At 39.3% G+C, this 60,948-nt stretch overlaps 2 pseudogenes; one reads left to right on the plus strand and one right to left on the minus strand.

Annotated features, from left to right (window-relative positions):
- Positions 1-16,077: 16,077 nt before the first annotated feature.
- LOC150016846 (spermine synthase pseudogene) lies at positions 16,078-27,877 on the minus strand (annotated as a pseudogene).
- A 21,528-nt stretch (positions 27,878-49,405) lies between these two features.
- LOC150016847 (FUN14 domain-containing protein 2 pseudogene) lies at positions 49,406-49,996 on the plus strand (annotated as a pseudogene).
- The last annotated feature ends 10,952 nt before the right edge of the window (positions 49,997-60,948 follow it).

The following is a 60,948-nucleotide window of genomic DNA, read 5'->3' on the forward strand; positions in this document are numbered from 1 at the left end:
TTGATACTACAAATTTTATTTTCTGTGGGAAGTGCTGTTAATAGCTCCTTTTGTTTAACTTTGTGCGGTGATGGCAGACTCAGCATTCTGCGTCAATGATATGGTTTTATTTGGGTCATGCTATTATCTGGTGCGCTTGAGTGACCCTGTCTGATGAGTTTGTTTAGACATATTTATAAGCACAGAACAAGGTACAACGTTGGCCTCTTGCAGGCTTTGAAAGCCAACATTCAAGAGATCTTGAGTTTCTGAAATGGCCAAGTCTTTGATACCAGACATAATTATAGGGGTCGATACCATGGCCTCAGGAAAAACAAATGGGCAAAGTCTTTTCAGATACTGTCTGATCTCCTCCCCTGAGGGGAAAGAAATTTCTCCAGTTGAAGTATTCCATAGAGGATTTTTGGTTTCTCAGGAATGCTCACAGATCTTGGCTCTCTTTCTACTCTTCCTAAAATCCACCTCCAAGAGGGAATTGCTGGTATGAATGGGTCACGTACAAGAACATTCACTGACCACCACTATGGGGGAAATGGTCCAATAACCTCCCAGAAGTTTCTTTCTCTGGACTCCACTTATTTGAGACTGGAGAAGTAACACCAGCCAGGACCTGCTCTTACTCAGCACTGCTCTTTCCTGAGAAGACCCAGGGCAGCTGGCTTAGACTAGGCCTGTTTAGACATGAAGTTGACCTTTTAATTACCACCCAAGCCAGTGGGTAGGAGTTCAGAGAGGAAGGGAAAGGGTTATACTGCCTTAGTTGTCCACTTGAAATGGAATAGTTAAGTATAAGGAGTTATTGCTTAAGTGCAGCCTAGTTCACAGGAATACCTGATACAAACCTGTCTGGCAACAAGAATGAACATTTGCCTGTCCTTGTCCTCTCTGCATATCTCTTCTTGGAATATCAGAATTGGACTACCCATTCATGTCATCTCTCTTTATCTCACTTTGCCCCAAATCAACACAAATTTGCCTGACACTTTTCCAAACAGCTTCTTCTAATTATATACTTTTATCATCTATAGCCTTAAATAATGTCTAGCCCTTAGCAGTATTGATAAAGGAATTATGAAATTAAAAAAAAAAAGGTCAGAACCTAGGATCAGAAATATTGAATTCAAATTGGTAACTTTCTCTAGAAAATCTAGATGTTAAATTTCACATACTTCATAGGGTGGTTCAGGGAATCAAATAAAATCATGGTTGTGAAACTGCATTTATACTATAATATTCTAAAATATTATTTGAAATAATATTCCTGTTTTCTGAAGAAGAGAAATTAAGCTCTGTAGGTCTTTTGGTTTGAATACACTTTAAAAATAAAACCCTCACCCAAGGATATGTTTTATTAAATATTTTTGTTTGTTTTGGAGAGTGAGGAAGGGAGAAAGAGAGAGAAACATCTATGGTCAGTTGCTTCCTATATGCACCCCAACTGGGGATTGAACCCACAAACTATGTATGTATTCACTGGGAATTGAACCTGCAAACATTTTGGTGCACGGGAGGATGCTTCAACCAACTGAGCCACCTGGCCAGGGCTGAATATCCTTTTTTTTTTTTTTTTTTTTTGTTAGGGCAGTTCCATAAAAAATAGGGCAAGCATTTCAAATATATACATTAAAATACATATATGTATACACATATATACTTACACATCTATGCACATATATACATATATAGAGAGATTATTTTTAGCATGTATTTAACAAGGATTTTAAAGTGTTGTGTGCTTATTCTACATACAGTTACGAACCCAAACATATATAATAAAAACAAAAAATCTTTTGGTAAACATTACCTCTTTCATTCCCATATTCTGAAGGTATTTCCCAAGTCCTAAAAATGGTTGTGATATTGCATTACCCACAGATTTCAGGAATATGATAGTTAGGGGAATCCCCAATAAAGCATAGAAGATACAGAATATCTGGCCCATGGGAGTTCTGGGAGCGATTGATCCATAACCTAACGGATGATAAAAGACAAATTTAATATCTGCTCAATGGTACTACTCTTTGGAACATGCACTTTTTGATGTTTTGTTGTTGATGTTTTGTTACAAGAGTCCCAACCATACACACGGCTTTTAAGAGAAAACATTATCCAGTTATTTTATATCCAAGAATTTCTTCTAAGGAAATGATCAAAAAAGTGAGAAGTGTACAAGAATATCACTAAAGCAGTATTTAAGTGAAAAATTGGAACTAACATAAATATTTGGCATTAGAAGGGACATGCTGAGTAAAATGGCCCAATAAAATACTTTGCAGTCTTTAAGAATTATGTGATAGTGTAAGAAGCCTCTGGGACAACTTCAAAGTATTCCAACAGTCACATCATAGGAGTGGCAGAATGAGAAGAGAAAGAAAAAGACATTGGAAATATATTTGAAAAAATAATGAAAGAAAAGTTCCCTAATTTGGTAAAAGAAATAGACATACAAGTCCAGGAAGCACAGAGTCCCAAACAAGATAGATGCAAAGAGGCCCACTCCAAGATACATCATAATTAAAATGCCAAAGGTTAAAAATAGAGAATCTTAGAAGCAGCAAGAGAAAAGCAGATAGTTACCTACAGGGGAATTCCCATAAGACTGTTAGCTGATTTCTCAAAAGGAACTTTGCAGGCAAGAAGGGATTGGCAAGAAATATTCACAAAAAGCAGGGACCTACAGCCAAGATTGCTCTACCCAGCAAAGATATCATTTGGACCTGAAGGGTGGATAAAGAGCTTCCCAGACCAGAAAAAAACAAAGGAGTTCATCATCACCATGCCATTATTATATGAAATGTTAAAGGGACTTATTTAAGAAAAAAAAGAATGTCAAAATTATGAACAATAAAATGGCAATAAATACATATCTATCAACAACTGAATCTAAAAAACGATCTAAGCTAACAAGAACAGAGACAGAATCATGGATATGGAGAGTGTTTTGATGGTTGCCAAATGGGAGGGGGTGTGTGGGGATGGGTGAAGAGACAAGGGGATAAAGAAATACAAATAGGTAGTTTACAGAATAGCCATGGGATGGAAAGTACAGTACAGGAAATGGAGTAGCAGAAGAACTTGTATTCATGACTCATGGACTTGAACAATGGTGTGGAGATTGCTTGAGGGAGTCGGGTGAGGGAGGGTGCTGGGTGGAGGGGGGCAAAGGGGGAAAAATCAGGACAACTGTAATAGAATAATCAATAAAATATAATTTAAAAATGAATTATGTTGTAGAAGTATATTTAATAATATGGAAAATATATCCTACATTTTTAGTAAAAAAAAAAAAAAGACTTTTTGGTGTATTTCACTATAACCATTTGTAATGCCTATTTATGGGATACAGGTGAGAAAAATGAAGAAATTTGCTAATCTGTGTACAGTCAAACTTGAATAAGCCAATCCTTATTACTGAATCTAATTTTAATTTACATGTCAGTATTTGCTTTCTTGTGTATAGCACAAAATTTAACCAAATCTTCTTTCTCTAAGTAATGGATTTGGGGTTGCTTTTATGAAAACATATTGTGCACACACACACATAATTGTTGATCTAAACAGTTTTGTCCCTTCTATGCTCATGGCTCTTAAGTTCAATTTTTTTTTTTAATGACATTAAAAGGAGAAAAGGAATGCTGTCATACACACATACACACACACACACACACACACACACACATGGAGGAAGAATGTATGCCAAAGTCTCATAATTTTGCATGGAGTTTCCACAAATGCTCCCTTGGCTTCCTGTGGTATTTTAAACAGCCTGGCAATGTCAAAGCCATTACAACGAATGAGGAGTTCATGCCGATTTGAAGTCATGCCTGAACTCAGATAAATCCATAGTGTGCCTGGACTCACATTTGTTTAAAAAGTAGGCTTATTGACTGTTTTCAGGACTGCAAAATAAGGACTGCCTCCATTCTTAGGCAAGTGGGTACTTTGATTCTATCTCAATATAAAACATCAGAACATCAAAATGATAGAGAATGCCCAAATATCTTCAACTCCCTTAATCCAGTGACAGAACCATTGAATGATGTAGAACTGCTGAAGCTAAGATGCTTCATCTGCTGTGGCCCAGAGCTGGGCTGGCTCACTGGGCTTCGGTATCAGATGATAAGAATGCATACGCCATTCAGGTGTGTCTCTGTCAAGGTAGGAGGAAACTTCAGACCCTTGGTGTTATTCCCTGGGCAGAAATCATGGGTCATGTGACATCCAATGCCTACACTCTGACCTCATGCAGCCCCATGAAATTCAAGATTCTCTCAGTTCTTTTATTGAAAAATAATAAGTAAGTGAGAATGGTTTTTAAACAAATATAATCATTTTTGCCAAGAGCTGGCAGGCATCAAATTCTCCATAACTGCAAATGTGCATCTTATTTTTAGAAAGGGAAAAAAGATTTGAGCATGCCATACTTGAGAATAGTAGTCATCACTTATTAACCTTCTCTGTTCCCATGAGAAGGAAAATACACAGCAGTGCCAGAGGTCTCTGACAGTCTGAAGTGGTATTTATCAGGAATCTCCTGAGGGTCTTTGGCAACAGCTCTCTTAAGCTATGCGTATTCTTTTTGTAAACCACAATAGCTCTTAGCTGCTAATAAAATATCTTAGCTAAAGGTTAGCAGAAACCTGTGGTAACTTTTTGTTTTTAAATCACACAATCTTCCAGTTAAGTTCTCCCTGAATTCCAGAGAAACAAGTAGACATAATAGTTTATCAGGAGTCCTAGAAAATTTGGCTGGTCCTGGTTTTTCTACTTATCTCAGCAATATGTTGGAAGACTAGATGGAAGTCTCATTGCCAAGACCACCCACTAAAGAGAAAAAGCTCATAGACTTTGTTATCAAAGAGACAAATGATTTAAAAATACAAACTAAAGGGGAAGCTACATGTATCGATGAAACATCATCTTAAAAATAAAAGCAGGTTCTGAATTCACAGGTTGAAGAGGTATGGCTCATGAGGACAAACTTCTAGCTATGATAAAAACTTTAATGATTGGCATCCTAAGTAAAAAATTAAACTAAACATAAAGTACCTTACTTACCTATTGTGCTTAATGTTGATGCTACAAATGAAAAAGAGTTTTGAAAATCCCAACTAATGTAAGTAGTTTCATTCATTATAGGGACTATTCCATGTTTTACAGACCAAGTCAGCGTCTACAAGTTAAAACAAAACAAAAAGAAGTAAGCATTAATTTGATGAAATGTATTATCTTTTCCTTAAAAAATGTAGAAGACAAATCCACCTTTGTGGAATTCAGATTCTAGACGGGGAAAACACACATAAGCATTATATAATATGTTAGAAGGTGGTAAGAAATAAGCAGAGCAACGTAAGGTGGAACAGGAGTGTTGGGGAGATGGCTAGTCTGAGAAAGTCTAAATGAGAGGATAAGATTTGAACAAGGACAAGAAAACAGCAAGAAAGTTAGCTAAACATGTATTTGAGCAGAGAGCAATCAAGCAGAAGAAACAACTAGATCAAAGTTAAGAGCCTTAAGGTGAGAGCTTGGAATGTTCTAGAAACATCAAGCAGCATGAGTAGAGCAGCAGAGTGGCAGAGTAAGGGAAGAGGAAGTGAAAGAGGAAATAATAGAGGAGCCCCAGCTCATGGAAGATCAAAGAACTTTAGCTTTTAATATGATTGAAATGGGGAGAATCACTGGGAGGTTTTGAGCAGAGAAGGTGATTTAGGTACTTAAAAGACCTGAAAAGGATTGCTTTGGCTGCTGTACTTAGAAGAGAATATAGTGAGCAAAATTGATCTGTTAGGAGAATCCTGCAGAACTCCAGAAGCTCCAGCAGAAACCAAATGGTGACTCATTGAGACTGGGCAGCAGCAGTGATGGTGATGAGAAGCAGTAAGATCCTGAGGTTTTGAAGGTCCAGCCAGCAGGATTTCCTGGGAGATTAAAAGTGAGTCTAAGAGGAAGAGCATGGTCAAGACTTTTCACCTGGGCAACTTAAAAAATGGAGTTACCATCAACTGAGGTGAGGAAGGATGTTGTGGTTGGGGGTAGGAGGCAAATTTTCATTTTCTAAAGAAAAGAGCAGGTGTTCATTTTTGGAAATGATAAGTCTGAGTATTTTGTTAGACATCTTGGTGGAAATTTCAAGTAAGCAAGTGGATATACAATCTAGAATTTGTGAGAAAGACTTCAGCTGGAGGTAAGTATTTGGCACTATTGGCATGTACATAGCACTTACGGCCATGAGATAAAAAGAACCACAAAGGTTCACAAAGAGAAAAAGTCTGAGGACTGAGCCCAGGAACACTTTAACATTGAGAAGAATGGAACCAGCAAAGGCAACGAAGAAGGAACAACTGGTAAGCAGCAGGAAAATCAGAATTGTAGTGTGGCATCTTAGAAACGAGGTGAAGAAAGTATATCAAAAAAGGAAAGAGTGATCAGCTGTGGCAATTGCTGCTGTAAGTTATATAAGATGAGAACAGATTGTGAACACACTTTAACTATGGCCATGATCTTGAGTGAATCTGTAGGAGTGTGTGTAGATTGCTGAGTAAATGGTAGATGCCATAACCATTTGCAGGTAGTGTACAAAGAATGGCATAAGACCACATTAGGGCTAACTGTGATTTGAAGTAGCGGAGTGGGATCTTTATTTATTTATTTTGCCTGCTTAATTAAAATTTCATTAAAATTACAGTAAAATTATGCAAAACAAAATAACTAAACACATATTGAAAAGAAAGAATCATAGGTAAATCTGAATTGTGAAGGATTTCTAAAAGAAATGAAATTGATTGCTAAAGAAACAAAAAGCCTGCAACTCAAAAGAGAAATAGGGGCAGTCTGCCATGAGGATGAATGCTGCTTTTCAGCTAAAACTCCCAAAGGTACTTCAAGCTCAGCCTCAAGCTGAGCCTGTTAGATAGACATAATGAGCAGGAAGGAAGGCAGGAAGGAAAGGAGAGAGGAAAAGAAGGAAGAAGTTTTGTTTCCAATGTTTTCTGTAAGACTTGCTTAACTCTGATAGCAAACCAGAAGAAAAAAAATAGTGTAAGATGATGATTGTATGATTCTGAATATACTAAAAAAACATCGAATTGTAAACTTTAAATAAGTGAATTGTATAGTACATAAATAATATCTCAGTAAAGCTGTTCTTATTTAAGTGAAAAATGTTTTATGTAACCACAGTCACAATCAAAATACAGACCTATCAACAAGACATAGTGATCTTCCTCATGCTATCAACCCCTTTATAGTCATATCCACCAACACACCCCTCCCTAACTTCTGTAACCACTAACATGTTTTCCATCTCTATAATACAGATTTGATGCTTTTAAAAAGAACTCCAGACATTTACTGTAATTCTATATCCTTTCCTAGATTTTCTTAAACTAGTAACCATATTTATTTTACAGTCTTTAGATAACTCCATATCAAATTATTGGTGAGTCTCTTTCTAATACCTATGGTTCCACTTAGTTTCCAGTTAATTGTTTGTACTTTTTAGTCGTAATTCTTAATTTTTAATTGGATACTGATCATTCTATATGGAAATTTGTAGATTCTAGATATCTTGTGATGTGAAGGTTTTGTGGTTTTCTTTAGCAGGTGGATGGAGTATCAGCAGATCACTTCAATCCACTTGAGAGTTAATTTTATCTTTTGTTAGGGATTGCTCTATTTAAAATTTTTCTTCTAGGATGTGGCATTTCTGGGATCTCAACAGAAAGCCTAGGGTTTTTACCAAATCCCTCTGACTTGATGACCTTGAAGGCCCATTACTGGGCCCCAGCAGCAGATGGCTGCTAAAGTCTCTATAGATGATCTTTAGAATCACAGATGCTCCTTTCATGTGCTGTTCTGAGCTCTTACTCTGCACAATTTTAGAGTCAGACAGCAGCTAGCAGCTTGGGAATCTGGGAGCTTTCTTGCTCTGAGGATTTCTCCCCTCTGAAATCTCCTCCAGTTCCAACCACTGTTAGGAGCCCCAGCTTCTGACTTCTTGTCTCTTCAGCCCAGCCAGGCTACTGCTTTCTGTTGGGGGTGCTTATTGCCGGGCAGCAAGCTGAGTTAACTGGAAAAGTGCCCACAGAGGAAAACACTAGTGAACGTGGAACTCAGCTCACGTGCTTTCTTCAGATGGCCATCCCCTTTTGGGTCCTGCCGGCTTTGCTTATTCTCCTGTGTTTTCAGACAGTACTTTTCGTGATATTTATTTTGCCCTCAGGTGGACTTGCGTGTTCCTGTGCCCTTGCAACATCTGCTCTGTAATTTTTCTTCTCACCTGGATCTGACTTACTCTTTTGCATTCTTACTGTGGTCTTTATGTCTTCTATCACTATAAGGCTTATCTGTTTTTTCACTTCTCTTAAGATGACAGAAAACTAGTGCTATTATTTATATAAATTTAGGTAAAACACACAGGAAGGCATTCTATAAAATCTTTTAACTACAGCTCTCTTTTACACAATTGGCAGATGTATAGCTCTTAAACCAAAACCCCTTTAGCTCTTACCTGCAAAAAGATTTCAAGTTCTTCTGGAGTTATGTTGGCATAGTTATTCATTAAAGCTTCTCTGGCAACCAAAAAGGAATTTTTCAACTCTTCCTGAATGTCCGTCTCCAATGCTTGAAATATCTTTGCCCCCATCAAGTAGTAGCCCACAAAACCAATCAATAGTATGAACCTAGAGACTTGAGAAGCAACCAATGAGATGAGAGGTACAGAAGGTCAGAGTGCTTTGATGTACGAGGTCTCCTACCCAAAACAAACAACCAAGATCCACTCTTCCCCATAGAAAACAGCAATCTTATATTTAAACAAATATAAAAAGTAAACAATTCCAAAATATCTATGGCAAAATGAAAATTGAATGACAATTGTATTCTGACATGAAACTGAAAATTCAGGGGGAAAAATTGTTTCTGGGGATGTTAGTTCATTTAAAAGTAGAGGGGCACTTTGTCAGATATCACTGCTTATCACTCAAATGCTGACATTTAGAGGTAGGCAAGTCCAATACAGGTTATTCTTGGGAAATGATTAGTGATGATTCAAAAATATTTATTATTAGGTAATTGACCCACTCCAGATGGATTTGGATAGATTATCTACCCTGAGGACTCTCCTTCTAATTCTCATTCTTTTCTGTGCTGCTCATATACAGCAATTAAAATGACCTACTGAGGAGAAAGATAACCATTATCTTGATGGAGCCTGAATCTAATCTTAAGACAAGGCAGTCAGATGACTGTTTAAGTTCTAGAGAAATTCTTGGAAGATATGCTTGATGTTTACATATCGGTTCCTTGAAACCAAACTTACCTCCCCATCAATCTTTTTCAATAGAAACTGAGTCAGATTTCAACAGTACAGGTCCTTGGCACTATAGGACAACTTTGTCATTGTGTGATTTACAAACAAAAAAATATCATTATACTTTGGAAGCATCATAGTCATAACAACTAGAAACACTTCTTCGAATAGATACATATTAAAGTCAATACACCAGTTTGAGTAAGTACTTTAAAATGCTAAACACACCAATATAAAGATAGTGACAGATAAAGATATATTCTTCAAAGCACAACATCTGTTAAAACAATAAAAGTGGTAACTTTAATTTTCTTATAGTTTTGTGACAGGATTATATTGTTTGCTAGTATGCATTTAAAGTAAAGAATACAGTTGACCCTTGAACAGCAAAGATTTAAACCATGCGGGTCCACTTCTATGCAAAATTTTCCCCAGTAACTCCCTATACTGTTTTCTATTTGTGTGTGGGAATCCACAGATGAGGCAGGTAGACTTCATGCATCTATCTACACCATTTTATATAGGGGATGTGAGCATCCATAGATTTTGGTATTTGTGGGGGGTGCTGGAACCAATGCCCTGTGGATACTGAGGGGCCACTTAAGTTTTGAGGGATTCGAAAGTTCTATGTGGATTTTTGACTGCAGCGGAGGGTGAGGTATAGAGGTGGTGGTAGAGAGTCAGCATCCCAGGGCCTGTGTTGTTCAAGGAGAAACTGTAGTATTAGATTTCAGAAAGAAAGGGACCAAAGTTAAGCAGGACCTATCAAATTTATTTTTATTTTTCTTGTACTCTATGAATAAGACAAAATAAAACATTCTACAATTCACCATAGAAGGTGGAAAAGCAAAATGAATCTGGTAACTTGTCAAGAAACATTTATTATGCTATGAGGAAGAAACAGCCTCCAGGGAAGTCTTTACCCAAGATTCGTCGGCAGCCGTCCGTCTCGAGAGACGATGGTGTAGCTTCTTAAGAGTCTATCTGCACCGCCGAGAATGGCTGTGCAGTCCGACTCGGGAGTGACATGGTATCTGTCTCCTCCCGTGTTGAATCGACATCTTGCGATGACGCTGAAGCTACAGAGCCTGGGCAGGGTGATATGGAGGGTCTGCTGTTGCCCATGCAGCAGACCCCCCCTCTCTTCGCAGCTGAAGGATCCAAGGGAAAGACGGAGTCAATACAGCTTGGCTTCAGGTGCGCCGCAGGAGTTGCCGGTGTTGACTACAACGTCAAACCGCCTTAGGGACTCCGGCTCCGGATTTTCTGTCGGGGTTTACTCCCTTAGCCTTTCCCCTGAAGAGGTATGCCGCAAGGCAGCAGAGGATTTTTGGAGTCAGAGTTTTCCTTCTCTGATGTGCCCTGACTGGAAGATCGAACCAGCGACACTTAGCTCGCAGGCCGACGCTCAATCCACTGAGCTAAACCAGCCAGGGCATACCCAAGATTAGACCAGAGCTTATTAAGGTAAGCTTCTGTTCAAGTAGAATCTGAAAGCAGTCCTACCTTTAAACGAAAATTTCTCTTTATCTTCCTCTTTCATGATGTGCTTGGGCCAGGCTCCTTTAGCATCTGAGTGGTGACACAGAACCTTGCTAAGTGATCTCATATCAACACCACAATTCTTTCTGGAACCTTGGGAGAGGCTAATTCTCTAGACAATCTGCCTCCTCTCTGTTACAAAGGATTAGCTTCCTGTGGCTGCTGTAATTAATTACTACAACACAAATTTATGATTACAATTCTGAAGGTCATAAATTCAAAGTGGGTCTCACTGACCTAAAGTCAAAGTGTTGGCAAGGGGGGTAAGCTGTTTCCTCGCCTTTTCCAATTTATAGAGACCCGTCTGCCTTCCTTGGCTCCTGCCTCTTCCTCCATCCTCAAATGGCGTCAGCAGGTTAGAATCTTTCAAATCTCCTTCTGATGCCAAATCTCCTTATAGAAACCTTGTGAATATGTTGTGCCCACCCTGATTATCTAGAGTAATCTCCCCATCTCAAAGTCAGCTGATTGGCAACCGTAATTCTTTGCTTGCCAAATAAAATATCTATTAAACAAAATAATACAATTAAAAATATTGGCTCAAATTAAGGACTCAATAAATGTAACTAATTTTAGTACCATATGGCCACTAAATTCAAAGTATAACTCTTAGTAAGTGATAACTATTATTAATCATAGTAAGGAATATGTTTAATATGCATCCTGTATTTTATTCATCTTGGTATTCCTCACAATAATTTTACAGTGATATATAGTGGTTAATATCATTTCAGTTATAATACATTTAGATATGCAATATATGTCTGCTATATGGATTAGTCAGCATTCATTTGGCAAAAAGTGACATAAACCCAACTCAAATTTTCTGAAACAAAAATAGGAACTTTATCAACTGACATACCTGAAGAATCTAAGCATGGATGACCCCGGAGCAGACATTATCAGTACTTGCCCAAACATCTACCGCACTGTCATAAAAGTCTGAGGGCTTTTATTTAACTCTGGGAGCAGGCTGTCAAGCAGGGGGAGGCATAGTGTCAAAGAGTTAATGTCCCTGAAGGCAGCCACAAGCAATGATAATGGGAAGCTGGTGAATAACTCCTCCAGCTTCCTCCCCCCTCAGAGAGGATGACTCCGAGTCTAAGAAAAGTCACTGATTTTCAGTTTCTTCAATATTTTTCATGTTGTAAAAATGAAAGTAATGACTTCAATTCTTTTCACGTCAGAGCTGAAACTAGAACTCCCCCTCAAATATGCTCTTCTGCCATTTTCTCTCTTCCTTGCCTTCCGGGACTGCCATTATGTATATATCGATCCTTTATGCTTTTCTGATAAGTCTCTGGGTCTGTTAGTTTTTCTTTAATTTACTTTCTTCTTAATCTTCTCCCTGCCATTACAAGTCTGCTATTGAGTTCATCTGGTGAATTTTTCATTTTTGTTATTACATTTTTCAACTTTAAAATTTCCTTTTGGATCTTTTTGATATTTTGTCTAGTTAGATCCCCTATTTGCTGAGTCTTGCTATCAAAATTTCCTCCAATACTTTGAATCTTATTTCTTTTAAATTTGTGGACATATTTATAATAACCGCATTGAAGTTTTTGGCTGCTAAATCCTACATCTAGGTCTACTCAGTTTTCTGAAGTATGGGCTACTCTTTCCTATTTGTTTTGCATATCCTGTAATATTTTTTGAAAACTGGGCATTTTAGCTAATATAGTAATTTTATATTCTGTTTTACTTTTTCTGTTGTTTCTCATTATTTTTGTTTTCTGTAACTTACCTGGAATTAAACTGTGGAGTTTTTTGTTTTTTGTTTTTAAATGAGAGAGGATGACTCCGAGATATGTCCTGCACTATTTCCCAACTTCCTCAGATTGATTAGGCCCCAGTTGCCCACTATATCAACATGCTTGAAGATTCATTCCCTGTGTTCTTCCTTCACTTACCAGTCTCATTTCTCCACCCACTTATCAGTGTTTACTGGGTTCACCCGCCAAACAAATTACTTGTATTCAATTTGTTAGCATTGCCCAACATGTAAATAACAACTGTAACCTCGCCAGGCATTGCCTCTAGCTGGTGTCGTAATGAGGCTTTAATAAGGCATTCTACCAGGCAAGGTCAGGGTGATGAGGAATGAACTCAGGGAGTCAGCTTCTTGCAGAGTCAGAGTTGGAGGGGAACAGGGAATTAGGGGATCAACAGATGCTGGAATTCATCCTAATGGTTTCTTAGTCTCTTAATCTTCTCAGTTTTAAGGGAGGTGGGTAATCATTTAATTGTAATGTCCTTCATGGGACTAGTCTATTGGGAATCTTGAAAGACACGAATGAATAATGTTGAAGAGGCAGGCGTGGCTATTTTCCCCCAGGAGCTGGGGAAGGTAATTCCTTGCCCTTGGGCCTCATTGGCCACATCTAGAGGGCATTGGAGAGTAAACATTTCTCAGGTACCACAGAGCTTGTTTCTGCAACTTGCTTTTTGTTGGAGCATATTTACAAATCCAGAGGTTGCTTAGAGAGACACATCTAATATGTATGAAATCGTAAGTTCACACTAATACTTCCAATTCCAATGAAACATCACGGGATTCTTCATTTCCTTGTCCCACTTTAAGTACCATTTTTCTCTCTCAGTAAGAACCTGTTTTCCAACAATAACAATATCTATATTTATCTATCCTCATTTGCTCAATTCTAAAATAAGCACAAATAACTTTAAAATGACTATACTATCTCTATTAACAAAAATTCTACCAAGTAATTTAATTTTTATTCCTTTTGTCTTTGAAACATATTCCACTAGGGTATATACATGAAGTACTATATTTAAACTTCACTTAGATTAATTATTTTTATTCTCTGTGGTTATGTTAGCATTTTGATATACATTAAGGTTCATTTGTTTCTATTTATATTCAGTTTCAAATGTTTTTTTTTTTTTTAATTTTACTGATTATGCTATTACAGTTGTCCTGACTTTTCCCCTTTTGTGCCCCTCCACCCAGAATTCCCCACTCCCTCAGGCAATCCCCACACCATTGTTCATGTCCATGGGTCATGCATATAAGTTCTTTGGCTACTCCATTTCCTATACTGTACTTAACATCCCCATGGCTATTCTGTAACTACCAATTTGTACTTCTTAATCCTCTTACCTCTTCACCCATTCTCCCACATTCCCCTTCCATCTGACAACCATCAAAATGCTCTCTGTATCCATGACTCTGTCTCTATTCTTCTTGTTTGCTTAGTTCATTTTTTAGATTCAATTGTTGACAGGCATGTATTTTTGCCATTTTATTGTTCATAGTATGTATTTTTGAGATTTTATTGTTCATAGTTTGGATCTTCTTTTTCTTAAATAAGTCCCTTTAACATTTCATATAGTAAAGGTTTGGTGATGATGAACTCCTTTAGTTTATTTTGTCTTGGAAGCTCTTTATCTGACCTTTGGTTCTAAATGATAGATTTGTTGGGTAGAGCAATTGTGACTGTAGGTCCCTGCTTTTCATGACTTGAAATATTTCTTTCCAATCCCTTCTTGCCTGCAAAGTTTTTTTGAGAAATGAGCTGACATTTTTATGAGAACTCTCCTGTAAGTAGCTAACTTCTTTTCTCTTGCTGTTTTTAAGATTCTCTCTTAGCTTTAACCTTTGGCATTTTAATTATGATGTGTCCTGGAGTGAGCCTCTTTTCATCCATCTTGTTTGGGACTCTCTGTGCTTTCTGGACTGGCATGTCTGTTTCCTTTACCAAATTAGGGAAGTTTTTTTCATTATTTTTTCAAATAGATTTCTAATGTCTTGTTCTTTCTCTTCCCCTTCTGCCACCCCTGTGATGTGAATGTTGGAACACTTTGAAGTTGTCCCAGAGCTGCTTATACTATCCTCATTTTTTTGGATTCCTTTTTCTTCTTATTGTTCTGATTGTTTTTTTTTTTTTTTTTTTTTTTTTTTTTTTTTTTGCTTCCTTATGTTCCAAATCATTGATTTGATTCTCAGCTTCATCCCCTCTACTGTTATTTCCCTGTAAATTGTTCTTCACTTCAATTAGTGCATCCTTCATTTCTGACTGGATCTTTTTTATATGGCTGAGGTCCTCACTAAGCTCCTTAAATCATCCTTATAAACCAGTGTTTTGAACTCTGTATCTGATAGATTGCTTATCTCTATTTCATTTAGCTCTTTTTCTGGAGTTTTGATCAGTTCTTTCATTTGGGCCATGTTTCTTTGTCTCCTCATTTTGGCAGCCTCCCTGTGTTTGTTTCTATGTATTAGGTAGATCTGCTATGACTCCCTATCTTGGCAGCATGGCCTAATGTAGTAGGACACCTACTTGGTCTCCCAAGATATCCCTCTCAAAATTTTATCCACCACACATGGGTGTTAGACCAGCCTATTCTATGTCTGCATCCCTCCTACCAGTCTAGATGGATGTGATTTCTTTGATTCCATAGTTATCAGACTTTCATTCTACTCGATTTCTGGTGGTTCTGAGTGATGGCTGTTCTATATTTTAGTTGTAATTTTGATGTGGTTCTCTGAAGAGACAAGCCATTTTTGCTTATGCCACCATCTTGACTGGAAGCACCTCAAAGTTTTTTTAAATACTTTTTGATTTATCAATTGATTTTGAATAACAAAATACCAATAAAGACATATTCCCTCCCCAAAAGGAGATTATAAAGAAAGGCCAATTTCCTTAATGTTCAAGATGTACTTCTATACCAAGAACAATAGGAAAAATACAGGAACAGAAATTCACCAAAAAAATTATAAATGACCAATGAAGATATGAATTAATAGTACCTACCTCACTGCACTGTTCTGAGAAGAAAATCAGATATGTGATTATTAAAGTGATTGGCCATAAGTAAGTCCTAAATACATACTAGTGATAATGATGATCAGGATCATTGTTATTTGAAGTAAACTAAAAAAAAAAAAAAAAAAAGAAATGATGTGCCATTTTTCACATTTCTAATTAGACATTTTTTTCTCATTTGTAATTTTAATCAAAGCATTGTTAACTCATTTTTTAACTTAGATATAAGCACCAAATTTTAATTATCTAAATCGATTAATTTTGGGGGAATAAAACGCCATCAAAAACTGCCCTCCAGAACAAAACAATGATGTTCATTCTTCCAAACAACCAAATTCAAAGTCTACCAAAATAAAAACAAAAACAGCTCACACAGGGGAAAAAATGTAATGAAAATCACATTCTAGGAGTTCAGTGCATTTAGCATCCTTTGCTATGCTATCTAGTGATCCTTCAGCTGACTTTCAAAAGATAACACCCTAGTTCATCAAAATATACATTTCCATTTGCTTTTTAAAATTAAAAATAATAATTAAAAAAGAAAACTTGGAAGGAATTCACAATCAATTGCCTGTCTTGTCTTGATGTCACGTACAGCATGTGATGGTCAGGAAGGTTATTTGTAAGCACACACGATTAGGGAATACTGATCTTCAAGGTTCAGCTTTCTTCCAAATAGTGTAAAATACCCACAATTCCAAGTATGAAGGGACACAGACGATCTCCTTTGAGAATTCCACAGGACAAAACAGGTGCCAAAACTGTTCTTCATAGAGCTTCTGTCAAATTGACACAATTCCCCTGTGTAAAGTATTTCCCATCCTGTTTCAGTACTTTCATGGAGAGGTCAAGATTCAGTCTAAGAAAATCCCACGTGGACTCTTCCTCCTGAGATGTGGAGATTGGAACAGCTGTCAAATCATTAATCACATAATCAAACTCTCTCCCTTCTTTGGCGTACCTCTTCAGTACTGGAATACAGTCCGCTGCTAGAACCTGACAGCAGTCTCCTTTAAGATTATCTAAGACGTCACCACATGTTTTTCACATGTATTTCTTACATCCATCAATCACCATTTGGTCAATCTCTACCATGGTGACCATCCTTGGTTTCAGTTTGACTATTTCACATAAAATGCCCCCATCTCCACCTCGCAGAATCAGCATGTCTTTGCCAGTGTAATCCTCTTTGCCACTGTCCACGATGGCCTAGGTATATGCCAAATCACTCTCTGCCAGATTCACACCCCCACTAAGGATGAGAATATTTCCGAGCTGCTTCGAGTGCAGAATTTTAATGTTCTGATAAGGTGAATCTTCATCATACACCATTTCATTTATGTCATATTCAACCAGGCGGCCATCAGCAGTGGGCTAGTACCTATCAATGGCCCCTCCTCGAACTATGGATAGTAACCGCTTCACCTGCCTAGTACTTCCTGACACAATTCTTTCATTCTTCTACTTTGTTCAAAAGACTGTCAACTTCTTTGCCTACCACATCACCATCGTAACTCTGAAGGTCCAGCAACACCAATCCATGTGGGTAAATTCTCAAATTGGCAAAGCTGCCATTTTTGTTGATGTAGGTTGCTAAATAACCATGGTCCTGCCAGTTGTGCACCGACTCGGTCATTCCCTGTTCCTGGAAGATGGACTGGAGGCCTTTTAGAATGGTCTCACCATCAGCTTTGGCACCGAGCCTGAAGTCGAGCGTGCTGTGCCATGCTGCTGCTGTAGTGAGGCAAGGCCCTGGGCCATGCCTGGGGGAGGCGGCCGCGGGAAACTGGGGGAGCACGCGGGGGGTCAGCCTGCGGCCAGCAGGGACCTAGACATTTTTTTTTTAATATTAATTTAATACATAGTGTTGGAGACAATATTAAAGAAATAACCATTCTTCTATATTTTTGTAGAAATATAAATTACCTCTTCAAAGGACAACTTAACAATATAGATCAAAAACTTTAAGGTTTTGCAAACTCTTTCTCAGCAATTACGTTTTAAGGCAATTATTATAAGGGTATAATCAAATAAAGATGACAAGATCTATGTACAAGGATGTTTGCAGGCCAAGACATACACACACACAAAAGCCAGAAATAAACTAAACGTTTATCTGTAAATAAAAATTAACTAAATAAATGATGCATCCAGCCTGTTTAATTTTCTTTAGGCCCCTTCAACAGTTCAGATCTTTTTACCACATATTTTTTAAAAGAAAACTTGTTCTAATTATTGGATGTAAAAACAAAATTCAGATATAGCTATTGCCAGTGAAATTCCTCCCCTTGCCCCAACCTTCTCACTCTTGTCCTAATTAAAGACTTTCATGGACCTAAATATGTTTCTCTTCAGGATGGGTGATACTTTTCCTGGGTCATAGGTCATCTACAGAAGTCCACAGGATTTCCAACTTAAAATGATCTAGAAGGAAAAGTTTGGACAGGGTTTCATCTAATTAAGATAGAGGTAATACCAACTATGACAGCCCCAGTATGTCCAGAGCTCACGGCATTTATAGTGTCTCTGTCCCCCAGAATAGATGACTTTTTATCCCAGATTAAAGCTATTATGTCAGAAGGAAGAGGGGCGGTGGTCTCTCTCTTTGGTATATGTTTCACTTCAAGACTCAGAAGTAGGACAAACTAAAATGGGCTCAACTGTTGTATCTCCCATAGGGAGACAAGTCTAATAAATCAGAATATTCTTTTGCCTGGTACCTGCCGACCTTCACAAAATTATCTTTCACTTCATGAGAATTTTTTTTTCTTAACTCTGGATATGAGTATGGCTCTAGTTGCTGTATTTTTATAAAAGAGGGAAAACATCTGTAGAGGAAAGTTTTCATTTACAGACAGAATGCTATTCACCATCATAAACCCAACCCCCAAATTAGATCATCAAAATCAGAATGGATTCCTACACAGCCATTAAAAGCAATGATGTAGAACTATATTTGTTGATGTACAAATATACATCTGGTAAATATTTAAGTTAAACAAGTTGCAAACAGCTATATATAGTGGAAAATCTCAAAGGATACATAACAAATCATTAAAAATATTTATCTGGAATATTCCTTAAGATAATTATTTTATTACTGTTATATAATCTTGATATTTTTAATCTGGTGATTTTATTTTTATAATTAGTGAGAGGTTTTTTATAATCTTAATCATTCTTGACTTTTATTATAGCATTTAATCTCATTTTATAGAACTTGATATCAACATCTTGCTTGTATGTGTTCTTAGCTAATTTATCCTTTTATTTTAAAAAAATGACAACTGTTAGGTCCCATTTTACCCACTTGGAGGTACAAATTAAGTTTATATTTACTTTAAGGTTTCAGCTGAATGGTTTGTCCAGGGACATCTTCCCTTCTCAAAGAATGCCTCTCCTTAGCAGAGACCCCTTCGGAGATATCATCTAATGCCCCTGAGATGCACTTTTTGACCTAAAGCATCAGGCCAGAGCTAGAAACTGCCTGGTTATGCAGGACAGATTCCTGTCTTCACCCTACCAGAGCCAGACATCAGTCATCTTTGACAACCATTTTGTACGGCTTCTTTTATATCCCTGTGATGATTCTGTGTTAAGAGTTTATTCTCCTTCCCTGTCACTGGGTCGTAGGGAGAGCTGTCCAGCCCACTCAACAGTTTCAGTTCCTTTGAATCAGGAAGAAGAAATTCAGAACTGGGTCTCTCTTTCTCTTGATGCTCTGGGAACTCTCAGGCAGATTACCCATCTCCTCCCTAGTGACTCCAAGTTCCTTTTACCCATGTATTTTCTCACAGGAAAAAAGTATGTCAACTTCTGCCTGCATAAGTACCTTGCTCTACATAATTAGCTTTTTTTTCTGATTCTAAAAATAATGCATTTTCTTAACAAAGAATGTGTGCAATAAAAGAGGGTTCAGGGGGAAAAAATTTTCAATTATCATTAATTCCAATATTCAAAGATAAATGCTATTAATATTTAGATACATTTTCTTGTCTTTTTATTCTTATATCTATACATTTTTTAACATATAGAAGTCAAATTCACACTAAATTAACTTTATAACAATATTTAATGTACACTCACTTAACATATCAGAATTTCCTAAAATCATGTCTTCAAAGGGATGACATTGAAGGGTTAAATACATTCCAATATGTGAATGTGCTATAATTTACTTAACTGAATTCCTTTTGCTGGATATTTAAGTAGTTTTCTATTTTTACTCATTATAAATAAAGCAGCAACATTCTTGTACCTAAATCTTTTTTAATCTCTAAATATTTCTTAGGATATGTTCCCATAAAAGAATGTACTGGAAAAATCTATTTGTAAAACACTCAACAATCTTTTTTGTAGGAACAGATCAAAGGGAAATGTACCTTTTTATCTACCAAAGAACAAAGATTTTACTGTAGTTTTGACTTTTAAAAAACTGTGGGGACCTCATTTTTTGCCATGGGAGAATTCATTAGTAGCTAGGAATACATTTTTAAAGTGTCTTTTTCAATCCCAAACTTACTCTTTTTAATTATGAGAACAAAACATACAAATTGATATTTCTTTTCATTATGACAAAACCTTTCCAGAAAGCAATAAACTTCGGTTGTAATCTGCAGGTCAAATCCATCGGATTCTGGCATAAACCTATAGTGGATTTAGCCACAAAGAATGCTTCAGGTTCTATGTTACGTTTTAGGTGATTCCAGGTGAAGCACGTCCAGAAGCAGTCACCTCAACAGAGATGACATGCAAGCAAAATCATCATTGCCAGTTTCAGTGTAGGGGTGATCTGGGAGTTAACAAAGACTTCCATGTGGACTTGCACTGCATGATGGGGAAAGGTTTCCCCCCTGTGACCTGCTTTGCAAGCATCATTGCTGTCCTTATTCAAAACCACCCACCTTTGTGCCCCTTGGTTTGCACGTTGCTAACTGGCTCATTTCCATGGGCCTTAAGAGGTATTAACTCCCATTTTGAGAATGATGGTTTACTTTAGCTACATAGGTTTTTAAGTACAATTTTCTCTACAAACTATATTTTCAGGTACATTTTAAAGTAGTGAAAATCTGTCCTCCACCCACCCATCCAAAAAAGCCTTACAAAAATTCCAATACATGAAAAAGATTGAAGCTGCTCTGGTTGAAATCAGGCAGGGGTTTCTCCTCTAAAACTTTACTCATCCCTACTCCCAAGCCAGGTGGCCCCTGAGTCATTTCAGAGAACCTGTAAGTTTAAAGCCAGAGGCAACAAACAAACCAACCACAGGCTTGTAATAAATGAAAATTTGGTTCACTGAAAAAAATACTGAGAGCAACCATCAAAGTACCCGAATGCATACCTGAAGCACTCTCAGGCAATTTACTTAGAAAAAAAAGTCTTAAACTTCAATTTGTTCCATTTATGTACACAAAGCTAGTCCCAGCAGCATGTTGACTTTGCATATACTGTACTTGCATCCAGTTCAGCAGAGGCTTCATTTCGTTGAGCATATTTATGGGCTAATTAGCAGATCTTATCATGTCCTGAATGTTAGCTAATAGTTCTGTCCTGTCCTCTTGGCATGAATCAGTCAGTCCACAGTAGCTTTGTTTGGAACACAGAAGAATACTAAAATAAATATCTTTGTTTTACCCTCTTGGGAGTCTAGAATTTAGACAGATGTAGGTTTTCCCAGAAGCAAAACAATTTTTACCCAGTACCAGTCACTTATGGGGCCAACCCGCCCCCGTTAGTCCATGCTCTTCTGGAAAGAAATGGTACTGCAACAAGATCCTCAAGTTTCTGTTCTTTTTTATTTATTTATTTATTTTCAATTACAGTTGTCCCATTTTTTTCTCCCATTGCTCCCCCCAACCCAGCCCACCCCTTCTCCCACAGCCATATCCCCCCTCCATTGTCCATGTCCATGAGTCATTTATACATGTACTCTGACTAAACCCTTCCCTTACTTATCCCCCCACCCCCATAACTGTTATTCTGTTCCTTATTCAATTTAGTCCATTTGTTTGTGTTGTTCCTTAGTCTCCTGTATTAGGTGATATAAGTGTCTGTTCTTAATGTAGCCCAATCATATGGAAACTTGAGCATCATACTGTGGTATGTTATGGTATTGTTTTTATCAACATTATAACAAAACATATTCCCTATAATTATTAACATGGTATATACAGTTTTACTGCAGTTATACTTTAAAACTGAGGGCCAAACCACAAGATATGAAAGCGCAGTCTAATACAAAGGGGAACCCTCCCCCAAACCCAGGAATTATGTTCTGGAGGGTGGGCCTCTTTTAGTACAGGCTTCCCCCTCCAGATGAGTGTTCTAGGAACCCATCTGTATCAGTGTACCAGCTGGCGTTATTGTGAGAGGCTGCATTCAGCTTCAGTAAAATTTTTTTGAAGACTCTTTCAACACATTTGCCCATGTCATGCTGGATGCTTTATGAATGCATCTGTCCACGCTGCACTGAGTGTTTAGCAGTTTTTGACCAAAAATGGCATGATCCCCTGAACTACCCTCCTATTCATCTGGTCTTGCCCCTAGTGACTTTTTGGGTTTCCCAGGATGATAAAAGTCCTCAAAGGGAAACATTTTGCTGATACGAACGAGGTAAAACAAAAAACAGCCAAAGCACTAAAAGGCATCACAATCAACAAGTTCAAAAACTGTTTTGAGCAGTGTTAAAAAACATCTCGATAGGTCTATTGCATCAAATGAAGAGCACTTTAAAGGTGACCAAAACTTAAACATGTAAGAATAAATACACAATTTTTTATAAATAAATCTTTTTGGGGGGGCCCCTCATACACAAACTAAGTAAATTATCTCACACAAATGGTAATGCTCTGGGATTTTTCCTTGGGTGCTGGGATAGAAAGTGGCGCTGTTTAGTTTGCATGGTCTTTTTGGTTATCTCGGAGGAGTTTAAAGCCATGGTCATCCTTAATGTGTATGTAAGAACTGAAGAACATGGAGGCTACTGAGTCCATATGATTCAAGCCCATGCCCTTATCAGACAACGAACTTATAGTTGTCATAACTGCATTGGATTATTTACCCAGCTGGTTATTTTATTAGCTAATCTTTTGCTACTGTGAACATGACAACGTATAGAAACAAGTGGTTTATAATATCATTTGGAGACAGTAAATTCTGCTCCTGACCAGACTGTCTTGGAATTTACCTATTTGTGGGATGTTAACCATGCCAAGATGGTTGAGATCCAGCGTTTCCTAGAAACAAGAAATTGTAGCAATGCAAAATTCTCTTTTTACTCCTCTTTTCCCCCCAAGCACACCAAGTGTGTTTGTTTTGTCTCCAAGTATTATTCAGAAAATTTAATTTATCTGTGTGCTTTGTGACTCATGTTGTTTTTGTTTGCTATCGTCTGTTCTTGTTCTAATTTTTATTGTTTAGTTCAATTTTTGGACATTAGTTTTCAGTTATTAGCACAGTAAACTTAAATGATGGCTTTTGGCTGCAAGAGGTATAGCATCTGTGGGAAACTGGCAAAGATCATGAAATCATCTTACCACCCAGCAGAGGTAGGAGAGTGACCAGCTTTCCCAGGAAAACCTAGCATTGTCATGCCCGGACAGGGATGGCACATTCCCAGACAACTGCATTCATTGGGCTCTGCTCTATCTGCTCTATCATCCCCATCGCTCATTCTACTTAAACAGCAACCAGAACACCCTCCCTCCATTTTTGTTCCAATCAAGGGACAAAACTTTCAGGTATACCTATAACTTGAGAAACAAAACTCTGAAAAGTGTACTTGTTCAAATCAAATAATCTCTTCACAGAGAAAAATTAAAAACATCTGGCAGGATAACACTCTAAAAAAATGGAGAGCGGGTTCCATGATTTCTCTAATGTGGCTTAATTGCCATCTAGCAAATGGAAGCTCAAGAACCCCAAAGTGTGGCCAGAAAACATCACTTATTAAATAGAGCTGGAATAAAATTGACATAAGACAATTGTTCTTGTCATTTTTCTAGGGTCCTTTTATCTGGTGTGTCATTGTGACTAAAGGATGTAGTTTGTCTTGGGTCAGCTTTCTAAAAGAGGATAAAAATCTCATACTTTGTACCTATCCTCAGACAATTGACTTTTTTTAGAATGGGAAGTCAATCCTAGCTTTATTTCCGTAGTAGAAAACTCTCTGTAACATAAAATGCAGGCACAAAGGGGAAGAGAGTCTTTTTAGATATTAGCTCCCTCTCCCCCCACCTTTTTAAAAACAAAATACTACATGCCAACTTGCAAATGAAGCTTTGAAAGCCCTCATTTTCCTCTTTGAAACCTCAGTTGGCAAGGGTGGCATTGGCAAGAATAGACCTAATTCCACATGCATACCCAGCCAGGCTTTCTCTCAATTGCTAGTAACATCTGGTATCTGTCTAGGGACTATTAGAGATCCATAATTATTTCTTTACCATCTTAATGATTATAAATATCTCCTTTTCACTACCCTGCTTCTTCTAGACTTTACTATTGACACAATACTGTAAGAGAAAAAAATAAGACAATTCCCAATTCCATAGTTGAGATCTTGGCCCCACAAAATGATGATTATCAACAGGAAAAATGATTCAGATGTAATGGTTTAACCAAAGGTTCTAATACCGAATGTAAAATCATTGCTTTTCTTAGAAACCATCAACTTCTTGTTCTCTCTTTACTATTCCAAGGCTCCTTTCTCTAGGGACATAGTTGGCTTTTAGCATTGTGGGGGAATAATTTTTGGCAATGCCAGTAATTTGGAAAAAGACCACCCACCCTTAAGTTGCTTCACTTCCATGTGTTATCTTTCTATTGGCAGGGAAGCCAAATTTTTAAACCAACATCTCACTTAGGCCTGGGAAGAGATTTAGCCAAAAGTACATCTGCCAACTCCTGACTCCTGAGTATAAAAAAGTTCCTTTAACCAACAGGACACAATCAGCCTGGAGCAGGAAAGACACTCCCTGTACATGAAGCACCTTGGGAATCACCAATAGCCTTTTCATTGAGCTATAGGAAGATTCTAAACTCAACTCTACAGTCAAAGGAAACACACTAAGAGTCAATATTTATGTGCAGATGTCTTTACATAGTAATAAAATAAAACATCTGACATCTCACTGAGCCTACGATTGGGGTTTATAGGATCTGCCTGACATCTATGGGTCATTCTTTTTAAAGACCTAGTGAGCCCAGATATCCTGGCATATTCTGGGGACTCTGTGATGTACCACTTCTCCTTGAATTGTGGAATGGAAGCTGTGCCCATGCCGGTGTTCTGTGACTACTCCTTTCTCATAACCTTTCATTAGATTGTGACAAGACCCTGACACACATTAAAGAGCCAGCACTGTAATTCTGTCTCCTCCCTGCTAGAATGTAAGCAGTTTGAGGTCACGGTCCTCCTTTGTACACAGTACTCTCCCCAGTGCCTAGAACAGAGCTGGGCACACAACAGTTTAGTATCTGTGGACTGAATGACTGAGAGAAGACTTTAGGACAATGGGTCATCAAGTGCCTTTCAGTGTGGGGCCCTCTGTAAGTGTGGGAGAGTCCGATGGATGAGCAGAATAAGTGGGCCCGAGTGAATGGAACAGACTTAGCAGAGAAGATAACACTTGAAGTTGGCTTTCAAGGGAAAGTAAGATTTCAGTTAGTATAAGGCTCTCCACAGAATGGGAGTGGGGTCAGGGATAAGAGCCAGGGCCCGAAGTAAAAGGGGACCTATAAGAAGACTCCACCTTCTTTACCTTCTTCACAACCTGTCGCGACAGTGTCAGGTGTTTAAAAGTTGGTGCACCACCTGTTGCCTGCCTCCCTGGGTATACCCCAGGCCTGTATGTGGCCACTGCCCCACACCACTTCTTGGAAGCCAGATACCCATCCCCTTTGCAACTCCTCCTCACAGAGAGGCAGAGAAGAATGTGTGGGACCCCCAGCCCTCATCCCTTCCCAATCCCCAGTAATTTCTCCTGTATGTCTCTGCCTTGCTCTCTTCAGAACCTTCTATCTCTCTTCCCTCCCTCCAGACACCCAGCATCATCTGATCAACCGACCTGCAGTTTTGTGAAAAAAAGGAAAGCCTTCTAGTGCTGTGCTTTCCTTACCCACGGCGGACTCCCAGTAGGTCCAGGTAGTCTTAGCATAATCAGGAGAAGGGAGAATTCAGAAGGCAAACACAACTATCTCAATTCATGAAGCTTCCACCATTTCTGCCAATGGCTGGAGGACCTCTTTCTGTTTTCCTAAAGCAGGTAAAAGGAAGTAAATGTAAAAGCTGTCAAAATAAAAAGAGTTGGAAATCAACCCCAAATGCTGGGTTCAAACCCTCTCTGTGTCCCCTGGGGAACTTAGAATCTAACAGAAAATGCCGTAGCCCAGCCGGGACATTTCTTATCGATGGCCTTGTTAATTAAATAGTATAACACGGGCTGGTCTGGGAGCAGGACTCCATGTGACTAAGATAATTGAATGGAGGAGGATACAAAGTGAACTGAAACAAAGAGATTTGATTTCCTGTGGGAGTCATCCAAAGAGAGTGATGACTTGCCTATTTGAGAGATGAGATTAAATAATCCAGAAAATTAAGTGACACATAGAAATTCAACACCACCAATTTTCCCTCTGAGGCCTGCTGCTTAGTCTCCTGGGACTTCCCAGGGTCCTAGAAGTGAATACGTTGTGCATGCGTTGCAACATGCCAAGTTGAATAAAAGAAATATTGCCAACAGATGGTAATGAATTGATCTCAGAACCCAAGTATAAATAATTCTTCTTTAATAAAGTTGATGCATGCTTCCCTCCTGGTACTTGGGAAGCTGCCAATTTTCTTTCCTTTTTTTTTTGGAAAAAACACAATTAGCTGAAGTGCTTGAAGAATATAATATTGTAGTTACCTCAGCATTAGCTAAAGAATGCAATATATATAACTTTATATAAAAAGCTGAGAATGCTTTATAAAATCATTAGACTCAGTCAGCCTATTTTCCTGCCTCCGCAGTCATTTCCTTGTAATAAAATTAAATTCCTTTTTATATAAGGAGTATTATATAATATATATATTTTATGTTCTAACCTCCCTTCAACTCCCCCATATAAGCATCTGGTGGTGGAGTTTTCTAAATCTCAACAGGGAAGAAGTCTGAAGAGAACACAGAGCTTGGCTACCATCCCTCCACTGTCAGCATGAAAGTGCCCGCCTACCTCTATGAGCAAGTCAGGGCCTGCGCAGCATCCCTAATGTTCAGAGGTAGCTGCTCTTGTTCTAGGATTTATGGTCCGTTTGGCTAGTTGCTTTTCAGGATCCCCCTACTAATGTCCCAGAACGAAAAGTAGCAAAGATGTCAGTCTCACAGAACACTGTGCAACAGAGGGTGCGGCCAGAAAGCTGTGACCAAACACTCACGTTGCATTTTTCTCACTGGCTTGCAGCCTGGTCTTTATCATGCTGGTTGCAGTCGTTAACAGCACCAAATTTGGTCACCTTAACTAGAATGACACCTTAACTGACCTGAGTAGAGCTAAGGTGACAGGAAGGCTGTTTATTTTATTTTAACATGACGCAAGGCCTGTTTACTGTCTCTGGTTATGTTGCTTAGAAACCTCACAATTGTGGCTTGATTCCAAGTTACAAATGGAACATTTGGAAAACTATGGAAAAATGTTCCTGGAACTCTGTCATCACTCAGGGAAATTTTTTTATGTCAGTCCTTTGTATCTCTTCATATATTATATACACATTTATAGATTTATGTAACTTAAAACTATTGCTTTTGGGTTGTTACTCTGTACATCATGAAAGAGAAAACATTTTTGTCTTTTCCCCAAGTTCCTGCCTCATATCATAACAGAGACTCTTTCACTCAATTAATGATGTTAAAAAGAAACCTTTCACCTTTCTTTCCTTCATTCATTCTCCCTAAGGGGGAAGAGTGACCAAAACTAGTGAGCAGACCAGCCCCTGTGAGCCAGCGTCCATGTGTCAGCAACCACAGCCTGCAGGCAGCCTCTCCCTCTCCCTCTGGTCTCCTCTCTCTACACAGGGAGATGGCCTCCTTGCACCTGCCTCTGCTCACCTCTTCTTCACTCTGAAGCCTGCTGGGGAAGGGCCTATCCCTGTAGGGAAAGGCCGATGCTTGTCCAGCTGCTTCGCCAGGACTGGGTTGGCAAATGCAATGCAAGGCACAAGGCCTGAGAAAGGCCTCTTGGTCTCTGGTCCAAGCCACATTGTCCAGTCCACCTTTCCCAGCAATCAGCTGTTAACTTTGGGTCCTTATTCCTACATCTATTTCTCAATCTGCCCGGAACTTGAGAGAAGAGTGTGATTGAGTCAAGCCCCTGCAGGTTGGCAGAAGGAAATCACAGAATAGGAGCATCTTCATACATGGAAGGAATCTCAGAGAGCATGCTGAATAATTCTCTCATGTTCTGTGTCAAATTAAAACCTGGAGGCATTAAGCTACTTGCCTGAAGTCACTTGGATAGTTAGCAACCAAGACAAGAGGAGAAATCAGCTCTCTGGATTTTGGATTCAGTGATCTTTCCCTTACTGTTATGTTCTTCAGGGCCAGTCTTGGTTATAGGCACTTGAAATCTTTGTACCATGTCTATCTCCTGCCATCTTCTTGGGGGACTTCAACATCCAAAGATGCTGTTTTAGAAATCAGGTCTCTCATCTCTAAGGAAACTTTGCCACCACCTCACTTGAGGAAATCACTGTAAGAGTCATGCATGGTACTTTGTAAGGTATATAAATGTTGAATCACTACATTGTACACCTGAAACTACAATAACATTGTATGTCAGCTATAATTTAATGTTTTAAAAAGAGTCATGCACAAAATATTGTCAATAGCTGAAACTTCTCTACCACCAAATTCAATGAGGAAATAGATTTATATTGCACATTAAAAAAGTCTATAAACATTGATAGGCATGAGATGACTGCCTGTGTGATGGGGCAACATGGTTTCTCTTTCACGCCTGGCCAAAGAAAGGGTAGATGCCTTTCCCCAACTATAAAACAAAACTTCTTCTCAATTTGACTGGGCCAGTTTAGGTCATGGGCTTACTACAAATAATTGTCACCAGAGGTGTGCTATATGAGACAAGGGGTATGGGGTTACTGATATGGATTAGTGTGTGTCCTGGGAACAACTATATGGCTGTGATACAATGGCCAATGAACGTTGGTTCATCAGCTGTAATGTTCTCAACTTCAACCCCTTGCCAAGCTAAGTTCCATTAGTATTTCAAGTCTCAGTTTAAAATCACCCAATTCATTCATTCAGTAAGTGTTTGTTGGATGCCATACACTTAGCTAGGCACTAGGTTTACAGTGGAGAACAAAACAGGCAGAATCCCTGTTCCTGTGGAGTTTACAGTTTAGTGGAAGGGACAGAGGTAAACAAACACATAATGATAATGTGTGCTGGGTGTTCTATGGGACAACAAGTGTCTATAAAGGTGGGGTCAAAATTAAGACTTGGTGTTAGAAATGGCCATCTTGAAGGAATGCAGTTTGGCTCAGACCTGACTGGTGAATCAAAAATCGCCAGGCAATGGGCAAAAGGAATAGTAAGTAGAAACATGTAGAAGAAACAGCCCAAGGTTACTGACAAAGAGTCTTCACTATTTTCACTTTACTGATGTTTTGCTTCTTGATTTTTCCTTCTCAAGTGATATCAACATCTGGGGAGTTTTGTAATATAATATAAAACTTTGACACCTATATATTACCAATATAAAGGCATCAGGTAAAAGGGGAAATAGAGAGGGAAAGTCAGGAGGGTAGGTGTACCAATGTTCAACGTATGTAGAGAAGGCTTGAAATACTTACTACATTGATGGGACCACAAATAAAAGTACAAATACATCATTTAAGTTTATAAAAAGATAAACTTCACTTCACTTTTAAGATAAACTAAGCACAAGCTTGGGCTTTCTATCCCTTTCAAGCCCCATTGAAATAAAAATGTAGAAGGACTAAGATAAGGAAAATCATCACAAGAGATCAGAAGACAAAAGAGGGAGGGAAACAACCTGTCCCTGGCCTGCAGGCCATTTCCTACCATGGTTAATAATATTAAAATTTTAGTTGTTCTTAAGATACCACTTTATAAGCTTTATTAACCAAAGTTTCTATGCTTTCTTTCTTTTTTTTTTTTTGCATTTACTGAATTTACAATTGTTTATTAACCCTAGTGTGTTTATTTTATTACTTAATTAAATTGATTGGGGTAATGTTGGTTAATAAGATTATATAGGTTTCAAGTGTATATTTCTATGACACACCATCTGTGTATTGCATTGTATGCCCACCACCCAAAGTCAGATCTTCCATCACCATATATTTGGCCCCCTTTACCATTTACTACCCCCTTACCCCCTTTTCTTTGGTAACCACTATACTGTTGTCTGTGTTTATGAACTTCTTTTTCTTGTTTGTTCATTGTTGCCTTCAGGTTCTTATCTCATCTATGAGTGAAATCATATGGTTCTGTCTGACTTATTTCACTTAGTATGATATTCTTAAGATCCGTCCATGTTGTTCCAAATGGCAGCATTTTGTCTTTTCTTATGGCTGAGTAGTATCTCATTGTATAAATATACGATATCTTCTTTCTTTTTTTTAAAATATTTTTTAAAATTTATTTTAAGAGAGTGGGAAAGGGAGGGAGAAAGAGAGGAAGAGAAACATCGATGTGCAAGAGATACATTGATTAGTTGCCTCTCGCATGCCCCCAAACAGAGACTTGGCCGGCAATCCAGGCATGTGCCCTGACTGGGAATTGAACCAGCAACCTTTTGGTTCACAGGCCGGCACTCAAATCACTGAGCCACACCAGCAAGGGCTAAATGTACCACATCTTCTTTATCCAATCATCTGTTGAAGGACACTGCATTGTTTCCATGTCTTGGCTACTAAACAATGCTGTTCTGCTTTCTGTCAAGTAAAAGTAAATAAGTGAACAGAGTATCCTTTTCAATTATTCCTTCTATTTCAAAGCAATAATTTCCTAGACCCAAAATTAGATAGGATAAACCTCCTAATATTTCTTGTGTTGCTTCATGTTAATAGACTTTCATATCTCTAAATTGGAAGAAACCAGAGATATTTTTCTATAAAGACTTCAGACATGTCTGAATATTTTGTTAGCTTAATTTGAAATTTGAATGTTTGAAATTGTATGCTGGAATCTACAGCATTTTGCAAAAAAAAAAAAAATGTTAAAAATAACATAGTCTAAGGAATAGTAGCAGAAATTCAGTACACAGTGGAACCTGATCACTTAAAGACTGGTGTTGTTTTGGAGGAAACTTGAGAAATTCTTCAAGATTGGCTATTGGGTTTGCTCCCCACCTACCTGGCAACAAAATTCAGGGAGTTCAAAATGAATCACGCATTTGGCAACAGCTTTGAGATAAATTTAGAAGTGTCATCCATGGAAAAATCTGAGAAAAGCAAGGCCCTCCAGCAAGAAAGCTCAGCTCTCTAAAGCTCTATCTTATCCCTTGTATGGTCTCAGTTTCAAGTCCCTGCCATTTTCAATTTAAACTGAAGATAGTACAGTTGCTTTCAGAATTGTCAGCAGAGTCGAGAGTATTAGATTTATAACCCAAGGGGGGAAATAGGCAAAGTCAATTTTATACAGTTAATATTACCAGATATTTTATGCATCAAAATATCCAGATGGTAATCCAGCAGGACAGGTCTAAATTTCATGTGCATGGAAGTTATCCAACTCGGGTCTTGGGAAAAAATTCAGATTTAGGCTCTGACAAACTGGAATTCAACCCCAGCTCTGGAAATGTTCTAGCTTTTAATCATAGACATAAAGATAATGCCAATTACACTGGATGGATTTGAGGGTCATTTGAGACAACATGAACATTTTGTAAACCATGGTACACTGTGCAAAGTGCCCTAATCCATCCCCACTCACCTGTCTCTGGATCATACCTTGTCCACCACCTCTAGGTTTTGTTCTATAAAAAATTCCTGACACTCACAGCACAGAACACCATGTGAAGATGGAGGCAGAGACCGGAGTGATGAGTCTATAAGCCAAGGAATGCCAAGGACCGCTGGCTGCTACCAGGAGCCAGGAGAGAGGCATGAAGTAGATCTTTTCCTCAGAGCTTCTAGAAGAAACCAACTCTGCTGACACCTTGATTTCAGACATCTGACCTCCAAAACTATGAGAGAATAAATTCCTGTTATTTTAAGCCAGTAATTTGTGGTCACTTGTTACAGCGGCCCTAGGAAGTCAATATAGCCTTTCATCTGAAAGCTGACCATTTGAATTCCTTAACATTCAGCAACCCCATTACTAGGAATATGCCCAAAGAAACTTTTGCACATAAACATCTTATTCATAAAATGATGCACTTTGTTCACAAAATAATGCAACTTGTTCCACCATTGATTGGATAATGTGAACAGTCACAAAATAGAATATTTATATAGCAATGAAAATGAATGACTTACAGCTACATGCAAGAGCATGGAGAAATCTTGGGAATCTAATGCTGAGTGACAAAGTAAGTCTCAGAAGGCTACTAACAGTACAATTTTATTTTTATGGAGTGCAAATACTAGCAAGATTAGGCAAAATATTGAGCATATGTATGTCTGCAATAAAGCAGTTCCTTAAAAAACTAAATATGATTAAGCAATTTCACCTTTAGGGCAGTTATCCAGAGAGGTTAAAACTTAAGCACACACCAACCTGTACATGAATGCTCAGCTTCTTTTGTAATAGCCAAAACCCAGAAATAAACCACATGCCTCCAACAGATGAACAAGTTAAATTGTGCTATATTTATACATAAAATACTACCCAGCAAAAATAAATAAATAAACTACTGATAAACATAGGAACTTGGATGAATCTCATTATGCTGTGTGAAAAAAGTAACTCTCAAAAGTATGTATACTATATGATTCCATTAATAGAGCACCCTTGAAATTACAAAATAATAAAGATAGAAAACATTAGTGGTGACTAATGGTTAGAAAGGAGCAAGAAAAGGAGAAAAACAACTGTGAAAGGATGGCATAAGGTATTCCTGTGTGATGGAACTACGGTATTCTGTATCTTGACTGTAGCAGTGGCCACATAAATCTATATACATGTGACAAAATTACAAAGAAATAAACATATACACACACGAATAAGTGTGTGTAGAAACACTTAAATCAGAATGAAGTCGATGGATTGTGTTAATGTTAAAATAATGAATTTTCTCTTTCTTCTGTAACTTCAGACTCCCCATTGATTCATTGCCTCATTTGTTCATTCAACAAATATTTGCTAAGTGTACTATATACTGGCCACTATGCAAGTGAAGTAATTCATTGAAGTTGTAAGATACACTACAGTGGAAAAATGTCCAATGCTTTGAGAAAGTAAAACAGGGAGCCCTCACTTTGTCATGTAGGTCAGTGAAGGCTTTCCCAAGAGAGCATTGCTTAAGCTAAAATTTAATGAATAAGTAAGCAGAAACTAGCTAAGTAGCTGGGATCTTGGTGTTGGGAGAATGAAGTGTTTCAGGCGGAGAGAATGTATGTGCTCCCTCATGTTTCCTTGAGCTGGAGAGCAATGTAAGTTCAAGGAACTAAAAGATGTTCAACAAGACTGAGCAAAGAGAGTGAAGAGGAGAGAGCTGCAAGGCACAGATGAGGATGCAGGCAGAAGCTCGGTGGCCCAGAGTCTTAAAGGCAAGTGCAGGACTGTGGACGTGAATGAGAAGGTTACTGGATTGGGATAACTGTAATAGAATAAACAAGAATAAAAAATATATAAACAAATAAGTAAAGATCACTGGAGATGAGGGTGCCAAGGAACTAAGACATTAAGGAGTTGTGTGGTCCATCCACATGAACAATGATGATTAAACCAGAGAGGAGACGGGCCAAAGTCTTTAGCAGATGATTAAAAGGACATCAAAGAATGGTTGGAGAAATTTTATCTCCCACTCCATAATATCCACTAAGCCTGCAAAGTCACCCAAATAGTAGTAGTAGTAGTAGTAAAAGTAAAATTATTGATATGAGCAAGAGATCAGTTGCTGTGTAATGGAATGGGAAGTTAGGTGTCTTACTTTTTAATTGAGTGGATTTTTAAAATTTATTTTTAAATCACCATTGACATACAATATTATAATACTTTCAGGTATACAACATATGGTTAGACAATTATATACCTTGCCAAGTGGTTACCATGATAAGTCTAGTACCCACCAGGCACCATACATAATTATGGTGATATTATTGACTATATTCCCTATGCTATACATTAAATCCCTCTGACTAATTTTATAACTGGAAATTTGTACTTCTTAATCCCCTTCACCTTGCCCTACCTCCCATCTGGCAATGATAAATTTATCTTCTGTATCTATGAGTTTGTTTCCAGTTTGTTTTGTTTGTTCAATTATTTTGTGGTTAGATTTCACATATAAGTAAAATCATGCAGTATTTATCTTTCTCTGTCTGACTTATTTCACTTACTGTAATACTGTCTAGGTCCATGCATACTGTTGCAAATAGCAAGATTTCATTCTCTTTTATGGCTGAGGAATATTACATTATACATGTACCTCTCATCTTCTTTATCATTTATCTATCAGTGGACACCCAAGTTGCTTCTATATCTTGGCTGTTATAAATAATGCTGCAGTGGTGTCTTAACTGCTGGATCAGGTTGATGCCTGGGGCAGGGACTTAACCCTTTGATAGGACTTTCCTGTCTCCAGCTTCTTCTTCTCTATAAGAATCTTCCACATGGCAGATAAATTCAAATCTTCCTCATAGTAATATTCTCCCTTAACCCTGCACACACTGTATCAATGGCTAACTTCTCACAGCTAAACTTACTGAAAGGCTGATGGCAGCGGAACTGTCCCTGGAGACAGGAGAAGGACTCTGGCTTCGGGGGTCACCCTATCACTGTCTTTTAACTCTGACTCCCACAACAGGCTGGGAGTTCTGCCGAAATAAAGGAAGATTCTTCATTGTTAGCCTGGTTTATGAACGGAGAGGAAAAAAAGCAGGGAAAGACACAAAGCCACTTCTTGTCATAAAAAGGCAAAGGAGAAACCTCCTGAAGTTGTGAACTTGACAGCTTTTGAACATTCTTCCCTCCTGACCTCAGAACTGATTCCTGCCTCCCTCTCTTGCCTCACTTCCTGCTCTTTTCTCCTGCCTTCACACATTGTTCTTCAGCAACATTGAAGACCTTGCTCTTTTATGTGCATCCTGTTTCTTCTAGCTGCAGTACCTGACCTGCACGGCCCCCTTTAGCCTTAAACTCCCAGGAGAACAAGTCTACTTTTAAACATTAAATGCACAGACCCTCTATTTTGGTAAGAACAATGAAAGAAGTTGAAGAAAAAATAATAATAACATTTCTGATATGACTGAAGTTGTTAGGAGAAAATAAAAGAACTCTGAAGACATGCAGTCCAAGTGTCTCAGCATTTTGTCCAGAGGATGCTCTTAAAAATAAGGGGGAAGGATATACTCTGAAAATACTAAGCACTATCACAAAGAATCTGGTAGATGAAATTAGAATGACTAAAATGGCAAGAAAAGCTAGTGACTACTATGTTCGTCCCCCTGGCTGGTTTGGCTCAGTGGATTGAGCGTCGGCCTGCGAGCTAAGTGTCGCTGGTTCGATCTTCCAGTCAGGGCACATCAGAGAAGGAAAACTCTGACTCCAAAAAACCTCCGCTGCCTTGCGGCATACCTCTTCAGGGGAAAGGCTAAGGGAGTAAACCCCAACAGAAAATCCGGAGCCGGAGTCCCTAAGGCGGTTTGACATTGTAGTCATCACCGGCAACTCCTGCGGCGCACCTGAAGCCAAGCTGTATTGACTCCGTCTTTCCCTTGGACCCTTCAGCTGCGAAGAGAGGGGGGGTCTGCTGCATGGGCAACAGCAGACCCTCCATATCACCCCGCCCAGGCTCTGTAGCTTCAGCTTCACTGGAGAGGACACTCCAGCGTCATCGCAAGATGTCGATTCAACACGGGAGGAGACAGATACCGTGTCACTCCCGAGTCGGACTGCACAGCCATTCTCGGCGATGCAGATAGACTCTTACGAAGCTACACCATCGTCTCTCGAGACGGACGGCTGCCGACGATGACTATGTTCGTGTATTACATGTCCCGAATTGCCTTTGTCATTGGGATCAGCGGTACCCATGAGGTGAGCCTTTAGGTCTGAAAGACGTTGCAGCTTCTTCACTGTCACCAAGTCTTCAGTGGCTAATCTGTTAAACTCAACTCAAACCCGAAGTATGTAAATGAATGGCCCTCAGCATAGTTATGACACAATCAAGAAGCAAATTGTTTTCTATGATGTTTATGATTTCAGACAAACATTTTAGTCTTTGATCCATTTTGAATTTATTCTTGTGTGTGGTGTAAGAAGGTGATCGAGTTTCATTTTTCTGCATATATCTGTCCAGTTTTCCCAACACCATTTGTGGAATAAACTACCTTTAGTCCATTGTATGTACTTGAAATCATAAAAATCATAGAAGAAAATATAGGCAGCAACATCTCAGACATTGCTTGTAGCAATATTTTATCCAATATTATCTCCCTTGGCAAGGGAAACAAAAGAAAAAATAAATAAATGGGACTACATCAAACGAAAAAGTTTTTGCACAACAAAGGAAATCATAAAGAAAATAAAAAGATAACCCACAGAATGGGAGGACATATTCACTCATACACCTGATAAGTAGTTAATATCCAAAATGTATAAAGTACTTACAAAACTCAATACCAAAAAACAAACAACCAAATTAAAAAATGGACAAAGGATCTGAATAGACACTTCTCCAGAGAGGACATACAGATGGCCAATAGACATATGAAAAGATACTCAGTCTCACTAATCATCAGAGAAATGCAAATTAAAACCATAATGATATATCATCACACACCTGTCAGAATGACTATCATCAATAAATCAACAAACAGCAAGTGCTGGCGAGAATGTGGAGAAAGGGGAACCTTTTTGCACTGTTGGTGGGAATGCAGAAAGGTATAGCCACTGTGGAAAGCTGTATGGAGATGCCTGAAAAAGTTAAAAATGGATCTGCCTTTTGACCCAGCGATCCCACTTCTGGGAATATATCCAAAGGAACCCAAAACACTAATTCAAAAGAACACAAGCACCCCTGTGTTCGTTTGCAGTGCTGTTTATAATCACCAAGATTATGTGGAGGCAGCCCAAGTGTCCATCAGTAGATGAGTGGATAAGACAACTATGGGACATTCACACAATGGAAGACTACTCGGCCATAAAAAAAAAAAAAAAAGAAGAAAATCTTACCCTTTGCAACAGCATGGATGGACGTGGAGAACACTATGCTAAGTGAAATAAGCCAGTTAGAGAAAGAAAAAATACCATATGATTTCACTCATGTGTGGAATATAATGAATAAACTGAACTAACAAGGAAAACGAGGACAGACTCATAGATGGAGAGCAGGATGACAGCCAGTGGGGGAGGAGATTAGGGGAAGAGGGATTGAATAAAAAGAAAAAAGGACTCATGGACCTGGACAACAGTGTGGTGATTGCTGAGGGGAGGTGGGGATAAGGGGACTAAATGGTAATGAAAAAATACAATAAAGATTAAATAAAAAATAGAAATAAAAATAAATTTTTAAAAAAGAAGCAAAGTGTCTGGGTACATAATCTCTTATTGCAAATCACTCAGTAAGTCTGACGCCATCTCTATTTTGAAGAGGCAAACAGCATACTATGGCCTTTAAATTATTTCCTCCATGAGATGGAATAGAAAAAGAGACTATCCTTTTTTTTTTAAAGAAGGACATGCAGTTAACAGGGAAAACCAGACCATTTTAGGTCATATTAAAAGAATGAACCGAAGGATCTACCAGTGATGTAGATATTACTTTTTCTGTGAACCTTTTTATTACCCTCTACTACATTACTTTCATTACTCTTATGACCCTCTTCTGCATCTCATAAATAATATCATTGCACATTTTTCACTGTGCTGTAGTTTATGTGTTCATTTATCTGTGTCTCTTACTGGATTGTAAGCTATTTAAGGACAGAGGCGGTTGGTATCATTTTTGCTCTCTGTGTCTGCTCAGGCTTGACCCTGTAGCTCCCTGATTACCTAAACCTAACGATAAAGGACTCTGTGTCATCCCAGGGAATGTTACTGGCACATGAAGACTCTGAGCAAAGTAAAGAATATGCATGTATTTTACGGACTAGAACTCATGCCTAAGTAGGAGTAGTGTTCAACACAAAGCCAAGTTTCCTGACAGGACTTTAAATCAAACGTCCTTTGTTTCTGAGAATCTATCCCAATCTCTCCCTGCCTTTGTCTGCTAACTCTTGGTGATTGTTTAATGCTCTCCAGCTGTTTTCACTTCTATGATTTTAAGTTTTTCTTTCACTGACTAAAAGGCATCAAACAGTTTATAAAGAAATAGGATTTTTTCTATTCTATTTTTTTTAATTTAAATATGTATTGTTTATGCTATTATAGTCATGCCAGTTTTTCCCTCTTCACCCCCCTCCACTCCCACAGTCAATCCCCACACTGTTGTCCGTGTCCATGGGTCATTCATACATGTTCTTTGACTGATCCCTTCACCTACTTTCAACCAGTCCTCACCTTCCCCCCTCCCCTCTAACAGCTGTCAGTATGTTCCATGTTTCTATGCCTCTAGTTCTATTTTGATTGTTAGTTAATTTTGTTCATTAGATTTCACTTTTAAGTAAGATCATATGGTATTTAAAAGAAAGAGTTTTTTGAATGGAATTATTTATTATATTTACTTCCCAATTTTGCACCCCTGTGATTGTCCATCCCAAACATAATCTAGCCTTCCCGCACAGTACATCAGTTGCCTACCTGTGAATGTCATCACCTTAGATCCACTGTAACCCAGAATTCCTCACTTATGCACCAGCTTAGCACATCCATCCATCCCAAGGCTTCTTGGCAATGTAGTCTCCACTCTACTTTCCTTCATACATGCTACACATCATTGGGCAATCCATAAACTTGAGTTTTCTTTGAAAATACTGCTGAAAACGTGCAGTTCTATCAATCTTTACATAGAAAAGCTAGCAAAGGAAATGGCCTTGGGATGACATTTTTCAAGTCCCAATAGGAAGCTTTCCTTTTGCATGATAGAATGTCTAACTATCCTGATAAAGTCATGTTCTCTTTGTATATTCTTTGCCTGGATTGTTTAATGTGCCTGGAGAAAGGAGCAGAAGACTAAAAGTCATGAGTCCAGTATTCTGTACTCAGTTTGGAACTAGCTCTGTGATCTTGGTCAAGTCACCGTCTTCTTTTGGTTATCATTGTTGATTTCACCGACAAACACTCGGGCTAAGCAAAAAAACTAAAATGAAATATAGTGAACCTGTGATAAAAGTGATTTCATTGAGAACTATTAAGGGTCACCCTGGCCAAGTGGCTCATTTGGCTGGAGTGTTGTCACATATACCAAAAGGTTTTGAGGGTTTGATTCCTATTCAGGGAATGTACCTTGGTTGCAGGTTTGATCCCCAGTCAGGGTGCCTATGTTTCTCTCTCACGGTGATGTTTCTCTCTCAAAAATCAACAGAACATATCCTCAAGTGAGGATTTAAAAAAAAAAAAAAAAAAAAAACAAACCTGTGAAGGATCTAAGTTTTACCCTACTTGAAATTGAACAAGCTAGCCTTTCACTGTTTCATGGAAGCTGGCAAAAACATGAGAAAAGACTTTTTATCATGATACAGCAAGTGGCATGAGCATCAGTGTATTTGCATCGGTTCTTCTTATGCCCAAGCTGCATGGCTATGACAGATGGTCCCAAAAGGAAGCTTGCACATAGTTCATTGCATTTTAGGGCACAATAAAGACCAGATTTTAGGGAACCCAAATTTTTTATAATGGGCAATAAGCATGTCTGCCTTTGCCTCAGATGGAGACACTTTATTTTCCAACACTGTTGGCTATGCAGATATCCTTGAAAATATAGCACAGAACAAAAAGCAATCAATGCCCTGCTCACAAGACATGCAGAAATGTGAGAGGTCTATGCAGACTAGTGTCTCAAAATTTGGCAACCTTTATGTAAAGGGAGTCGTCGTCGTCGGCAGCCGTCCGTCTCAAGAGACGATGGTGTAGCTTCTTAAGAGTCTATCTGCACCGCCGAGAACGGTTGTGCAGTCCGACTCGGGAGTGACACGGTATCTGTCTCCTCCCGTGTTGAATCGACATCTTGCGATGACGCTGGAGTGTCCTCTCCAGTGAAGCTGAAGCTACAGAGCCTGGGCAGGGTGATATGGAGGGTCTGCTGTTGCCCATGCAGCAGACCCCCCCTCTCTTCGCAGCTGAAGGGTCCGAGGGAAAGACGGAGTCAATACAGCTTGGCTTCAGGTGCGCCGCAGGAGTTGCCGGTGTTGACTACAACGTCAAACCGCCTTAGGGACTCCGGCTCCGGATTTTCTGTCGGGGTTTACTCCCTTAGCCTTTCCCCTGAAGAGGTATGCCGCAAGGCAGCGGAGTGTGTCCTACTTATCTATCACTTTATTGGGAAAACTATTTCTAGATGATGTACTAAATTATGACTTTTCTTTTGAGTTCATATTTAATACAAATGATCTTTCTTCTATAATCATCTCACTTTATAGGAGCCTTGGTTTCTCAAACCTGAAGTAGTGCTATTATATCTATTTAATTGGATTTCATATTGAGTTATCATATCTACTATGATTGGACTCTAATATGGACCAGATACTGTCCTAGGTCTATGCTTGACATATTTTATCTCATTTTATCTTTAAAAAGTACTGTAAGTTTTTAGATGTTGGAAACAGAAGCTAAATAAATTATCAAGATCTAGGTACTTCTATTTTCTACAGCCATCCCTTCCCACTAACCCGCGTGGTTGGTTAGTAGCCAACAAACACCGTGTGGCAGTGATCTGATGCCTAAGTGCTGCCTAAACATCGAAAATTAAAGTTCACCAAGTGCTGCCTGAACATCAGTCATTCTCATTGTCTGAGCCTGTGAGTGCATCAGTTTTTAGTGTCTCAGACACATCTGGGGAGGATGTGAAGATGCAGCTTCTTGGGCCTCAACCCAAGAGACTCTGACTCAACTGATGTTTGTTGCGGCCCAAAAATCTCTGTTTTAAACAAGTTCTTCAAAGTATTTGAACATCATCTGAGAAACACTGGGACTCCAGGCTATAAAGAGAAGGACATAAGACAAGGTTGCCACTCTGGGACAGATTACAGTTTTACAAGTGTGAGTGCTGGTTAATTTAAAAAGCTATTAAAAAGCTAATTGGGAGAAAAAGTGCATTAATTCACCAATTAATTAATCAGTTCACATATTATTATTAACCAGATGTGGGATCTGGCTATGCAAAACATAGGAAAAAATAATATCCAAAATTTGTAAATACAAAAGTGATCAGATTGGTTATTTTATGGCCTAAATTAAGGATTCTGGATTCTGGTATATTCATAAGGAAGATTTATTTCTTATTTCCCAAAGGTTTTATGAGAAATAGTAATGGCTGCCAAGCAGAGAGATGCTGTGAGATTTGCAGCCTCTCTGAGCCTCAGCAAAATTGGCTTTGGGGATTTTTATAAAGATGAAAATTATTTTCCAAGTGCCTATGCCTAACACATTATAGGCACTTATTAAGTAGTAGTGCCATTGTGTGCTTTCCTTGTTCCCCACCAACATCGGAGGAGAGGGAAAAAGCTGCTAACTCCGTCCTCAGTCAGGTTTAGCACAGGTTGTGGGGAGGGTTCTTGTGCCGCTGGCAAAGCCTGGTTTTGGATCTGAAGTGTGGCTGGGCTGCTGAGGGTCCTGCTGACAGCAGAGTGTATTTCAAGGAAGAGTTTCCACCAGTAGGTGGCATGCTTTCTTATTGTAGATACCATGTCAGGTTTGTATATTTCTCAGGTTTGTCTTTAATAGAACTGAATACAAATCACTGATATTTTAGTTAATGATTTCATATGTGTTTTGTAAATATAATCTAGCTATAGAGGGATGAGACAAGTATTTTATTTTGAATGAAGGATATAGATAGGAAATAAGACAAAGTAAAAGTTGCAATGTATTTCAGGGTAATGTTTAAAGGCTATTTGTCATTGTCTGTGTGAAAGCTGCAATACATAATCCATTTGCTTCTTCATTTTTGTTGTTCAAATTCTGTCCTCAGTAGAATGAACCAAACAATTCCTTTCATGCCCTCTACTGGATATTTGAAGCTAAACCTCAATAATATGGCAAAGTTACCAAAATAATAATACATGGGATCTTCAAAACATTTTTTAATAGCTTTTTAAAATTTAAATTTGGCTACATCAGTTTACTGGTGTCAGAATTCTCTTTTCTGTGCCTAAAATGCAAATTTCAGAGTCATTTCTTCCTATTGTGTAGAAATTATGGGTTGAGGGGAAGGGAGTGAATAGATGGGGCTTGTATTACTGCCACCTTTGGGGTATCTCTGAAGAGTGGCTGTGCTGCTGTGATACTTGAGAAGCCTTTGCTTGCCTTGGTCAGGTAGTTCAGTTGGTTAGAGCATCATCCTGATGTGGGTTTGATCCCTGGTCAGGACACATACAAGGATCAACCAATGAATACATACAAAAGTGGAACAACAAATCACTGCTTCTCTCTCTCTCTCAAAAGCAATAAATAAAAATAAAAAATAAATAAAAAAGCCTCTATTTTATTGCTGTGCTAGTTGAATAGTAATATCTGCTGGCAGGTGAAACTTGTATTAGAAGGGTGAGGTGGTAGAACTAGCCTGTTACTGAAGAATTCCTCCTACTAGCTGTTCCATCACACACACACAATCCATCAGGAAAACAAAGGAGTGCTTGGCTAGACCATCTGGTTGCCTATGGCCATCCCTACAGAACACCTTGTGTGTCTCACATGATGTCCCCCAGCCCCAACTTATCTCCCCTACCCTCCCTCAGGGCTGATTTTTACCCAGCAGGACCATACCAGTTATCAAACATTGAAATAATTCCAGAGCAGTTAGTACCCAGCCACTGCCCTTGGCTACTACCATATGCCACTCACCACAACTTGACCTCGGGCCTTACCCAGGGACTCCTTGGACTTCCCCACAACCAAATAATTGAAGGGCCTGATCTACTTGCCCTAGGAAATTGCCTGATCCACTCTACCCAGCCTCCTAGAGCCATCAGGACCTGAGCAGGCCCACATGGCTGTCGTCCTGTCTGAGTTAACCACAACCCTCATACGTCACTTTTCATAGTGTTACTAATCACTGCCGTTCAGCGGGGCTGAAGTAGAAAGCAGGGCTTCCAGTTCTCAGCCTGTGATTTTCTCTCTATGGGTCAATAATAGGTAGTAAGATTTCTGGAGCACTTGTGTGCCAGGCACAACGGGCATTATTTCATTCACTCTTGACGTCAGCCTTACTTCACAGATGAGTAAACCAGAAACATCTAGTAGCTTCTACCAGATGCCACAGCTAGTGCATGAAAGAGCAAGAATCTGAAGTAGATCTGAGCAATACCTGTCAGATGCGTAGAGATTCACCCCATGCTGCAAACCCAAGGACAGTGCAAAGACTACATGGTAGGCTGTGGAGGGGCTTCAGCAGAGGAGTTTCCAGAAGTGGTTTACACAGAGGCAGGAACACTGGGATGCATGCAGAGCCTCCCAACAGGGAGATGACACTGGAGGTAGACAGTCTCCTACCTTTGTTATCTAATAGTCTTTGTCACTCTGAGCCATCCCCTCTACTTCAAGGGGGGCAAGGGAACTAAACTTTGGATTACCTGTGCTTTGATTCCCACAGAAGCCACATGAGAAGAGGCTCAGACCGCTCCTTCAACTTGGATTTTATCATTGAGTGCTCAAGGAACTTTAAAAGAAAGTATGATGATAACTCTCATACAAAGTATAAAACAAACATGTGTCGAATCTTTCATTTAACTCATTAATTAAATGAGGGAACTGGTAAAATGAGGGCCTCACATGACTCAACAGGAAATTCCATTAAATAGATAAGAGTAAAATTACTTAGTAATTGAGAGAGTAATGCTTCATTAACAACCAGTTCAAAGGAAAAGCCAAAAAGCAGAGGCATTTATAAATTAGAAATACTGAGATGAATTTGCAAGTGGTAACAGTACTGGTACTTTTTTTGGAGAAGGGAGGAGATAGTCAATTAACCCTTCACCGGACAAAGTTTACCTGTATGTTTATTGGCCTGTTTGCTTCGCTCTAGTTTTTTACAGGTTAACCTTGCACTCTGGAATTACAAAACAGCCTAACCAAAGACATATCTCCAGTGTCTACAGTATTTCCTTGAAAAGACATTTATCTTGGTTGCTTATACCAATGTCATCAGTGTTTCCTTACATAGATTAAGTGGGAAAAAAATGAATAGGATTGATCCATGAGCACTTTTCTTCCCGTTATGAGCAGTTGCCACTGGGTTTGGATTGGGAAATCAGTAAGAAAGATTAGGAAAATTAGCTCTGGCAGGCATGGTTCAATGGACTGAGCACCGGCCTGCAGACCAAAAGGTTGTTGGTTCGATTCCCAGTCAGGGCACGTGCCTGGGTTACAGGCCAGGTTCCCAGTTGGAGGTGAGCGAGAGGCAACCGATCTCGATTTCTCTCCCTCTCTTTCTCCCTCCTTTTCCCTCTCTCTAAAAATAAATAAATAAACTCCTTTTAAAAAAAGAAAGGAAGCTTAGGAAAATTAACTACTTACTTTTCAGCACCAGTCCCAGAGGAGTATTTCACACACGAATGAATTATAGAAGCAAAGATAGTTTTGAATTCACTTATCCATGAAAATAATTCTTATTGACACCTACTATATGCCTAGCTCTGGAAAAAACATGAGTTAACATGGTTTTCAGGGAACTAGTCAAGTAACTGTAACTATAAAAAAACACTTAACCTCAAATAAGGTGAGCTACAAAATTTGAAAGCACAGTGTGAAAAATCCTGTTAAACTGTATACCTCTTAGGCTAGCTGTCTTACCAGCTTGCTCATCCATATTTTTCATGATAGATACAACCTGTCTGTGATTTTTTTTTTCACCATAATCTTCTTTCATCCACTCCCATCGTCCCTGGCCCTAATGTCAGCCCTAATTCTTGGTCATATGAAAGGTCTATTAGACTATCCCAATAAAGTAGTAAGTCTTAAAGCTGACATCACAGTGGGCATGGGGTAAGATTTTTCATATTATATTAAAACAATATCCCTCTACAACAAAGGAACAAGTCAAAAGAGCTTCATTTCCAGCCATCTTGTCTAAGGTATTATTTAGACTTGATTTGAACTTTACAAAACTTCAAAGCAAATTGTATATGTGCTGTGGGAAACTGAATGGGCAGGAGTGCTGAGTGTGCTGAAAGAAAGGTGACATGTATCTACCAGAAGGTGGCAGTGTTGCTTCTCCAAACATCTCACATCAGACAGGATCTTAAATCAAAGGATAGAAACTAAGGGAGGCTATTTCTTGACTCATTCTATACGTAATTCATAAGTACTCTTTTTTTAAAAGTATATTTTATTGATTATGTTGTTACAGTAGTTCCAATTTTTTCCCCTTTGCTCCCCTCTGCCCAGTACCCCGCTTCCCTCCAGCAATCCCACCCCTCTTAGTTCATGTTGATGGGTTGTGCATATAAAGTCTTTGGCTTCACCCTTTCCTATATTATTCTTAACTTCTCCCTGTCTATTTTGTACCAACCGATTATGCTTCTTAATCCCTGCACCATATCCCCATTTCTCCCCCTCCCTCCTCCCAGCTGATAACCCTCCAAATAGTTCCCATACCTATGATTCTGTTCCTATTCTGGTTTACTTAGTTGGATTTTGTTTTTATTTTTTAGATTCAGTTGTTGATAGTTGTGAGTTTGTTGTTATTTTAATGTTCATAATTTTTATCTTTTTCTTAAGTAACTCCCTTTGACATTTCATATAACAATGGGTTGTTGATGATGAGCTCCTTTAGCTTTACCTTGTCTGGGAAGCACTTCATCTGTCGTTCCATTCCAAATGATAGCTTTGATGAATAGAGTAATCCTGGTTGCAGGTTGCCTTTCATCACATTGAATACTGCTTGCCAGTCCCTTCCTGCCTGCAAAGTGTCCTCTGAGAAATCAGCTGATAGTCCTGTAGGCACCCCCCTGTAGGCAAATCTCCACCTCTCTCTTGCTTCCCCTAGGACTCTCTCTTTATCTTTCACCTTTGGCATCTCGATCATGATGTGTCCTGGTGTGGTCCCCTCTGGGTCCAGCTTGCCGGACCCTCTGTGCTTCCCGGACCTGTATGTCCATCTCCTTTGCAAAATTTGGGAAGTTTTCCTTATTTTTTTTCTATTCCTCATTCTGCACCGGTTGACTGTTTTTTTCTTCCTTATGTTCCAAATCATTGATTTGAACCCCAGTTTCCTTCCCTTCACCATTGGTTTTGTGTGGATTTTCCTTTGCTTCACTTAGCATAGTCTTCATTTCTTCTCTTATGTATTTGCCATACACAAGCATACCTGTCAAGCTTGTGAGCATCTTTATCACCAGTGTTTTGAATTCTGCATCTGTTAGGTTGTCTGTCTCCTCGTCTGTTAGGGTGGCTATCTCCTCGTCGCTTAGTTCTCCCACTGGAACCTTGACCTGTTCCCCCTTTTGGGCCATACTTCTCTGTCACCTCATTCTGACAGGCGCTTGTGTTTGTTTGCCTCTGCATCCCAGGTAGAGCTGTCGCTCCTGTTACGTTGTAAGGGGTGGAGTCTTAGGAATTCATCAGTACAGGGCGACCTGTTTCACCACGTTGTGGCACTGTATGTGGGGGAGGGGTCCAAGAGGGAACAATGCCGCCTGCCCAGCACTTTCCCGTTTTCTAGGCATCTTTCCCAACTTCTGCACTGGACTGGTGCCCCTGTAGATGCTGCCCTGGCCAAACTGACCCCTCTAGCTGCTGCCCTGGCCATTGTTCCCAGAGTGGGTGGGTCTATGGATGTTCTAGAACCGTGGGGACCCTTTAAACAAGCAGACTCTGCTAAGAGAAAGGCAGTTTCTTCCTCCTCCCCAACCCCCACTGGTTTGCACAGTCAGAAGCAATGAGGCTTAATTTTCCCCAGTGCTGGGACCATGAGCTGCGAGATCTGGTGAAGAGTTGGGAATGCTCCTTAGGTGTCCCTCCTGACTTTTTAAAACGTGTGACTGTGCTTTCCACCAGCCTGCTGCTGCCGCTGCCGCTACCACACCGCGTCCTCTCTGCCCCGGCTCCGCCCCTCCTACCTGTCTGGATGAGTATTTCTTCTTTATATCTTTGCTTGCTGGACTTCCATGCAGTTTGATTTTCTGGAACTTCTGGTTGTTTCTAGTTTTGAGGTAGTTGTATTCCTTCTTAGTTGTGGAGGGAGACACAGCATGTTTGTCTACGCCTCCATTTTGGCCGGAAGTCTCTCCACAAATATTCTTTACAGCAAAGAATATGACTTACTTCTATCTCAGAGTTCACCATAATAACAATACTCAAAATATACATAGAGGCAAAATATAATAGTAAGAATTTTTTTTTTTTTTTTTTGGTACAATATGAGTCCATGCACACATACTGAACCATCACTATGTGGACTGTTCCCTTCTGGAAGTTCAGTGTAGAAGACAGAGAAAAGTAAAGAACTTCACCAAGTAGGAACTTTGGAAGATATTTGGTAAGAAGAACTATATTCATAAAATCAGGCTGTGTGCCTGATTCTGCAGATTTGTGAATAAACGGCTCAATTTGCTGCTGGAAAATAAATAAATAAATTTTTCTGGCCCCAATCTAACTAGGTGCTCCTACATCTTTCCTCCTCCGAGACACTCAACTTGTTGCTTCCTGTCTGACCCTAATATTTTCTTCATCCTTAGCCTATTGTGGCCATGTTTTCCTTACCCCTTTCACATGTTTGATTTTAAATATCTCAGCCCTTTATATTTTGGTGCTGGAGGCAAAGAAAATAAGTCTTTAAGTAGCCCCTTCCTGGCAGAAATAAAGGGGGCGTTTTGCAATCCTTCTTTCCAGAAAGCCAAGTAGCCCCCAACTCCAAGATCCTGGATGACCCTAACTTCTCAATGCCCACATGGTATTTCCCAAAGAGACTGCAGCAACCTAATCACACTTAACAAAGTTTAGTAGCCAAGAATTGCAAAGAAAGAAAGAAAGAAAGAAAGAAAGAAAGAAAGAAAGAAAAAAAGAAAGAAAGAAATTTAAAGGGCTTATCTTGCTTATATTCTCAACTTTACCCATTTAACAATCTACATTTCAAGATCTTTACTAACATGTTATGACAAAGAATAGTGATTAACCAGAAGCCCCTCTTTTTGACAAACAATAACAACAGTAATTACTTGCCTGTTCTAGGTCTTTTTCTCTATCATGCTAAGGTTTTTCCTTGGTCTTAATGAAATAAAAGTCATTGTATGAACACTGCATCTATGTTACCAGGCTTTGGCTCAGAAAGCTCCATTAATTAATCTCAGAGAGTATCTCCAGCACAACTTTGCATAACTGTAGAATTCACATAGCTGCAGTAGAAGGTGTGATTATTTGTGTATTAGTTTGTTTTACCTTATTTACAGGCAAAAGAAATAACGTAGTCAACCTTCCTATGGCCCCTGATCATGTACTACTCCCTCTTCTCTTCACCCACCTCTCAGGTCTGAGGTTGTTTTTCTGGTTAAGGCTCATTGCAGAGAATACAGTGGCTAATGCTGCAGAGCTGGGAAAAAGCCAGGTCAGCAAGTGAACCACTAAAGCCACATGTGCCTGCTCCATAAATGCCTATTTTTCATCTTTAGTGGGCTTTGAAGTTAAATAGCTAAGACAGACCACGCAAAGAAAAATATGATCACAGCAAAACAGAAACTACGCTATGGATAAAATTAAGTCTTCATACTAATCATGCATTTTTAATGTGAACATTTATGAAAATTGCCTCTTAATGCTTAGACGGTGTTTTTCTTCATTGGTTATTTATGATGCTTGAGCTGAAAACATGAACTACATAGGAAAGCCGGAGAATGGGGTTTATTTAACAAAGAACGACCATGCCCCATTGTAAATAAAAAGAAGGAAGCCCATCAAATCTTCAAGCTGTGTCACAATAAATTTTTTTAAAAAGCTACCAGAATTCATCACATCTTTTTTCCACCCATCCTGAAATTCCCTAATGACATAATGTCTGATTGGTTTGTTTTCTCTACTAGCGATTCTCTGCCCATTTGTTTACTTTAATTCTGTCATTTTATTATTTGGAATGTAACTATAAAGATTCATTTTTAATAAAATTGAAGAGCTAATAAGTAAATGCCTTCACCCAAGTGAAAACAGCTTGGGGGAAGGGGAGGAGGGGCTGGAGGTGAACACAAAATTAGGTCTGAGAGTAGAAAAAAGAAGGGCTTGAGAGCCAAACAGTGAAATTGGCCTCCTGGTCTGTGTAATTCTTTACTGCCAGGCCCGTCCTGGAATGTGGTTTTGATTTTGGACCTTGGGTGCAAGATTCTCTGGGGAAGTATTAAATGTCGCCCTGGGATTAAGCTTCTTCAAACAAATTTGCTCCTGAAAAATGAGTTCCTGAGCCGACGTGCTGAGGCTCCAGGCTGGACCACTGTTTATTTGCTTGTGCGTCTCTCAAATTAAGATATGTGCCCAACTCTTCCACTGCGGCCTTGGGAATGGAAACATCTGCCCCATGTGCCAGAAGCCAGGTTGCGGCGGAAACCACAGGCCACTCAGTGTCCTAGAGCGCCGAGCCTCTGCGGGTGTTGTCACGAGACGAGGTCACTGAAATGGCCGCGTCCAGTCAAGGACACTCTGACTCACTGGACCTTGCAGAACTTGCAAAAAAAGCAGCCATGGTAGCGCAAGTTGGCCAGGAATCTGGGCCCTTAGCTGGAAGGAGTAGCGTGGCCACCCAGCTGTTAACTGGAGGTGTCACTGGATGGTGCACGGGTCTCACATTCCATAGGGTTGGAAAGTTGGCTGTAACAGCTGTGGGAGGAGGACTTTTCCTCCTTCAGCTTGCAAACCATACTGGATACATCAAAGCTGACTGGCAGCAAGTAGAAAAGGACATGAAGAAAGTCAAGGAACAGCTGAAGATCTGTAAGAGCAACCACTTATCTACAGAGGCGAAAAGCAAGGCTGAGGAGATGGTGATATTTGTGAAGAAGAACGTTCTAGTGACTGGTGGATTTCTTGGGGGATTTCTGCTTGGCATGGCATCCAAAGGAGGACGACTCGTTGTTCCTGCTTTTTCCAGCTAGCAGCCTCGTCACTCCATTTTAGGAGTCACTCCATCTTAGGACATCGAGTGTCCTCTTCCTCCTCCTCTTCCCCTGTGCCTTCCTCCCTGATGTAGCCTATCTGAATGGCTTCCATAGGCATCTGTTGGTACAAACTGATACAGCCCTGCCGTGAGCCTTATGACAACAACGGAAGAGACAATAGACATTAACTCTCCTCCCAAACTGACTAGTAATTTGTCTAATCTGACTAATCTGTAGGTCAGCAAGCATGTTCCTTTGTCCCCTACGTAGGATACTTACTAGAACACATTGCAAGAAGGCTCACCATGGAGAATGCGTAGATCCTCAAAGGTTGTTCCCAAAGGATTTGGAAAAGGCATAACGAGCACATAGATACCTTATTCTGTGCTGCATGGAAAGGAACTGAATACATTTGCCTTTAAACATGAAAGATTTTGGTGTCTTGGTGTCTTGGTGTCTGCTTTCTTTTTTAGTTGGTTTCAGATTACAGAAAAAAAGGTATTTGTATCTGATATAATTATCCTGACAAAATGGGGGCATAAGCACTGTAATTGAAAAACTATGAATATAGAATAAACTTTTGCTAAAGGTATATATGCTGAACTGAAAATACTGTATTTGGTGGGAAAATCTTTAGGGAAATCAACCAATAGATACATCATTGTACAGTCAAACTTAATGAATCATTTAGGGGCATTGAGATATTATCTAGGAGGTGGGGGTAATGCATCTCATGACTATTCCCAAAGGATTTATGGTAAAATAAGTGACTTTAGGTGGGAGCAGGAAGAAGTTCTTGGATTTTTATTTCATACAAAAGGTTTTAAGCTTTGAAGTGTGAAGTATTTACTTCTTGTCAAAACATTAGGTGTAGTTATAGCCCCTCTGCCAATTCTACTACTTCTTTATTCAGTTACTATAAAATATATGACATTTGAACCCAGAGTTTTAGAGTGATAGCATTTTAAGTATTCAGAACTGAGAATGGTGGCAATAAGACACAAAATAAATTTTTTCCATCATGAAATGCAAAAAAAAAAAAAAAAGATGTGTGTCCTAAACAGCCATCTAAGCAATTCTACCATCTTTAGAGATGCTGACACTGCTGCTTGCCTCTGAGTCCTGAAAGAAATGCATTAATCCTCACTTCACGCTCTGAACAACCCCCAAAATGTTATAAACAGACTTAGGATGAGCCTGAAGTAAATAGGAGATCTGGGACCCACTGGAGCTTATTTCTGTTTCAGGTGGTGATCCTGTGAGTTGCTCACGATCATTCTCATGTCTAAAGGGGCTTTTCCAAGTTCTGTTTTTACAAAGACAAGAGATTATGCACCCCGTGGCAAATAAGATGCAGCAAACAAGAGATACTAACCACTTTAAGTGGTCTCATCAGCCAGTTATCCTCCAGGATGATGACTTTCCTCCTAGGGACTGTGTCATGGTTTCAAATCTTCCAGCTGAGTCGCTGACAAAGGTGAACTTCACTTCAGACCTGACAGACTGTGGGCCATGCTGGTTTCTACCTTAAACTCATTCTTAAAATAGCACCTTCTTGCCTGGGCACCCTCTGAGATGACACATAGAGCTGGAATAAGAGGGGCGAAGCCGTTAATAAAACCTGCAGGAGCTGTCATGCCATATGAAGTAGCTCCAAATTTCCAGATTAGCTGGCCTCACCCAGAGGGCAGGCTGATTGCCAAGACTGAAACATCTGGATCACTGCAGGTCTCCTTTCTGTGTAGACAGAGGGCAAGGACTCTTCGGTAACAGTTCAATGCATTTCTAGAAGCATTCTCTAGTTGTGTGCACACACTTGGTGCTAACCACCTGTGGATCAACATGTGACACCAGTAAATGTTTTTTAAAATAAAGTCATGGTTATTTCTCTTTGTTTTTCAATTACAGTTGACTTTCAGTGTTATATTAGCTTTAGATATACAGCTTAGTGGTTAGACATTTATATAACTTACAAAGTGGTCCCCTGCTAAGTCTAGTACCCCCTGACACCATACATAGTTAGTACACTATTATTGATTATATTCCCTATACTATACTATACATCCCTAAAAGCCACAGTTATTTCTTATTCTGAGTTGCATTACATGAGTGTGTTCACATTGTGAAGAATCTTCAAGGGGCTGACTTAAAATATCATATATTTCCATATACTTCAATATGAAGTTTACAAAAAAGGCAGAGGATTGTTCTAGATATGGGGTCAGCAAATTATGGTTAGTGGGCTAAATCCTGTCACTTATTATTTTTTATTACCTATGAGCTATGAATAGTTTGGATATTTTGAAATAGGGAAAAAAACAGTAATATTTTGTGCATATGAAAATTATATGAATTTCAAATTTCAGTGTTCACAGAGAAGGTTTTATTGACACAGCCACATCCATTTCTTCACATAGTCTCTATGGCTGTTCTTGTGCTGCAACAATCAAGTGACATAACTGAGAAAGAGAAAGTATGACCTGCAAAGACTAAAATATTTGTATTTACAGTTAACTCTCAAACAACACAAGTTTGAACTGCATAGGTTCACTTATATGTGGGTTTTTCCCCAATAAATACTGTAAATGTATTTTCTCTCTTATGATTTTCTTTTGAAAATGTCTTTCTTTAATTTATTTTTCAATTATAATTGACATATTAGTTTCAGGAGTATGACACAGTTATTAGACATTTATATACCTTTCAAAGTGATCATTCCAATAAATCTAGTACTTCTTTGGTACCATGCTTAGCTATTACAATGATTTCCTTAAGAACATTTTTACTCTCACTTTATTATAAAAATGTAGTATATAATACATATAACACAAAATATGTGTTGTTTATTTATTATTTCTTGGTATGTTTTATTGATTATGCTGTTACAGTTGTCTTTTCCCTTTGCTCTCCTCCACCCAGCATCCCCCCCTCCCTCTAGCAGTCCCACCCCCCCCTTGGTCCATGCCCATGGGTCATGCATAAAGCTCTTCTCAACATCCCCCTGTCCATTCTGCACCCTCCTACTATGCTTCTTAATTCCTGAACCATTTCCCTCCCTCTCTGCCCACCACCCCCCAACCAACCTTTCCCCACATGCTCCCGATACGTATGATCCTGTTTCCATTCTGGTTGTCTGCTTAGTTTGCCTTTGTTTCCATTCCCTAGCTTCTGTTGTTGATAGTTGTGAGTTTATTGTCATTTTAATGTTCATAGTATTGATCTTCTTTTTCTTAAATAAGTCTTTTTAACATTTCATATAATAAGGGCTTGGTGATGATGAACTCCTTTAGCTTTACCTTGTCTGGGAAGCACTTTATCTGCTCTTCCATTCTAAATGATAGCTTTGCTGGATAGTGTAATCTTAGTTGTAGGTCCTTGCTTTTCATCACTTTGAATATTTCCTGCCAGTCCCTTCTTGCCTGCAAAGTTTCTTTTGAGAAATCAGCTGATAGTCTTACAGGTACTGCTTTGTAGGTAATTCTCTTCTTCTTTCTTGCTGCTTTTAAGAGTCTCTCTTTATCCTTAACCTTTGGCATTTTTATTATGATGTGTCTTGGTGTGCTCCTCCCTGGGTCTAGTTTATTTGGGACTCTCTGTGCTTCCTGGACCCATATGTCCATTTTCTTCCCCAAATTAGGAAAGTTTTCCTTCATTATTTTTTTTGCATAATTTTTCAAATTCTTGCTCTCCCTCTTCACCTTCTGGCAATCCTATGATTTAGATGTTGGCATGTTTAAAGCTATCCCAGATGTTTCTAAGCTTCTCCTTGTTTTTTCAATTTTCGTTTCCTCCTTCTGTACTGGTTGACTATTTGTTTCTTCCTTGTGTTCCAGTTTATTGATTTGAACCCTGGTTTCCTTTCCTTTACCACTTGTTTTGTGTGAATTTTTCTTCATTTCAGCCAAGATAGCCTTGATTCTTTCCCTGTCCTGTTTAACTTTTTCTGTCAAGTCTGTGAGCATCTTTATCACCAATGCCTTAAACTGTGCATCTGTTAAGTTCTCTATCTCCTTATCTGTTAGGCATGCTATCTGCTCATTGCTTAGTTGTGTCACTGGGACCTTGATCTGCCCCCTTTTCTGGACCGTACTTCTCTGTCTCCTCATCTTGACAGCTTTGTTTGCCTCTGTGATTTGGGTGGGGGTGTCGCACCTGTTACATTATAGGGGACGGAGCCTTAGGTTTTCGTTAGTGCTGGTGCTCGTTTCACCATGTTTTGGTGCTGTATGTGGGGAAGGGGTCTGAGAGGGAACAGTGCCAGCTAACACCTCTTTTCTAGACACTTCTTCACCTTCCCGTACTAAGCAAGCTGCCTCCTTTTTGAGACTGGTAGCTTCTTCCTTTGTCTCAACCCCCACTGGCTTTCACAGTCAGAAGCAATGCGACTCTATTTTCCCCAGTGCTGGAACCACAAGCTATGCAGTATGGTTTGGGGCTGGGATCACTTCTTGGGCTTAAACTATATGGTAGTCATGCCCACCAGCCACCACTGAGTGCCAAGCACTTCCCCCATAGCTGCTGCTCCACTCTTTCTCTCAATCCTGGCTCTGCCCCTCCTACCTTTTTGGCTGATTATTTCTTCTTTACTTCTTTGATGAACTTTCCTGTAGTTTTGGTTTTCTGGATCTTCTGGTTTGTTTGTTCTTTTTTAGTTTTGAAGTGGTTATAAATTCCTTCTTAGTTGTGAAGAGATGCATCGTGTGTATTTACTCCTCCATCTTGGCCGGAAGTCAAAAAAATATGTGTTAATTGGCTGTTTATATGATCAGTAAGGCTTCCAATCAACAGTAGGCTACTAGTAGTTAAGTTTTAGGGGAGCCAAAAGTTACACGTCACATTTCAACTTCATGGTGGGGAGGGGGTGTCAGCACCCCTAACCCCTGCATTGTTTGAAGGTCAACTGTATATTATAATATAGTATATTATATAAAATATTGTATTTATATCTTGTTTTTTACAGAAACTGTTTGCTGACCTTGTTCTTGATTTCAGAAGACAAAGGAGAAAGGGCAACCAAATATAGTACATGATTCTTGATAGGCCCTAGATCAGAAAAATAAAGGGGTGGAATTGGACATTTTGGAAACAACTTTGGAAATGTAAGTACATTCTGTGTAATTAGATAATATTCTTAAAACCATGTTAAATTTCCTGGTGTGATAATAGTATTGTGGTCCCTTGGGAGAAAATCCTTGCTCTTAGGAGATACATAGTGTCGCAACTTACTTGCAAATGATTGAGAGGGATGGGACACTGGGAATGCATACAAAAAGCTCACAAATTTATCATAGATGTGATAGAATGTTAACAATTAGTGAATTTAGGTGACGGATATTAATGTTTATGCTACCATTCTTTGAACATTTCTGTTGGATTTAAAGTTTTAAAAATAAAAAGTTGGAGAAAATAAAAATACAAGCCTAAAAACAATAATAATTTTAAAAGAAGTCACTAAGCATGATATACATAACCAATCAGTGGCACATGCTGGGGGTTAATCAGTTAATACAAATGGTTTGAGGTTTGCACATAAACCTCTTTAGCAGTTATACTCTGGGGGTTGTCACCTGTCAGCGCACAGCTCTCATCCTCAGGGCTTTTCAGAATTATCCTTTCTGTTTTGTTCTGAGCCAGTTCCAGACTGCAAGGGGTTTACCAAAGATTTACTTGTTATTCAACCTCTGCATTGGAAGCAGAAGTGATAGTGTTTATCCCGTACTTCGAGAAACTAAAAAATTACCTCCCACATAAAGGTACTTTTTAGTTTTTTTCTAGTGGGACACAGAAACCTATCATTAACCATCACATTGCCTTTTTTTTTTTTTTGGATTAGGCAATGGGTTTATTGAGGGAAAAGGGGGGGAAGTGGTGGGAAGGGGAGAGGCAGCTCCCAGACCAACTCAAGGGCCCATAGGAGCAAGGGGAATGGGGAACGAGGAATGGGGACACTCGGTCCTCCACATGGGCCCATAGGAGTCCCCCATCACATTGCCTTTTAAGAATTATTTGATTCCTTGGAGATTTATTATCTCTTTAATCAGAGAAGGCTCTTAACACACCAGTAATGACCAGTAATTATACACCATTTTCAACCTATATTTTATGTGTGTGTTTTTATGGGAGTTGCTTTTCTAAATTATGCCTTTGTCTATGGGCAATAATTTTGAGGTTTAGCAACCAGCTGGGGTATCGATTATCTTGAAAAGTTGCATATGGATTTGTGAGAACTTGGAAATTCTATGTAGAAGCACTTGCAAGCAGGGGCCCTGATGCATTTGTGGCTCTGGAATGTAGTAAATGTCATTGTCACTCTTCAGGACCAGTCCCTTGGCTCCTGTGTCAGGGTGACTTATTGTAATATAAAATCTATTTTATCACAATGCATTTTTGTCTCTGATTGTCAAGCACAGACTGTGCAGGTTGTGGCTTCTCAAGGAAACGAAAACAGCATTTGTTTTATTAATAGAGTCAATGGTCTTTTCAGAGCAAAAATGTAGATCAGAAACAAATTATTCTTTCCTTACTGGCTGAGATTGAAAACAACTCCCAAATGTAACAGAAAGGAACTAGGCTTAATGTAAAAATGCATGAACCAGTTTCTAAAAATAAAATTGGAAGCACTTTCGTTGCTACAACCTTCATTCCAGGAAAGTGAGTTATGCGAGTGTCTTATATTGTTTTATGGAGCTTGGAGATTAAAATGATTTTTGGTAGACATCGTGTCGGCTTCCTATTCGAATCAGTCCAGAATGAAGCTGAATAGAATTTTAGAGGAAAAAAATGAATGACCGTTACTGGCAGTAAAACAATTGGCCATTGCCAATAACTTTTTAAGAACATACACACTTTACACTCCTTCAAATTTTTTTATTGGTCATGTCCACACAGACTGAAGGTTCTATACCAGCAGTCCTTTTAAAGCTGATTTCTGATGACTCAAACATGCTCCACTCCACAGTCTGGAGGAAAGGGATAGCAGTTAGCTCTTCATGACCCCACATCTTCAATTCCCATTCCAGGCCAGCAACAGGTGGCTCTATCCTCCACCTCCGAGGTGATGAAGCTCTGCTGGAAATGAATGTTTGGTGAGCCCTGCAAAAGGCTTTTGTAAAGTAAAGCACAAACGTTAATTAACCAGACTTATGTCTTGGGCAGAATACATTTTCTCTCCCTTTCTTGGGCATTTCTTTTTATTCTCTAGTCCTTTTATCATTTATGCTGAACCTCAACAGTAAGGCTTCTTGCCAAAGAGAAGAGAAGACACCAAATACCTTAGGAAGAACACAAGAATTACATAGCTGTCCCTGAAACCTATATTGAATTCCAAAATAAGTTCTTAAACCTATATGATCCTATTAACCAATGCACTTCAATTAATTTAATTTAAAAAAATACAAATTTAAAAATCAAAAAAAATAGGTCCTTCAATCTATGGCATAGGCATGTTCAGAAGGGAAAATAAAAAAAACGTTTCTTGCCCTGGCTGGTGTGGCTCAGTGGATTGAGTGCTGGCCTGGAAACCAAGAGGTCACTGGTTTGGTGCCCTGTTGGGGCACATGCCTGGGTTAGGGGCCTGCAAGAGGCAACTGATCTCACACGACAATGTTTCTCTACCTCTCTTTTTCCCTCCCTCCCCTTTCTGTAGAAAAAATAAAATAAAGTAAAATAGAATAAAATTTTCTTGAGCTCCAAAAATAAAAGAATATGAAGTGTTCAGAACATAGTGTTTATATGAAAAAGTCCAGTTTCTGATTGTTCAAGTCATTTTTTCTGAAACACAGGGAAAAGATAAGGACAATTGAGGGAGGGAGCTGAAGAGACAAGGAGAGTGAAAACACAGAAAGGGAGTTAATGATGTGCGTCTTTGTAAAAAACCTCCTGGGTCCAAATCCTTAGGAGGGAAGGGGTGATGGGACCCCCCCCCCTGAAAGATGTGGGAAGACAAGATGGGAGGGGAGACTTGTGACCTGGGTCCTGTCTGGCATGTTGGAGGAAATGACCTTCCAGGGTATGTCGTGCCAACAGGGAGCGGCATGGGAAGGACGGGGCAGGGACAGAAAGAAAAGATGTGAGGCTGACTGACCCACATGCCCCAGGTGCCACCTTGAGTTGCCTTCTGAACCTGCGGTGCTGGAGGAGGCCTGAGAGCTATCAGGAACCTGAGCAAGCACAGAGAGAACTATGGTGCCAGACCGCAGTTAGGAGAGGGGCTCCCGCAGCAGAGGCTGCAGGGTGGGCAGCCAGAGTCGAAGATGTGATGGACAATATTGCTGAGTTTCAGAAGCTCAGCAGTCATCGCCAGAGTTAAGTCAGGAGCCACATCAACAGGGGAGAAAGCTGAACCCAGGAGAGCAATTGCCCTGAGGCAAGCTTGTTGTGAGAACTGGCTTTGAGTTACATCAACAGTGGATGCCAGCAGAAAAGTGATTGCAGCCCCATAGGTTTCTCAATGCCAGGATTATTCACAAGTCCCCCAGGGCCTCTGACCCCTCCTGGAAGATGAGAAGGAAAAGGGGGAAGAGGTGAGACAGGAAATGACTATGTACCTCCAAAGAGGCTGGACTTAAGCTAAATGCAGTGGTTCCTAAACAAGGGCAAAGTTGTCCCTCCAGGAATATTTGAAAATGTTTGGAGACATTTTTGGTTGGTGCATGGAGGCAGAGGGGAGGTGGCTAAGGGTATCTATCTAGTTGGCAGAGGCCAGGGAGGCTGCTAAACATCCTGCAATACTCAGGACAGCCCTCCCAACAGAGAATTATCCAGCCCCAAATGTGAATATTATTGAGGGTGGAAACCCTGAGTCAAACTGATTGAGTTACCACCATGAGTGGAAATGAAACAATGAGAAATGCTCCCCAAAAGTTATATTTTTGCACAACTGAGTTTGTGTAACAGAACAAGCACACATGTGTGGACATACACATATAAACAGTGCAATAAAAAGATGGATGTTGCAAGAAAATGCGGAGTGGAACATAAAATGTTAGGGCATAGCCCTGAGAAACTTTATCATTAAGGTTAGGTAGGAAAAACCAGTAAAGAAGACTTGGGGGAGGGCCAGCAAGGTAAACAACAACAACAACAACAAAAAGCTAAAACAAAAACAAAACAACAAAAACCTAAGAGAGTATGTACTATCACAAAAGAGTCGCTCAAGAAGGACAGAGTATCCAGCTGTATAAAACACCCTAAGAAGTGAAATTGACTAATGACAAGTGTGTCAATTGAATTCAGCTTCCTGCCTACTATGTGGGAAGCGACCAGAAGACATGTGAAAGAATTCGCTTAGGTCAGAGAGGAGATTCCTCTTCCATTGCAACCTCTGAGGCAAAACGGTCTCTTGAATTTTCCACATCAGAGGCAAAGTTGTCTGTTGAAACTGAGAGGGAAAGAAAAGAAGAGAAGCCAAAGAATGTGGCAGCTTTCAAATGGTAATTATGAAGAGTAGGAGGGTCAGCCAATTACAGCAGTGGGAGGGTGCATGGGCATTGTTGCTGCTGATGAAATTGTAGTGATAATGATCAGTGTGTTATGTGATTATTTCCCAGCACCTCTCAGCTGCCTGATGCAGTCACAGAGAAGATGCATAGCTGGATTAGCCAACCTGGGGTTTTGTAGGAGCAGTGGTTCTTAGCCAAGGTTTGTGTCAGAATCACATTGGGATTTTGGGGAAACACTCACACACACGCATAGACTATATCCCAGACTTTTGGCTCCATGAACCTGATGGTTGGTCCATAGATCCCTTCTGTTTAGAGGAAATTCCTCTGTGAAGTGCAACTCCTAGTTGGCAGCCACTCCTCCATTTGGGTGCAACCAAACACAGACTGACAAAGGGGTTAGCAAGGATGGAATTAGAATGACGGGCAGTAAAATCTAAACCAGATTAAGGAAAGAAGTAAAGTACAGCATCTCACAGGGAGGATTAATATAGAGACCAATAGATAGGAGGTCCCAATAAAGTCAAATAACATGATCTATGTAGAAAAAGTGCTAATAGCAGGTTTTGGATTAAGCAAATTTAGGGTACATTATCATTTCCACCATAAATTTTTATAGAGGAGAAAAAAATAACCTGTCATCTCCCATAAAGCTATGCTTTCTTGTAAACTATGGCTTGTCATTTCTTTGATACTAATTAAACACTGAAGTTTCCAAAGCCCAATTATGTCATACGAGGCTGCCCACAGGGATTAAAAGCATATTCTCATTATTCACAGACGTCTTCCCACAGTGAATGAAGAGCAGAGAGACAAATACACTTTAAGCTCTAAAAGAGGAAACCATGGTGAGAAGAGCTGACCGCCCCACACGGACAACTGAGCTTCAGTCATTTCCACGTGAGCCACTGATTCTTGTCATCCAAACTTGTAAGACAACAACGCCGAATGAGAGGTGAACATTGTGACTTTCTTAAACAATTGACACTTTGCCGTTTTCCTGCACATTTACTTATATAATTATCCTTTGAGCAAAGAAAGTAATTGCTAAAAAGAGGACATTAGTTTAGGTTGGAGGCAGAAGGAAGACTTCGAATAAGGGCTTTAGGAAATGAAGAGAATTTTTATCTCTGGTCAATAAATTATTTAACAGATCATCTCTTTAAGACCAATGCATCTTTAAAGTCATCTTTGAAGTTGTCTTCTTCTAACATAAGGAATATTGGCTGATATCCTCATCCTCCAGCAATCCTGTGCATCTCTGTCAACAAGGGAGATGAGAAGGACATCCTCCTGCAGCATTCTCTTATGGACAAGTTATTCTACTATAATTTAGTAGCTCCCAGGTTTTGGTTTTTGTTTGTAGTTTTTCCACAATTGGGTCCAAACTCATTAGAGTGGCAGAGAAGGCTCTTCATAGTCCAGCCACTGGCTCCCTCTCCAGCCCTACCTCCTATCACTTTCCTCCTCTCTTTCTGAAGCCTGCACTTTAGTCCACCAAGCGATGGC

Source organism: Furipterus horrens, unplaced genomic scaffold (assembly GCF_987537825.1).
Source record: "Furipterus horrens unplaced genomic scaffold, mFurHor1.1.pri manual_scaffold_3, whole genome shotgun sequence".
NCBI lineage: Eukaryota > Metazoa > Chordata > Mammalia > Chiroptera > Furipteridae > Furipterus > Furipterus horrens.